This window comes from Staurois parvus, unplaced genomic scaffold (assembly GCF_062004578.1).
Source record: "Staurois parvus isolate SC_StPar_1 unplaced genomic scaffold, SC_StPar_1.0 ptg000288l, whole genome shotgun sequence".
NCBI classification, from domain to species: domain Eukaryota; kingdom Metazoa; phylum Chordata; class Amphibia; order Anura; family Ranidae; genus Staurois; species Staurois parvus.
In genome coordinates this window covers 1,701,692-1,773,780 of record NW_028318084.1, presented here as the reverse complement: position 1 = coordinate 1,773,780, position 72,089 = coordinate 1,701,692, and the positions used below count along the sequence as shown (strand labels likewise).

At 42.6% G+C, this 72,089-nt stretch overlaps 1 protein-coding gene across 1 annotated transcript; it reads left to right on the top strand.

Moving 5' to 3' along the window:
- The first annotated feature begins 30,095 nt into the window (after positions 1-30,095).
- Positions 30,096-32,493, top strand: NEUROD6 (neuronal differentiation 6). Its single transcript, XM_089682392.1, has 2 exons — positions 30,096-30,346; positions 31,126-32,493. Exon 2 carries the CDS (start codon positions 31,147-31,149, stop codon positions 32,158-32,160), a length of 1,014 nt encoding a protein of 337 aa, XP_089538518.1. The 5' UTR covers positions 30,096-30,346; positions 31,126-31,146; the 3' UTR covers positions 32,161-32,493.
- Positions 32,494-72,089: the final 39,596 nt, after the last annotated feature.

The window sequence follows — 72,089 nt, the reverse complement described above, 5'->3', positions numbered from 1 at the left end:
TGTAATTGCTTGTGTGTGAGTTGGAGTTCAGCTTCAATTTGTTATTGTATTTAAATCTAACACTCCCCCTAGACTGACAATGCTGCTATCCAAAGGTGCCCCTGTACTCATTAATCCCGAGTGGAGGCACTCTAATACAGGAGGTGTGGTACTGGGCAGATCACCAGATGAAAACAGAGGAAAAAAAGCCTAAAAGAGAAAACTAATGCAGCCACCACATCTAATTATTAATATTAGAGCTGCAATATATTACATTTTAGGTTTAATAACACTTTAAGGTTGTATGCATCACGTTATTAGAAAACAGGTTGGTCTTCTTAAGTCTGGTAACTAAGGCAGATGCCTGAGATGTCTTTCAAACAAAATGCTCTTACGTGGTTTTGAGACTCTTCATGAGATAGAACCTCCGCATCAGAATGCTCAGAGGCCACTACACTATGTGTAAATTAGATTGCTTCTGGAGGAGAAGGAGGTTTGCTTTCATCCTTTGCATTCCGAGTCAGCAAAAAAGGTTTTGTAAGTTGGCCCATGAATTCTTGCACAACTGCATAGAACTCCTCCTGGGATAAAACCAATTATGGGGGGCACACCTGCCAGAGCTAAGGTCACATTGCAATCCAGCCCCCAATCTTTCATCTAATAGATTCTAAGTATGGCCTCCAAAACTATTCCTAAGAATATACTGATCCTGATAGCTGCATGATGAGACTAGCTCAAGCAGCCTATAGCAAAGTTTTTATTGAAGAGAAAAAAAATCTTCAGAAAAACTAAAAATGGCTGATAAAGCGGTTAAACTTTTCTCAGCAGTGAAAGATGTCCATCATCCTAGGAAACTAGCAAAAAATGAGGCATGCTGGAAGTGGGAGGTGGTTTTACCAGGCTGGTCCATATCCATCTGTAAGTGGCAGTATAACCCAATTGTTTCTGAATCCTGTGTCCCTTAATAAAAGAGAAAGAAATATACTTTTTAACCGCATGCCGCCCAGCCACTGTACATATACGGCGGCAGGGCGGCACTCACAGGCAAAACTATGTTTTAAAACGTGTGTTTTGTAAACAAATAGGGGGCGCGCGAGGCGCGCCGCCGCCCTATTTGTCCCGCGGTTCACCGCCGCAGATGTCAGTCGCCGGGTCACAGCCGCTCCTTAGCGGCTATGTCTCGGCGATCGGTGACAGACAGCACAGCTGCTGTAGTTGTGCTGTCTGTCACTTCCCTGTCAGCTCGAGGATGAGCTGATCAGCCTTGTCCCGCCCAGCACACCCCCCCGCCCCCTAGTAAAACACCCCCTCACTCCTATAACCCTTCCCTGCTAAATAAACTTAACCCCTTCCTCCCCATTGCCATTAGTACAGTGTCAGTGTTTTTTTTTTTTGCACTGATCACTGTATTAGTGTTTTTGGGGATGTCAGTGACCCCTAGTCAGTACCCCCCAATGTCAAAATGTCCACCGCAGTCCCGCAGTCCCGCCATAAGTCCCTGGTCGCCGCCATAATTCGCTGATCGCCGCCATTATTAGTATAAAAAAACCTAAAAATCCCAGTATCTTTCCCGCCATTTGTAAACGCTATAACTTTCACGTAAACCAATTAATTTACACGTATTGGGTTTTTTTTTTAGCAAAGACATGTCGCAGAATGCATTTTGGCAGAAATTTATGACTAAATTTGATTTTTGCATTTTTTTTTTACTGGACATGTTTTATAGCAAAAAGTCCAAAATATTGCTTTTTTTCCTCAAAATTGTCAGCCTTTTTTTTTATAGCGCAAAAAATAAAAACCGCACAGGCGATCAAATACCACCGAAAGAAAGCTCAATTTGTGGGGAAAAAAGGATGTAAATTTCATTTATGTACCATATTGCATGACCGCGCAATTGTCCGTTAAACTAGCGCAGCGCTGTATGGCAGAAAAATGGCGTAAATTGCAGTATTTATACCATAGTTTGTAGACGCTATAACTTCCACAAAAAGCAATCAATATACACTTAATGGGATTTTTTTTTACCAAAAACATACATTTTGGCCTAAATTTATAACCAACTTTGAGTTTACTATATATTTTTTATAGCTGAAAATAAAAAATATTATTTTCTTCAAAATATCTGGACTTTTTTTGTTTATAGCGTGAAAAATAAAAAGCGCACAGGTGATCAAATTACACCAAAAGAAAGCTCTATTTGTGTGAAAAAAAGGACGTAAATTTCGTTTGGGTGCAGCATTGCATGACCGCGCAATTATCAGTTGAATTAGTGCAGCACCGAGTTGCAAAAAGAGGCGTGGTCATTAAGGGGGGTAAATCCTCTGGAGGTCAAGTGGTTAAATACATAGATTAAGGAGTCAGTCTTTTAGTCATCTGCCTTGAGTTCACTTTTAGATTTTGAGAAAGAAACAGACAATATATCAGAACAGTATATTCAGAAACTTGTGTTCCTGATTTTCTTATCTTCAGTAAAATAAATATTTTTGCTCTCATTAAGAGCTTGCTTTATACTGCTTTGTGAGTTTTTTTTTTCAGAACTTGTCCAGTAAATATTTCTCATATATAGCACAATATAGTAGTAAAACAGATGACTTTTTATTGGCAGAAAAATAAAAGAACATGAGATCTCCATTTTTTTTCCAGTGGACAGCATGCAAAAGAATATAGTAGCATTAGTGCAATGAATAAGCAGTAAAGCAAAAATAATGTAGTTGGAAAGAGAAGAAAAGCAGATGGCAAGTGAGGAAAAAACAGCTGAAGACAACAACAAAGATTAATCTAACAAAAATGCTGAAAGGGAGGGAGCAAAGTGAGAGCGTGTTTATAGGGAGAGATATACAAAACAGTTAACATTGCTTGGATTTAGAGAAAAAAGCAAACTTTTGTATTATTTATTTGCCAGGGAAAAGGAATACATGCACAGCCTTTGGTATTTTTTATGTGTTCTTTGAATGATACATGTGATGCGGTGTATGGTGTATGGTGGTGTATTGTGGTATATGGTGCAGGAGATACAGTCCAGAGCCATGTAACTTTGGCCAGAAGGTTCTCCAAAAGAAATAATTAATTTTTTAATTAATCAAACAAAGTTTATAATAAAGAAATTACAAAAAGTTTACAAACATTCTTCCTTTTTTTTATTCATGCTTTTTTTTTATCCAAACATTACCATATACAGTGTAATTTATTTATTGTACTTATATAGCGCTGTCAATTTACACATATATATTGAACATTCACATCAGTCCCTAACCCTCAAGGGGCGTACAATCTAAGGTCCCTAACTTACATTCATACATACACATACTAGGGACAATTTAGACAGGAGCTAATTAACCTACCAGCATGTCTTTGGAGTGTGGGAGGAAACCAGAGTACCCGGAAGAAACCCACGCAAGCACAGGGAGAACATGCAAACTCAATGCAGGAGGCGCCATGGTCGGGAATTGAACCCATGACCAGGGGCAGACTGACAACTCATGGGGCCCCCGGGCAATAGGGGATCATGGGGCCCCTGTGTCCTTGCCCAAACTCAAAAAGCCTATGAAAAAGGTACCGGGGCATCTCATGGGGCCCCCTACGGACCCCGGGCCCTCGGGCAGTGCCCGAGTTTCCAAATGTTTCCGAGTGTCCGCCCCTGGTACAAGGATAGTGTCTTATCTTATCTCTCTGATTTTCTCTTTTTTCTCCCTTGGTATTGGCATCTGTAGCTGTGAACCTCATCCTTCCCAGCTAGCTGAGCCAAGGTCAGCAATCCTGCACACAGTGAGATGGAAGTTATGCACTGGTATGCTAGTGTTCAGGACAGGGGCGAACTGACAACAAATGGGGACCCCGGGCAATAGGGGATCATGGGGCCCCTATGTCCTTGCCCAAACTCAAAAAAGCCTATGAAAAAGGTACCAGGGGCATCTCATGGGGCCCCCTACTGACCCTGGGCCCTCGGGCAGTGCCCGAGTTTCCAAATGGTCAGTCAGCCCCTGCCCATGACCCATTTACTGCAAGGCAGACGTGCTAACCACTAAGCCACCGTGCCGCCCAATGTACATAAATATATCTCTTGCTCACAACACAAGTATGTATATATTACCCTACCAAAGATAATTTTACCTGCCTTTACATATAGATCATTACAGGCCCTATATTCGTCTATTTAGCATTATATCCAATGGTGACAAAACCAACCCCCATATTCTTTCACATTTATTAAAACAACCACGGTGCTGAAAAAATTAAATCTCATATCTCAAAATAATATCCATATTACATAACTACTCCTCTGGAGTTGGGACGGTCTCCGTCTTTCAATATCTCAGAATAATTTCAGGAGCCTGAAACAGTGCTCTAGACACTGGTTCTCTAGTAGACATTATTATGATTTTACAGGATTTTTATTATTATTTTACAGGATTTATATAGGCAACAGACATCTGTGCAACTACAGCACCCAATATGTCTAAAAGGCATTGCTTGGGATCCAATTTAACATTAGCATCAAAAGTCCTATTTATGAAGTTTAGAACTGTTTGCCAGTATCTATGCAGCTTAGGGCATCTCCAAAGCCTATGTATTAGGTTGCCGTGAACTCAGTGACGTCTAGTACAGATGGATTCCTTTTTTAGCCCCATTGCGCAACGGATCAAATTCAAAATCCTAACACTGACGTACAAAGCCGTCCACCATACTGCCCCGAACTACATCACCGACCTAATATCCAAGTACCACCCAACACGCACACTCCGCTCCTCACAAGACCTCCTTCTCTCTAGTTCCCTGGTCTCTTCCTCCCATGCCCGCCTCCAGGACTTCTCCAGGGTGTCACCCATCCTCTGGAACTCCCTTCCCCAACCCATCAGATTATCACCTACTCTCCTCTCCTTTAGGTGCACCCTGAAAACCCACCTCTTCAGGGAAGCCTACCCTACCCCCTGCTAACTTGCTGACCTCCTCCACTCTTCCTACCACCCCATCCCCTACAGCTATCTCCTCCTGTACCACCATCCCCCCCCCTCCTAGATTGTAAGCTCGAAAGAGCAGGGCCCTCGATCCCCTCATGTTTTGCATTGTATTGGTATTGTTCTGTCACATGTTCTGTCCCCCTTTGTAATGTACAGCGCTGAGCGAACCATTGGCGCTTTATAAATACTGTATAATAATAATAATAGTACCTAATTCAGAAGGGGTATAGTATACCAGTAATATTATATATAGATGGGAGAGATTCTGAGATGTAGTCAAAGAGCTCATCTGCACAGACTGTAAAGCCTCCTCCCTCTGTTCTGGGCCTAGAGTACCCACATCTCCCTCCCATTTAACTATTGCATTACATTGATGATCATCCAAATATGCATTCAAAAGTAACGTGGAACGCCGGGATGTAAAGCCCTTAGTTGTAGTAGTATTCTTCAGTAAGTTAAAAATGGGTGTAGGAGACACTTCCTGGTGTGTAAAGGGCCTTGGGATGTAACAGCGTGTTTAAGTTGCTGGTGATAAAAATACATGCTATCTGGAACATATAATTTTAGTTGAAGAATGAAAAAGGGTACAAGCTCACCCACATGAAAAATATGATGTAGGTGAGTAACATAATATGAATTTAAGGAGGAGCCCCTGCTAGCCGTGACGCTAAGCCGCCGGATCAAGGGGGTCCGGCGGCCACTCTTCTATACCAGCTGGTCAGTGTGTCATTCATGATATCCTTAGTGCACACGGATTGATTTTATTCTTATACTTATGTTAAGTGTTTTTGTTCTAATATACAATAAATCCTTTTATAATTTGACATAAATACTACACTATGGGTATTCCTTTTTGCTCCACATCGAGCATTTAATTCCTCAGGACCACCAGGTGATTACCCCAAGGCCCAGAGAAATATTCAGCTGATCCTGTTTTGGAGCCTGTCTGCCAGAAGGAATCCCCAGATGTGTTACCTTTCATCATAGAACCACCTGCTCAGAGCTTCCCTTCATCCACAGTCGGAGTGACCTTTGGTGTATGAGACACAAACGCACAATTTTAATTGTGCTTCCGGTGAGTGCGCAATTTATTCATTTCTTCTGCACATCGCCGGACTACATGCATCATAAGGATCTCATCGAGATACACTCATCTGTGTTTCTTTGATGACTGGACTGTACTGTGCATTTATATTGTGCGTTTTGTATTGTGAAGTGAAGTTGTGTGAAGCTCACGTCATTTCTTCCCCCCTTTTTTCAACTCTTGGGAAGATCACATATAGTGTGTTTGGTCACATATAATGTATGTGGTCCACATCTGTTGACATTTAAGTAAGGGATATTGCACCATCTTCAATACTGGTACAGTCATATAACATCTAGCGCTGCACTATTTATCTCATATAATATGAATTCCATTGACCACTGTACTGCAACTTAGCTAGCTTAGGGTATGTATCATTGAACCATATTGGACTGTATGAATTAAAGCCAGTAACATTCTGCGGCTGTTTAGATTTTTTTTTCAATTTTTTATGCATAAGCCTATACTAAACCTTTTATTAAATATATGCACAAATAGAGACTCCAGATGGTTTCCTGGGTCATGAAGGCAGCATTACGGTTGGCTACGCTGCATCCAGTAGACCCCTGGTGGCCATCTTGAGTCAGCAGAGCCTTTTTCAAGTCCCTGCCCCCAGGTTTTGGCATGCATTTGCCAAGTGGTCAGAGTAGGAAAGCACCCGTCTGTCAAGGAAAGTGATTAGTGGCAGGGAAAGGTTCCTGGCGAGTAGGGACAGCCTAGGGACAATTGTGCACGGAAGCCTCCCTATTGGGGCCGGACTGGCCAGACCGCATTCCGCCTTCTCAAAACAGATACTGTTGTTGCATCTTGACCTGCTGCATCTCTGCTTTGAACAAAACTGTGAGTGTTTATCCTGAGTGGTGCTCTCCTGCTGGGGTTGTTTAAAATTGTCCATTCTCTACAATACAAGTTTTGACTTATCTGCATCTGGGCTCTGTGTCAATACTTCTGCTGCACCACGCTGCACCCACCCACACTTGGCGGCAGTTGGCAGGATATGTCCCTTGCAGCAGGTGCGGAAGGAGGATTGGGCTCTGGCATGGCTCCGCTAGGATTCCCTTAGCAGAAAGGGAAGAGAGACTGCTGAGTGCCCTTGCACCGGTACTAGGTCTTGGCCCGGCTGGTGGTGGAGCTGGCTATTAACGCCTTAGAGGATGACACCCTCCAAGTGGTGATGGTGTTGCCAGACGAGGAGCGGGCACTACTTTAGAGCAGATTGTGTAACATCTGGAGGGTCTGTTTGGGGAAAAGATACTGTTTCCCAAGCTGAAGCGAAGATTCTTTGTCAGAAAACAGCAGAAAGATGAAAGCCTCACCCATTATGCTGTAGCCATGCAGAACCTCTGGAGATGCCTTAAAAGAGGGAGTCAGACAACATACTGAGGAATCAGTTCATAGCTGGCATGGAAGCTGGCCCAGCTTAGGGAGCCCAGCAAGAGAGTTAAAATGCAACCCACCATTTCCTTTCACAGGTGGACTTGGTTTCGTGGGAGCAAGAAGAGGCAAAAGCAACAGTGGGCAGTGACCAAGAGATATGAACCTGTGTACCTCCAAGAGGAGCCCTTGGCACCTTCACCACTGTCAGCCCTGAAAACTGCACAGAGAGTGCTGGCTCAGGATGTGGCCTCCTTAAAACACCAGATAGCCCCCTCAAAAAATTACTTTTCCTAACCTCATAGGGATGAGAACCCACTGCACAGGGACCCTGAGGAAGACTGTAAATGCTGGTAGATTCTGATGTGCACATATATTCAAGAACCGTTTGTGGTCTGGATTCAAAAACCCCTCCAGGCCGTCGGTAAACTAGTGGCTCCCGGGGCAGAGGGACAACTCCCGGGAAAATTCCCAGCTAGCCAGAGGACATGGTCGCACCAAGCCCAGTGGCATCCACTCTTGTTAATGGGCAAGAGGTCCCCTGCCTGATTGACACCAGGCCAGAGGTCACTGTTAAGGAGTATGACTACTATGTACAGAGATTTGGGGCAACTGGACCTCTGCTGGACTCATCTGCACACCCAAGCAAAAACTACTCTTGGCACCCATACAAGAGGTGGTCTGATTGCTTCCCACCATATGTGCCTCTCTACAAGCAGCCATGGTGTCCTAGGATGAAGCTCAATACAAGCTACTACTGGAACAGCTGGTTATTCTCAGACTTTCCCCTGCCACAACAGAGACTGCTCCACCGGCTACTGGAGAAACACTTGCTAGTGTTTGCTACAAGTCCAGAGGATTGTTGGCTCACTGAAGCGACCACCCAATCCACACAGGTGATACACTGCCCATCCAAGAGTGGTATCATCACATTCACACAACAATGTGCCAGAAGGTCAAGGATTTGCTCTGCAATATGTTACAGAGTGGAGTGATCAGAGAAAGCCGCAGTCCTTGGGCCTTCCTTGTTGTCCCAGTGCGCAAGAAGGATGGCAGTCTACGGTTCTATGTGGACTATTGTAAACTTAATGCATGCACCCATAAGGATGTCTACTTACTGCCTCGAGCAGAGGAATCTCTATTGGCCCTTGGACAAGCCAAGTTCTTCTCCACCCAAGATCTGGCTAGCGGTTATTGGCAGGTCCTGGTTTGGGGCCAAGACTGGGAAAAGACTGCCTTTATCAGCCCCCTGTGACTATTCGAGTTTAACCAATTGCCTACTGGGCACTTTTACCCCCTTTCTGCCCAGGCCAATTTTCAGTTTTCAGTGCTGTCGCAATTTGAATTTGAACGCTATAACCATATGACATTTTTATCATTGTTTTCACACAAATAGAGCTTACTTTTGGTGGTATTTAATCACCACTGGGTGTTTTCTTTTTTTGCTAATCAAACGAAAAAAGACAGAAACTAAGAAAAACTTTTTTTTCAAAATTTTCAATTATAATATTTTGCAAACAGGTATTTTTTCTTCTTTGCTGATGTGCGTTGATGAGGCCGCACTGATAGGCAGCACTTATGGGCACTGATGAGGGGGCACTGATAGGCTGCACTGATGAGGCGACACTGGTGGGCATTGACTGGTGGCACTGATGGGCACAGATTGGCAGCACTGATGGGCACAGATTGGCAGCACTGATGAGCACAGATTGGCAGCACTGCTGGGCACTTTTGGGGCTGCACTGATAATCACTGTAGATGTCTCCATTCACACGCCGGTTATCATACTTTCCTAATGCTGTGACAATGTGAGGAAAGTATTGCCGATAACTAGCAAGTGTGTGTACATTGTAATCAGCTGTGATTGGACATAGCTAAACGGATGGTAAAAGGCCGCTGTGATTGGCCCTTTACCGTGATATGTGATCGCACACAGAGAGCGCTGGGTATGACACCCTCCCAGAACTGGATGACCACGTTGTAGCCATCATTCGGCTATAGCGCGGTCAACGCATGCCCTTCAGCCTAAGCAATGCCCCCAGAAGCTTTCAACACTTAACGGAGAGAAGTCTTTGAGACTTCAACTTTGATAATGTGTTAGTCAACCTCAATGATATCATCATCTTCTCTAAGACATTCGAAGAGCACATTAAACATCTGGACAGGATATTTTCCAGACTGGCAAAATATGGACTAACGCTCAAACCCAGCAAGTGCCACATGATGAGTCAGAAGATACATTCATTGGGGCATGTTGTCAAGGCTGGAGGGGTGTCCCTGGACCCAGTCAAGGTCCAAACTATTCAGGACTGGCACCCCCAAAGAATGTCACCGAGCTGCACTCCTTTTGATGTACTACTGTTGCTTCATCCAGATTTGCCCAGATAGCTGCCCCAATTACCCAGTTATGGAGTGGACACAGCACCCAGAAAAGGAGTGGGCCCTCACTTATCCAGTGGTATGGCAACAGGCCTTTAAATACTAAAACAGAAACGTACCTCTGCCCCATCACTGGCCTATGTGGACGGCACTAAGCCTTTTTGGATGTATATGGATGGGAATATGCAGGGTCTGGGGGCCATCCTGACTCAAGTACAGGATAGTCAGGAGAGGCTGACTGCTTATGCCAGTTACAGCCTGTGACCCACCAAAAAGAGCTCCTACAATTACAGCCCTTTTAAACTTGAGCTGCTCGCCCTGGTCTGGGCTGACACTAAGAAATTTGCAGAATACCTCACAGGGGCTGCTGTTGAAGTCTTCACAAACAGAAACCCACTGGCCTACCTGAAGAAAGCAATTTGGGTGTTCTAGAACAGAGGTGGACTGCCCTCTTGGTGCAGTTTAAGTTCAAGATGCACTGATTCACTGGTTTGGAGATTTTTCTTCTGCTCCTGCTGATCGAACTGGGTGTACCAAGCTTTCTGGGAGTGTAAAAGTGGCACAGTGCACAAGGCTTACCCATGACAATCAACACCTCTGAGCCTTGCATTGGTAATCATGGACTTTCTGACGATCTCCATCGAGTCCTCCGGTTATCAGTACACACTGGTTTCCATCGATCTCTTTATAAAATTCATGATGGTAGTGTCCACCAAGGACCAAAGAGCTGCCACCACTGCCAAACTTTTCTGAGAGCACATCGTCCAACCCAATTGCTGCCTGAAGTGGATCCTCTCGGACCAAGACTCAAATTTTTGAGCCAGTGATGACGGAATTGTACCACCTCAGTAGTATCTAAAAGTCCCACACCACCCCCACCACCCCTCGGTGTAATGGAGTTTGTGAGAGATTCAACCACACCCTGTTGCAGTGTAAGCCGTGTACCGAGGTGGGCTCCCCAGGATACAGTGAAGTCACGAACGAGGAAAGCAACCCCAACACAAGCTTTTGCCACAACAGAATTTTACTTAGATGTGGCAAATAAACACAACCCCAATTGCTGAGAACATACAATAAATTTACATACACCCAGCCCAAAGGCTGAGACCCTTGTGCTGCACAGCACGGCGCCTCCTGATGGATGAAGGTAGAAGGTGTAGTAATTCACCTACTGGCGGGCACAACTAAGCTGCCACACCTTACCCGTTATTACCCTACAGAGCAGGAATCAGTGTATGGGTGTATGGTATGGGCTAGCCTGCGGTGCAGCACAACAGCTTACAATCTTACACAGATCTACAGTATTCCCCCTCCCATAACTGGTCCTGTAGCACGTGCCTGAGTATCCCTTCTGAGCAAAATGCCAGTCTGACTTGAGTTTGTGGAATTTTATCAGCTCTCCAATGTGAAATGTCAGTAATAACACATGTGGCCTGACACAAACAGAGACCCTAACTAACTAACTATAGGTATGTCTCAGTCTCTAGGCGCCAACACTGAAATGAGGTGCGTGCATGATCTTACCGACCCGGGTCTGCTTTGCATCCGCTGGTGACTCTGAACAGAACAAATGTCTCTCCAACAAGCATGCGGTATTGCAGTGTATGTTGCTTTGTTTCTCTGCTCTCATCAGCATTCCTGGCAGCAATCTTCCTTTCTCTGAACAGGATCAGGGTCTTGGACATGATCAGCTTCACTTAGCTGCAGCTCTGGTTACTGAGGGATGCTCTCACACCTGGATGCCATCAGATTCTCTGCTCACACGGCTCCTCCATTTACCATCCTCCAGACATGGCTGCTCTCTCTCCTCTTCCTGTTCTCTCAACTCTGTGCGAAAACCTGACCTCTTCATGAATATAGAAATGTCTATGCAATCTGAGGCTGTGTTAGGAAAACAGTGGCATTTTGTGGCTAAACCGCAGAATGTCAGTCCAGAACATTTAATTTACTCCACACAATAATTTACTCCACACAAACAGTGTTCAAACAATGAGAGCTGTTTCTCCATCTCACTGGGGATGCTGCAGACCCACCCTAGAACTGAGTAACCAAGACAAATGGCACCAACATGCGGGGGCCGTGGTGTGGGCCTACATCAACACTGTTCACCTATGCACCGACCAAACGCGCCCTTCTTCCTAATGTTCATGCCATACAGCCAAAAGTCTGTGGGCGCCCAGTTCTTGGGTGCAAGAACATTGGGAGGGGATGCCAAGGACCAGACAGCTAGTATTCAGCAAGCACAAAGAGATGTCAGGTGGTAGCTCTGGAGGTGCTACCATGGTGACCAGGGGACCAGGTGTTTTTAAAAATACCAAACGCACCAGAAGCAGTAAACTGGAGCCCAAGTGGGAGTGCATCCCATACCGGGTAGTATCCCACCTACACCAGTCTACAAGTTGGTCTCTGAGGGGCTCGGTCCCATAAAGAGGCGACTGCACCGAAACATGCCTTCCAAGCTTTCCAATGACCAGGAGGCACGTGACTCCATGGACTTCCCTCCTGCATGAAGCCCACACTGAGTGGTTCCTGCTGCCCCTTGTGCTCGAGCCTCCGACCGCCACCAACTCAGAGACTGACAACTGCTGAGAGTCTAGGAGACCCAGCAACCCCATCCAGTACCACAGACTGTACTGACATGTCTGAAGATTCTGCCTTGGGCCCCAGAGAGGGATAAATGGAAGACATGAGTGTCCCCTTGCCCCTGTGGCCCCTGAGTCACTAGAGGAAGATGAACCTTTGCCAAGTGACTCTGCTGAAAGCCAAGAGAGTCGTCATCCATTGTGGTCCAACTGTGAGCAACTTCCTGCAAGATATTCTGACTATGTTGTTTGACTTGTTTTATTGCTTTGTTTATCCATGCCCACGTTGCTTTTATTGTTGTTGTTGTTCTTACTCTGTTGCAATGCCTAGGACAGCATCTGTCAAAGATTGCCCGGGGGTCAGTAGGGGGCCCCATGAGATGCCCCTGGTACCTTTTTCATAGTCTTTTTTGATCCCCTATTACCCGGGGGCCCGATGAGTTGTCAGTCCGCCCCTGGTAATACCCTATTTACTTGCTTTTCGAGAGATAATATATACAGTCATCTACTGCAGAGCTTCAAGTCTGCTTTCAGAGTGACCTTGAGTTATGGTAAAATTGTAAATCTGCTTTGTCTGAGGTAGTGTAACCTGAGGTGTCAGAGGAGTTGAGAACTTTAGCCATATGTGATTTTGCATTTCCGGTCAGGGGGCATGCCCACCCTACCCGTGCCGCTACTCGTGGCCTCGGCTGTCAATCACTGGGTCCCGGCCGGTCATTACTTGCCGGCACCCGTTGATCACCGAGTATTGCCGACGGGGGAGAGAACTGTATGTAAACAATACAGTTCTCTCCCCTGTCAGCTCCTGCACACTGCTTTGTACAGAGCCATACAAAGCAGTGTGCTTGCAGTTGAAAGAACACACAGAGCTTACTGTGAAACAGCACACAGTTAACCCTTTGATCGCCCCATATGTTAACCCCTTCCTGCTCAGTGCCTGTAGTACAGTCTCAGTGCTTTTTATTACCACTGATCACTCTATTGGTGTCACTGGGGATGTCAGTGACACCAAGTCAGTTCCCCTCAGTGTCAGAATTCCCACCACATTCCCACTATAAGTCACTGATTGCGCCATTACTAGTAAAAAAAAAAAAATCCAGTATAAATACCGCCATTTGTAAACGCTATAACTTTCACGAAAACCAATTCATTTACACGTATTGGAACTGTTTTTAGCAAAGACATGTAGCAGAGTACATTTTGGCCTAAATTTATGCCATAATTTGTTTTTTTAAACATTTTTTACTGGACATGTTTAATATCAAAAAGTAAAAAATATTGTTTTTTTTCTCAAAATTGTCAGTCTTTTTTTTTTATAGAGCAAAAAATTAAAAATGCACAGGTGATGAAATACCACCAAAAAAATAGCTCTATTCGTGGGAAAAAAAAAGGATGTCAATTTAATTTGGGTGCAGCGTTGCATGACCACGCAATTGTAAGTTAAAGTAATGCAGTGCCATAACGCAAAAAATGGCCTGGTCAGGAAGTGGGGTAAATCCTCTGGAGGGCGAGTGGTTAATAGCATGAGAAATACTAGTGGCATGAATATGGTGCCAGAGGTTGAAAAATCCCGGAAATTACAGTGGTACCTAAGGTGGCACTTATACTGCTATCCTCATTGAAGGCCTTTAGAAAATCAATCACAGCGTGTAGATTTTTAAAGGAGCAGAGCATGTTCACTTTGCAAAGTGAATTTTCACTCAGCTTAGTGAAACTATGAGAACATTCACTTTGAAAAGAATATCCAATCATATAAAGGAAACTATGTGAAAATTCACTTTGAAAAGTGAACATACTCTACTCCTTAAGTAAATCAATACAGCTTTTTTTGGTTCTTCTCCCATTTTATCATTGTAGCTGCCATTTTGCTGCCGATGTAATGACTAGAGAAAATAGAACTGTTTAACCTCCTCAGCGGTATGATTATTTCCGATTTTTGGTGCTGAAAGCGGTACCATTATTTTGCATGGAAATATGTAGTTTTTTATTGTAGGCTGTAATTTTTAGGAATAACTCACTGAAATCTGTCCGGACAAGAGTCTAGTAAACATCCCGGGTATGATAAAACTTGAAACACGAAATCATAAAACTATAATTTAATAAATAATCATAAAAAATAATAATATAATAATAATACATTTAATTCAATAATATAATCAAACCAAAAACATTGAAATTTGAAATACAGAGGCAAATTCGCACATCGCTGAGCAAAGTTGCAAAATTGTTTTCAGTGTCTGATGAGGAATTTCCCCCACGAATCATTATCACTCAATTCTGCAAGTGGTTCTGATTTACTATCGCTGTTCTCTAGCCGGTCTAAAACCGCTTTTGACATAAAGGGACGCTTTTTGGACGCCATGGACGTTTCTCAGTTTCCAGGCAGAAAGAACAGACAAAATGCAGGCAGGGCGCCGGACAAAGCACTCGGGACAAAATATATGTGAAATGCATTGAAACAGCAATGTTTTACTATATAATAATCATTTTTTAAAAAAATGACATTTTTTAAAAATTTCAAATTTGCCGCCGGTTCTGGCACCCGTACGCCCCGACGTCACAGGGACCGGAACACGGAAGCCGGATGCCGGCATCGGCCGGAGGAGATGGCCGGGGACACTGCAGGGGACACATCGTGGGAGCGAAGGACAACGTAAGCTCTGCAGGGACTCCCTATGCAGCGCCGCATGGTAAGCCCGAGTGTAGCTCGGGGGGGTTACCGCTTTTGGTACTGAAACTTTACCCCGAGCTACACTCGGGAATACCGCCAGGGAGGTTAATGAAATTATCATCTGTAAATGAAACATCTTTTCATCCATCTTCTATTTGTAGAGCAGGAATAGGTCTGCTTATGTTTGGAGAATTCTGATTATGTTCCTTTAGTTGCAGGGATCGACTGTGGATAGGCACACAAGTTTGAAAGAATCTAGTCTTGCTGTTGATCAGAATGACAAATCCTACTTAGTGGAGGTTAAATTCATCAGTAGGTAAATTTGAGGGGAACAGGTTAACTACGGGGGGGTTTCTTCAAACCCAAACCTCTGAATGAGTTAATTCATGGAGGATTCTTGATTCTTTTTTTTTTTTTCCAAAAAAGATTTTTATTAGAAGAAAGCAGTCATAACAATACATGTACAGACGTGAATCCAAGGTCGGACATATCACTGTACGGCGCTACCCGTGTCACAGACGGGTCAAAGCATAACAGGCAATACAAAACATAATGTTGTAAAACATAGTGTCAACGTAATATTACAGTCCAGGAAATGTACGGCATATAAGAAATGCGCAGAGAGATATATTGTCTTTTGACCTTTGAGCAGTTTTTTCTGTCAGGGGAGTATGAAGTGCATGATAAAGAATATGAACAGCACATGCTAAAGCTTTGGATCTGTTTCACGGGTTTAACCATTTGACGCCCCGCCTATGGCCAAATGGCATCCGTAAAAATGTATTAGCTTTCCGGGAGGCCGCCATATGGCGTCCTCCCGCACATGCGCAGTTTGTGCGCTTGCAGAGCCGTGCAGCAGCATGATCTGTCACCTGCCGTGCACCTCGGACACGGCCGATGACAGATCTGAGTATCGGCCCCCATTGCCGGTACCATGTGACTTGCTGTGACCAATCACAGCAGGTCACATGACAGTTGTATACAATGGATGGCTTCATTCATGCCATCCATTGTATACTAGTGTCTAGCTGTGAATGGTCACAGCTAATCACATGCACATGTCATGTGATTAGCTGTGGCCAAATCACAGCTAAGCACGAAAAAAAAAAAACCCTGAATGAATCGATGTCATTCAGGTAAATGCTTGCTTATAGCAAAGTAATTCATTGCTATAAGCAAATTGTGTAAAAAAAAAAAAAACATACTGATCACTTCCCCAAAGTAGTACAATGTTACTATGGTAACATTGTACTGCTTTGGACATAGTGAAATATGAAAACAAAATCTTAAAAAAAAGAAAACAAAATTTAATAAAAAAATGTAAATATATATATATATATATTTTTTTTTTTCATACTGTCACCAGTCAGTGTCCCTGATCACTGCCATGCCAGTTATATGGTGACGCTGTACTGCACTGGTGACAGTATGTAAAAAAAAATAGTGAAAATAAATTTTTTTATTTTTTCATTTTCTGAAAAATTATGACAAAAAAATTACAACTTCAAAAAACTCGCCATTCCTCTTATGAAGTACGTTGGACTGTCTACTCTGCAAAAAGGGGTCATTTAGGGGATATCTGTACTGTCCTGACATTTGGGGATATCTGTACTGTCCTGACATTTGGGGGATATCTGTACTGTTCTGACATTTGGGGGGATATCTGTACCATCCTGACATTTGGGGGATATCTGTACTGTCCTGACATTTGGGGGATATCTGTACTGTCCTGACATTTGGGGGATATCTGTACTGTTCTAACATTTGGGGGATATCTGTACTGTCCTGACATTTGGGGGATATCTGTACTGTCCTGACATTTGGGGGATATCTGTACTGTTCTGACATTCTTGGACCTCAAGAAATTAGATTGGCTGTCAGTACTTCAGGATTGATCAATATTCAGATCTATACCATAGTTTGTGAACTCTATAACTTTCCTACAAACTAAATAATACATCCTAATTTGGGTTATTTTCACCAAAGACATGTAGCAGAATACATCTCGGCCTAAATTTATGAAGAACAATTATTTATTTGTAAACTTTTATAACAGAAACAAAGAAAAACGTGTTTTTATTTCAAAATTTTTGGTATTTTTTTTGTTAATTTAGCAAAAAATAAAAACTCCAGCGGTGATTAAATACCACCAAAAGAAAGCTCTAGTTGTGTGAAGAAAATGATAAAATTTTGCTTTGGGTACAATGTCGTATGACTGCGCAATTGTGAGAGCGCTGAAACCCGAAAAATGGCCTGGGCAGGAAGGGGGTAAAATTGCCCGGTATTGAATTGGCTAAGAATTGGATGTGTGAGTGATATGGGGCGTAGTACGTCCGTTTTGAGGACAGCGTTCTGTATCAGTTATGGTACATAAACGAAGATAGGAGTAGAGTATAGGTGGGGGCTAGAGATCAGATAGAGAGAAGGTTAGTTAGTAAGTAGAATAATGAGGTGATAAAGTTAAGTACAGAGAAAGAATAAAAAAAAAGGAGGGGGAGTGGGGGGGAGGGCTTAGGGTGAGGTAAAATGGAAAGGAGTATGAATGTTTGCGGTTAGGTTGCTCTCAACCTGTGAAATGAGCCACAGTAAAAATACCTACTTATAGCTTAGGACGTGATGCGTATCAAGACAGTCAACCGGGTAATATGCAGATACAGGTTCTAAGGGAGTACTGGCTTCTTACTACCTCTCTGAGGTCTTTTATATTATTGACCACATGAAGAGGGGCTTCCATATTTCATTTTTCATACATTTATATTGGCACGTTTGACCAGTCTCACTGTCAGTTGAGGGATTCATTGGGTAATTATCAGTATAGGATTAATCTCTGGACTTTTAATATTGCAACACAAAAACCTGCACAATTTGTTAGCCACAGATATACTTTCCATTCTGATAGTCCTGATAGACTATTTTAAACTTATTATGCCTAATTTGGTCCTGTGTATAACGATCAACCTCAGTGGCAATGATCTGCAATAGTGATGAATGAACTGAACACCAACTGAAAAAAAAAAAGTAAACCCCACTTAAGTCTTTTGGAGTCAAATCTTGTCATTTATTTCTCTCCTGGCAAATTTACCAGCATATGTAGCTGACATTGTCATGGGGGACAGGTAACAAGGCAAAACAATACTGTGGACAGAAGGCCATTTAATGCAGCTTAGAGAAACACCAAAAAAAATACTGAAAATCTACACATCCTTTAACCACCTTCCGCCCACCCTATAGTACAATGACGGGCGCAAGGTGGTTCTCTCGTTCTGATAGGACGTCATATGACGTCCTTCCATTCTCACCGCGCATGTGCGGCTCGGGGAGCACGCAGCGCAGCGATCGCTGGTGCGCTGTGTCCCTCGGACACAGCAGATCACGGAAGGAGCTGAAGATGTCAGCTCGGTCATGTGATCAGCTGTGTCCAATCACAGCTGATCACATGTAAACACGAAAATGCCGGTTATCAGCATTTCTCTCCTCTCAAGTTGTCACGCTGACAGAGGAGAGGAGAGCCGGTAATCGGCTTTCCGTGGAGGGGATATGTGCCCTGATGATCAGTGTAGTCCCAGCAGTGCCACCTGTCAGTGTCCATCAGTGCCAGCAGTCAGTGCTCATCAGTGCCACGTGCCAGTGCCCATCAGTGCCACATCAATGCCACATATTAGTGTATACCAGTGCAGATCAATGCCACATATCAGTGCCCATCTGAGCTGCCTTTCAATGTCACCCATCAGTGCCAGTCAGTGCCACCTATCAATGCCAATCAGTTCCACCTATCAGTGCCAGTTAGTGTCACCTATCAGTGCCAGTCAGTGTCACCTATCAGTGCGCATCAGTGCTGCCTATCAGTGCCAGTCAGTGCCGCCTAACAGTGCCAGTCAGTGCCGCCTAACAGTGTCGCCTATCAGTGTCATGTATCAGTGCTGCCTTTCGGTGCCTATCAGTGATGCCTGTCAATGCCCATCAGTGCAACCTACCAGTGTCTCCTCATCAGTGCCCATCAGTGCCACCTATCAGTGTCCATCAGTGCAGCCTATCAGTGCCCATCACTGCAGCCTCATTAGCGCACATCACTGAAGGAGAAAAATAACTTATTTACAAAATTGTATTAAAAAACTAAGAAAAAACTTTTTTTTGTTTTCAAAATTTTCAGTGGCTTTTGGTTTGTTTAAGAAAAAAAAAAATCCCGAGGTGATTAAGTACCACCAAAATAAAGCTCTATCTGTCTCAAAAAAATGATAAAAATGTCATATGGGTACAGTGTTGCATCACCGCGCAATTGTCATTCAAAGTGCGACAGCGTTGAAAGCTGGAAATTGGCCTGGGCAGGAAGGGGGTATAAGTGCCCGGTAGGCAGGAAGGGGGTAGAAGTGCCCTGTAGGCAGGAAGGGGGTAGAAGTGCCCTGTAGGCAGGAAGGGGGTAGAAGTGCCCTGTAGGCAGGAAGGGGGTAGAAGTGTCCTGTAGGCAGGAAGGGGGTAGAAGTGTCCTGTAGGCAGGAAGGGGGTAGAAGTGCCCTGTAGGCAGGAAGGGGGTAGAAGTGCCCTGTAGGCAGGAAGGGGGTAGAAGTGCCCGGTAGGCAGGAAGGGGGTAGAAGTGCCCTGTAGGCAGGAAGGGGGTAGAAGTGCCCTGTAGGCAGGAAGGGGGTAGAAGTGTCCTTTAGGCAGGAAGGGGGTAGAAGTGTCCTGTAGGCAGGAAGGGGGTAAAAGTGTCCTGTGGGCAGGAAGGGGGTAAAAGTGTCTGGTAGGCAGGAAGGGGGTAAAAGTGCCCTGTAGGCAGGAAGGGGGTAGAAGTGCCCTGTAGGCAGGAAGGGGGTAGAAGTGCCCTGTAGGCAGGAAGGGGGTAAAAGTGTCCGGTAGGCAGGAAGGGGGTAAAAGTGTCCGGTAGGCAGGAAGGGGGTAAAAGTGCCCTGTAGGCAGGAAGGGGGTAGAAGTGCCCTGTAGGTGGGAAGGGGGTAGAAGTGCCCTGTAGGCGGGAAGGGGGTAGAAGTGTCCTGTAGGCGGGAAGGGGGTAGAAGTGCCCTGTAGGCGGGAAGGGGGTAGAAGTGCCCTGTAGGCGGGAAGGGGGTAGAAGTGCCCTGTAGGCGGGAAGGGGGTAGAAGTGCTCTGTAGGCGGGAAGGGGGTAGAAGTGCCCTGTAGGCGGGAAGGGGGTAGAAGTGCCCTGTAGGCGGGAAGGGGGTAGAAGTGTCCTGTAGGCGGGAAGGGGGTAGAAGTGCCCTGTAGGCAGGAAGGGGGTAGAAGTGCCCTGTAGGCTGGAAGGGGGTAGAAGTGCCCAGTAGGGGAGGGGTTAAATAACGTGCTTTGTAATGTGTTAAACCTGAGCATGAAATTGTACAGTACACCAGTATTATGGACTACTGCAAAAGTGACATTTAAAAATAAAATTTTATAAATTAAAATAAAATGCCAACACTATGGGGTAGATTTACTAAAACTGGTGCACTCAGAATCTGGTGGAGCTGTGCATGGTAGCCAATCAGCTGCTAACTTCGGCTTGTTCAATTAAGCTTTGGCCATACAATCTGGAAGCTGGTTGGTTTGTATGCTGAGTTACAGCAGATTTTGCTCTCTCCAGTTTTAGTAAATACCCCTATATGACAGTTCCTTGGCTTTGTTCTGTTTGTAAGCCATGTGATTGGGGGATTCCAGGTGATGGCTTTGACCAAATATTGTAATGATCATGTCTGGTAAATGACATCCCCTTGGATCCCCAGCTGCTCTGTCTACATTATAGCAGTAGATGGGCAGGGCCAGATTAAGAACATCATGGGCTTGATGCTGAGGATTTTGGGGGGCCTTTTTATGGAAAGCAGTGGCGGCAGTGGAGCAGAATTAAGAGTGGCAGGGATATGATGCAAGTCAAGTCATATCCCTGCTCTCCTCTTACTGGCTGCGCTCCTGCATTTCCGGAAGCCTATGCTGGTGTTTGCCCAAACTTTAAAGCAGAGCTGCATAGGCATAATGCTAGAGAATCCTGAATTTTGATTTGCCAGAGGGGGTTTTCATCAGGGTGCACCCTGAGGTGAAAGCATACCTTCAAACTTGAGAAGGAGGGACAGTCGAGTGAGGTGGAGACCTGCAGTGGACATAGCGAGATATGGCAACACGTGGGTGTGGCCATACAGGGGGAGTGGCTTAAGGTACAAGGTTATGGGATGGTAGAGAACTTGTGCTAGAAGGTGTGGTGCAGGGAGGTCAGATATGTATTGAGGAGTGCTTTAGGAGGGGAGAGGATTTCTGCTAGACAGTGGGGTGGGGGGATCAGATATATACTGGGGGTGCTTTGGAAGGAGAGAAGACATGTGCTAGAAGGTGGGGTGGAGGGGGGTTAGATATGTATTTTGGGGGAGTGCATTGGGAGGGGAGATGATTTCTGCTAGACTGTGGGGTGGGGGGGATCAGATATGTACTGGGGGTGCTTTGGAAGGAGAGAAGACATGTGCTAGAAGGTGGGGTGGAGGGGGGTTAGATATGTACTTTGGGGGAGTGCATTGGGAGGGGAGAGGACTTCTGCTAGAAGGTGGGGTGGGGGGTCAGATATGTATTGGAGGGATGCTTTGGAAGTGGGTAGGACTTCTTCTAGGAGTTAGGGTGGGGGGGTCAGATATGTATGGGGCTGCTTTGGGAGGGGAGAGGACATCTACTAGAAGGTGGAGTGGGGGGGGTCAGATACGTATTGAGGAGTGCTTTAGGAGGGGAAAGGAGATGTTCTATAGGTGTGGTCAGGGGGATTTTAAATCCAATCCCCCCCTTCTAGCATAAATCCTCTCTCCTCCCAAAGCACCCCCTAGCACATACACTCTTAACACCCTCTCCCCAAAATCACTCCTATTAAGTGTACATCTTTGTTAATCTAACCCCCACCCCCTTCCCTGTCACTGTGTCCCCCTCCTCAGCAAGTTTCCATTTACATTATACTAATTACAGACCTCAGATCAGCACTGCTCAGACAGATCAGTGTCCCGCCACCTCCAGCTGAGAGCTGAGGAGGAGGAGGCGGCTTCTGTCCTCTCTGCTGTGAAGTAGTGTGACAGGCAGCCAATGGGGAGAGATACCAGCTGTCATACAGAGATGCGATTGCCAAGTGGCATCACAGGCACCCTGCAAGAGACACAGGTTTCACTGGAGACTGCACTAGAGTGCCATTTCCGGGCAAGTTACTAGAGTCAAGAGCCGGAACCTGTTGCAGCACTCGGTTCCTCTCCGAGACTCAGCCTTGATGGGCCTATGTTAATGTAGGGTCCTGGAGGTACAGCTCCAATAGCCCCAACATTAATCCGACCCTGCAGATGGGGAACTGTCAATTAAGGATGCTTTGAGGTTTCTTCAGAGGTGCCTTGGAAAAATGTCTAAAAATTACCCAAAATTGGTATACAAGCCAGCTGGTGGAACACGCCTGCCTTTTAGTTACACAAAGCCACAGGCTTTCATTGTCCACCATTACGACCTTCTAGCAGCCAGTGTCCTAACAACCAATTACATCATCAGCTGATTAGGAGGATGTTTGTTGCCTGCACAGCATCCTTATATGACCCTCCCCTGCCCCTCCCCATCAGTGCTGGGGTCACATTAGCTGAGCGATGGAGAAAAACAGAGGGAGAAGAGAAACATTGAAATGCTAGTCAGTACCAGTGTGCAAAAGTGTATTTACATTGGAAGAATAAATCACCTCTAACGTTGGGTGTCCTACATGTGTGGTTGTTGCTCTGTTGTATAAAACTATTGGAACAGTTTTTTTTTACATTTTGGAATGGGGTGCCTTGAGACTGTCCATAATTTAAAGGGTGCCTTGAGACTGTCCATAATTTAAAGGGTGCCTCGAGACTGTCCATAATTTAAAGGGTGCCTCGAGACTGTCCATAATTTTAAAGGGTGCCTCAAGACTGTCCATAATTTTAAAGGGTGCCTTGAGACTGTCCATAATTTTAAAGGGTGCCTCGAGACTGTCCATAATTTTAAAGGGTGACTCGAGACTGTCCATAATTTTAAAGGGTGCCTCAGGACTGTCCATAATTTTAAAGGGTGCCTCGAGACTGTCCATAATTTTAAAGGGTGCCTCGGGACTGTCCATAATTTTAAAGGGTGCCTCGGGACTGTCCATAATTTTAAAGGGTGCCTCGGGACTGTCCATAATTTTAAAGGGTGCCTCGGGACTGTCCATAATTTTAAAGGGTGCCTCGGGACTGTCCATAATTTTAAAGGGTGCCTCGGGACTGTCCATAATTTTAAAGGGTGCCTCGGGACTGTCCATAATTTTAAAGGGTGCCTCGGGACTGTCCATAATTTTAAAGGGTGCCTCGGGACTGTCCATAATTTTAAAGGGTGCCTCAGGACTGTCCATAATTTTAAAGGGAGCCATGACATTGTCCATAATTTTAAAGGGACTGAAAAAAAGGTTCAGAAACACTGGTCTAAACACAAAACATACAAAGACATTGCACAAAAGGAGAACCTCTTCTAGGGGAAGGCTAGCTGTGCTTTGGTAAAGGTGATCACATAAAACCAAAAGCAAATTTCTGTTTTATGATTCATTGTCATTGATCACTGATTTTGATACCACTGATATCATTTTTACAGAGAACTCAAATGCACCTTTGCATCTGCTTACAGTATGTATTAGATTTTTAAATACCTGCAGTAAACTCTGTAGTAATACCTGCAGTAAACTCTGTAGTAATACCTGCAGTAAACTCTGTAGTAATACCTGCAGTAGTACCCATACCAACTTTCTTAACAGTGAAAGTTGGTATATGTGTGAAATATTCATGAGAAGCTTTATGGAAGAGGAGATCTGTCACAACTAATATAAATAATGAGGCTGTTATCAGTGGGTGAAAGGCACATTCCGCATTTAAACAGGTTTAAAAACTAATTTGTAATACAATTTATTGACAGAAACCTATCTGGCCATATTTGAAGGTAGGTGACCAGCTGGAGTGTGTTTTCCTGCCAACAAAGGTTTTTTTTTTTCCCTCAATAAATATAAATACACTTTTAGCTGTTAGACACAAATGTTATTCACTGTAGTTGTCTAACCTAAACAGAGATGAGTGAATAAAGAAACATTTACTTGGGTAGTTTCACAACCAAAACTTACCACAGTTAAAATCTGGGCTGGAGAATCAAAATTAGTGTGTAAGTATGTTTTTTTTGTCACTTCAGCTCCTAAAAAACATATAGCAAACAGAAAAGGTTACCGTATTTCCCCAAAAGTAAGACCTACCCCGAAAGTAAGACCGCTAATATAAGCCCTCCCCCGAAAATAAGACCTACCTCCACCAGGGGTGGACTGACCATTCTGGCACTGCCCAAGGACCCGGGGTCACTGCAGGGCCCCATGAGAGGCTCAGTCTGTTCCTGTATGTGCCGTTTCTGAAATAAGCAGGCATTGAGGGGATGGACAGTGAGGAAGGCACTGGAGCCTGCACTGTTCTGTGGGAGACTGCAGGAGATATGACCATGAAACACATGTGGAGGGAGTGAACTGGTTTGGCAATGCGTTTCAGAGCTTTCTGCCTTTTCTCAAGCCTAGTTTGCACAATATGTTGTGCAAACTAGGCTTGAGAAAAGGCAGAAAGCTCTGAAACGCATTGCCAGACCAGTCCATATAATTTCGGTAGATAAAAAGAAGCCTATGGGCTTCTTTTTATCTACCGAAATTATATGGACCCTAAATATTTATATATGGGCTTCATACGGACACTGATGTTTTTTAACTTAGGTTTGTAGTGTCTCAATAGCCTGATGAAGGCTCTGAAATGTTGCCTTTGTTTGCACTATGTGACCATGAAATAAAACTTTGGTCCTGTTCGAGGAATCCTTGGTGAGCTGGTGACATTTCTTCACATTTAGTGTCCATGTTTCCCAGCCTGTGATCATTGCAGCACCCAGCAATACCGAACAGCCACTTTTTAGGAACGGGAGTGTTTGGAATATTGTGGTTGGACCTGCTGAGCTACCATACATTTTGTTTTTTGTTTGGCTATAACAAGTGACAAAGCCCCACCCAAAAGTTTCTCTTCTCTTAATTTTTTTTCATAGATTAAGCTCTCAGGTTCGGCACCCAGTATCTGCAAAGAGTAGAGTTGGAGTCAGGGGCGGACTGACAACTCATAGTGCCCCCGGGCAATAGGGGATCATGGGGCCCCTGTGTCCTTGCCCAAACTCAAAAAAGCCTATGAAAAAGGTACCAGGGGCATCTCATGGGGCCCCCTACTGACCCCGGGCCCTCGGACAGTGCCCGCGTTTCCAAATGGTCAGTCCGCCCCTGGTTGGAGTGTTCTCTTGAGCAGTGGTTCTCTGGGGATCATCTAATTCTAAAAAACATAATTATTTTCATAAAGTTTCTTTTTGTTTGTATTTACTCTGAGCTCCTTGGACAGAACAGAATTTAGTTAAAAGGAGGCCTAAAGTTGTACTCCAACAAAACAATGTAGAGCAGTTCCAATAACCTGAATGTGGAGATTAAAGTGGAAAAACCCTAACTATAACTATAGTTTAAACATTTTCCCTCCTCCTCTTCCTACATATCCTGCCTAACCTGTAAAAAAAAGATCTGTGGAATTACTTTTCTCAAATCTGCTCAGGTCCAGCCATGTGATCCTGCAGTTCTAAGGGAGCATTAGTAAATGGTTATGAATTCCAGGACCCATGACATCATCCATAGGCTTTCATGGCTATCCATTGTCAGCACTCGCTGATACCGTGAAGCTGTGGGACCACATGATTGGACTGAAGCAGATTACTAATAGAGAAGTACACACAGAGTTGTCCCTAGGGTTGGTGTCACCCGGTGCGGTAACACTTGGTGACACCCCCCCCGACGATCCCCGCAGAATGGATCGGATCTGCAGATTGAGCATAATGGATCGGACTCCTAATACTTAACCACATGCCACCCAGCCACTGTAGAAATACGGCGGCAGGGCGGCACGGCTGGGCAAAACCATGTTTTAAAACATGTGTTTTTAAAACAGGTAGGGGGCGCGCGAGGCGCGTCGCTGCCCTACCTGTCCCGCCGATCGCGGCCGCGGATGTCAGTCGCCAGGTCACAGCCGGTTGTTACCGGCTGTGTCCCGGCGATTAGCGGCAATCATTGACAGAGAGCAGGGCTGCAGTAGCTGTGCTTTCTGTCAGTTCCCTGACAGCTCCTGACACGCTGATCGGGACAGAAGAGTTTATCTCTCCCGATCAGCGGTGTTCCCTGCAGTACACACCCCGCCCCCTAGTAAAACACTCCCCTCACACAGTTAACCCTTTCCCTGAATAATAAAGTTAACCCCTTCCTCCCCAGTGCCATTAGTACAGTGTCAGTGTTTTTTTTTTTGCACTGATCACTGTATTGGTGTCACTGGGGATATCAGTGACCCCAAGTCAGTTCCCCCCCAGTGTCAGAATGTCCGCCGCAGTCCCGCCATAAGTCACTGATCGCCGCCATAAGTCGCTGATCGCCGCCATTATTAGTATAAAAAAAATTAAAAATCCCAGTATCTTTCCCGCCATTTGTTAACATTATAACTTTCACGTAAACCAATTAATTTACACGTATTGGGTTTTTAGGAGCAAAGACATGTCGCAGAATGCATTTTGGCAGAAATTTATGACTAAATTTGATTTTTACATTTTGTTTTACTGGACATGTTTTATAGCAAAAAGTCCACAATATTGTTTTTTTTCCTCAAAATTGTCAGCCTTTTTTTTTATAGTGCAAAAAATAAAAAACGCACAGGCGATCAAATACCACCGAAAGAAAGCTCAATTTGTGGGAAAAAAGGATGTAAATTTCAATTATGTACCGTATTGCATGACCGCGCAATTCTCCGTTAAACTAGCGCAGCGCTGTATAGCAAAAAAATGGCGTAAATTGCAGTATCTATACCATAGTTTGTAGACGCTATAACTTCCACACAAAGCAATCAATATACACTCATTGGGATTTTTTTTACCAAAAACATGGAGCAGAATACATTTTGGCCTAAATTTATAACCAACTTTGAGTTTACTATATATTTTTTATAGTTGAAAGTAAAAAATATAGTTTTTCTTCAAAATTTTTGGTCTTTTTTTGTTTATAGCGTGAAAAATAAAAAGCGCACAGGTGATCAAATACCACCGAAAGAAAGCTCTATTTGTGTGAAAAAAGGACGTAAATTTTGTTTGGGTGCAGCATTGCATGACCGCGCAATTATCAGTTGAATTAGTGCAGCGCCGAGTAGCAAAAAGAGGCGTGGTCATTAAGGGGGGTAAATCCTCAGGAGGGCAAGTGGTTAAAGAAGAACTTCGGGCAAACACTTTTTATGCCCGTGCATTGGGGCTGTGCCCGCACTACATGGGTTAACTGCTCATTTTGTTCTAGGGGAGAGAGGACAGCGGAGATATACCTACCTGCCCGACAATCCTCCCTGCACAAGATTAGTCCCATCAGCTCCTGCCCCTCCGTGATCCAGCGGACTTGTAAATGGACTTTTCCTGATGTCAGCACACTCAATGCATGCTCCATAGATAGGAATAGTCCATCACTGGACCGTGGGGGAGCGTGGTTTTTGAGAGGATCGGTGGGTCAGGTGAGTATGAGCTTTGGGCTCACCCCTAGAAAAAAATGACAAGTTGATTCATGCAGTGGGGGCACAGCCCCACTACATGGTGAAATACAAATTTTCTCTGGAGTCCTGCTTTAACTTCAATGAGGGAAAATCAAGTCACTGACCTAGTATTCCTGCTTGGCAGGGCTGCTTATATCTCAGGAGAGTATGGACTAAAATAAAAAAAAATAAAAAACCTTTGGCAGATAAAACAATAGACATGTATGTATTTTAACTGTGTAGTTAGCTTTTTTGAGTTCAGTTTTCACGTACATGATTCCCCAACCCCCCCACCCAGCCAAATGACAGTTACATTTCTAAAGCACTATGTGCCATAAACAAATGCTATTAAAGAATATACTTTTTTCACCTTTTTTCATCCTTTATTTCAGTTCAATGCTGCTAATCCCCTGCTGCCTCTTTGTGGCCACAAAGTGAATACAAAAAACAAGAAGCGCACCAAGTGGCCTCTTTGTGGCCACTTCTAGCCTACATGCATTCACTCTAGTGATGGCTGCATGGTGTCTTTTTGGGCAGGGTTCCGGATGGATGACAGTGGACAATGCCTGCATAATATATATGTATTGTAGTGTTCTATATCGGAGGTTTTTTTTGACAGCGTGACAACACAGGAGCACCTTAGAAAGAAAGGGACGGAGCGTTGTCACCCAGGATCCTGTCAATCATCTTTTAATAAAAGCTGCAGCTTAAAAATGTGAAAAAAAATCTGGAAATTAAATTAACACATTAAAGCTTATATAAGATTTTAGTGAACATTTACTTAACCCTTTGAGGACCGTAAGGTTTTGGAACGCCAAAAGAATCAATTTTTTTGTTTTTAAAGTTCGTACACTTCAGTCGCTGTAACTAAGCCATTTCATGAAATAATTGGCAAAAAGCTAGATCCATTTGTTGTTTGTTGATAAGAACTAATATTTTGACTCAAACCAAAAAAAAATAGAGTTTTAAGTTCTTAATCAGATGATACACGCAATTAAAAACATGGGACAAATACGTCCCTTGGTCCTCAAAGGGTTAACAAATTGTATGGGGGTCTAGCTGTATAGGAGATTCCCAAGGAACTGCAAACCTAAGGACAAACTTCTCAGCAACAATACTGTTCAAAATGTGGATCAAAAAATAGCAACTGTCTCTGTTAAGGAGCACTGAAGTCCCCTTTGTGTACCTCCTCAGACCCCAGATGAATCCTCCACTTTACGCAGCAGCATTGAGGGCATCCCTTCACAAGGGATTCCGAGATCTAGCAGTTCAGTAGTCGTGAATGAGAACTAGTTGGGTCTTGCGCCTGACCGCCCTCTCACTTTATCTGGCCCTGTGGGTGTAGAATACTCACACTGTTCTGTCAGCATGGCGGCTTGGTAGCCGCATTCAGGCCTTTCGGTAGCTGGCTCCTTCCTTGCTGCCCAGGATGTCCTCTCTGGGAGATTTGGGGAGTAGAGATCCTCCTGTCTAGCAACCAGCCTGTAGGTAGGCTCCCATCCCTGGGGCCCCCACTAAGGCTCCATACTCCAGAGTAATAGAGTTTTAAGTTCTTAATCAGATGATACACGCAATTAAAAACATGGGACAAATATGTCCCTTGGTCCTCAAAGGGTTAAACACCCAACATTCTTCTATCTACACTATTATTTTTTGATTAATATTACTAAAATGTTATCATTAACATTAATTCAAAGTAAAAAAGCGTAATAAATAGTTCACTGTCAAATCCAATACATGTCATACCCAGTTATATCATAACCAAGTCATATTGATGTAGTATTAGTATGTAGTAGCATTAACTTTGCATTTACAGTAAGCAGGTACAGCTAAGAAAATGTTTGTTAGATGTACAGTGAAAAAATAATATTACAAAACATTAGTGATCTATTTTTTTTTTTTTATTAGAACCCCTCGTGTATTGTATTGTTCCTGTCTTGTCTCATGTTCTGTCCCCCTTGCTACTGTACAGCGCTGAGCATACCCTTTGGCGCTATATAAATACTGTATAATAATAATAATAATATTACATATTTTCTTTACTCATGGTAGAAATTATTATAAAAGGGGAGTGTGTCTTTTGATATAAAAAAGATACTATATTCAGAATTTAATATATATATATTTTTATTAAGTATTATTTTTAAATAAGACATAAGAGAAATTTATATATTAAAAAAAAAAAAAAAAAAAAAAAGGACATTTACTTGTATTTAAGCACAGCGAGTAAACGGAGTTCATAATGAGTTAATTTAATGTAAGCAAACTGACATAGCATCAGAGGCATGTATTCACCTCATTCCATGCTGTGTCATTTGGAGATGAGAACTTAACATTGGCATCACTGCCTTCTATTTAATGTGTCCCTTAAGATTCCCTGGGAAAAAAAAGGAGTCACTCTCATGGAACTGCATCGCCTGTATGTGAAATGCTGGTGTAGATATTTTTTTTTTTTATCAGTCTAACCTTCTGTGTTAATACATGAATGCTGGTACCAACTTACAGGGATGCCAGATGATCAGTGCAGAATGAAGGTCCCTGGGGAATGCATCATGTGGTTCTCTGCCCTGTGACGTCACCAGCAGATGGCATGGGTACCAGCTCTGGCAGTTGGCATCAATGTCACTTTTTTAGAGATCAATGAGATACACACATATCTAGACTCCTGGAGATGATGCGACATTCGGACTAATTTAGAAGACAAAAAAATGAAAACTGCTTGCTAATTTAAACAAGTCTGAAGGTAATTTTTTCAGCTTTAATATATTTATCTTGCATGCTATGTTAGGTACTAACAGCTATTGTTTGTGATTGTTTATTGTCATTCCGGTTATCATTATCAAGTCATATGGCTCTTTACTGAAAAGACAATACTGTCTCCTTCTAATGACCACAGTATAGCTTGCATGTTTAAACTTGGTCTGCAGATTTTTCTAATGAAAAGATTGCTTTCTAAAATGCTCATTTGTTAAGAGAAAGATTGTTTTCACTTTTGATTTGATGCTTGTTATATAACTGTATAGCCATTTGACTAATGGAAAGAAAATGACATGTCACTTTCCCTTTTCGAGGAGCATTAGTGTTTAAATGCAGGAAAAGAGTGGTGGCGTGCTAAGAAGTTATTTTTGAGGATATTCTCAATATGATGGCTGCTATTCATCTATGTCCCTGTTTAACAATTGCAATTTTGAAAATAGTTTATATATCTAATAACCATCTTTTAGGCAGAATAAAACAATCAGTAGATGTCACAATGTTTACCTGTTTAGTTTGCAGGAAAATTGCTTTGCAGAGCTCGTCGATAGGTGGGAACTGGATTTATTTTGGACTTTTTTCTATTAAAATGATTTTGGGAAGTGCAATTTCTCAATGCTTGTTTTAAGCAGATTTGGCAGTTCCGAACGAGTTCTCGTTATTAGTAAGAAATATTTTTTATGTGGAAATATTGCCAGCAGTAGTTGCACCTTGTACTGGATGGCTATTTTATCAGTAATATGACTACATATGGTTTTGTCATTTCAGGGGAATTTATTCTAAGCAGCAATGTTAACACTTCCTTTTGATGAATCTGTTGTGATGACGGAATCGCAGCTTTGTAAAAAATATGCACGGGAAAGTGAGGATCAAAAAGCAGCAAAGAAACCAGAAAGCTGCGCTAAACAGCTAGTGTCCCATGGGAAAAATATCAAAAGGTCCCCTGAAGAGGAAACAGAGCAAGAAGAAGAGGAAGAGGACAAGGAGGAAGAAGATGAAAATGGATTGCCAAGAAGGAGGGGGCCAAGGAAAAAAAAGATGACCAAGATTAGGATAGAGAGGATAAAAGTAAGACGAGTTGAGGCTAATGCAAGAGAAAGGGGTCGGATGCATGGGCTCAATGATGCACTGGACAATTTACGGAAAGTTGTACCTTGCTATTCCAAGACACAAAAGCTTTCTAAAATAGAAACCTTGAGGCTGGCCAAAAACTACATTTGGGCTCTGTCTGAGATACTCAGGATTGGGAAGAGACCAGATCTTCTCACCTTTGTTCAAAATTTATGCAAAGGTTTGTCTCAGCCTACCACAAATTTGGTGGCTGGGTGCCTGCAGCTTAATGCCAGAAGTTTTCTCATGGGTCAGAGTGGAGACACAGTGCAACATGGAAGATCTCCCTACAGCTCTATTTACCCTCCTTATCACAGTCCTGAGCTTAGTACCCCACCAGGCCATGGGAGTCTTGACAATTACAAGACAGGAAAACCTTACAATTACTGTAGTGCTTATGAATCCTTTTATGAAAGCACTTCTCCTGAGTGCACCAGCCCTCAGTTTGAAGGTCCCTTAAGCCCTCCCTCTATGAACTATAATGGGATATTTTCCCTGAAGCAAGAAGAGGCCTTGGACTATGGGAAAAATTACAATTATGGCATGCATTACTGTGCAGTGCCAGGCAGGGGTCCCCTCGGGCAGAGCTCTATGTTCAAGTTGCCTACAGACAGCCACTTCCCTTATGACTTCCATCTGCGCAGCCAGTCTCTCGCCATGCAAGATGAATTAAATGCAGTTTTTCATAATTAATGAGGAAAATGAATATAAACAGTGGTCAATCACCTCCCTCCCCCCTTCTAATTAAGATAAAGCAGATGCTTGTTCACACAGTAATTGACACGGCTTGATTAAGGTATCACCGCAGTCCCGAAAGTGTGTTTTAAACTTCTGTGGTCTTGCTTGTTTGTTTTTTAACCCATCTGTAAAAGCCAGATCTGATGCTATATTTTACCTTATGATTTCATTTTAACATTTTACTTGAAGACTGTGTTTAATTCATGCACTAAAAGGATATTTTATGTTCATTTGTTAAAAAAAGAAACTCTGTTGACGTTATGTGTAAAAATAAAGAAATGTACACTATTACTATTCCAATGTCTATCTTGATTGCACACAGACAATTTAAAGCAATCACATAATAAACTGTTTTCTGCCAGAGGGGCCTGTAAGCAATTGCAAAGAAATGCCTTGCAGGCCTCATTTAAAACGAACAGATTAGTGACTGCATAACAATACACAATTGAAGCTCATTAATCTCAGAATAGGAAAGTTGAGACTGAACAACAAAAAGTTCATCAGTTGAAATATAATAACAAATGGTGTCAAAACTGCTATTACTAGCTTCCAAAAAAAATCTAAGCTGTTCCTAAGCTCAGAATAGTAAATTAGTGGACGCAGATGGCTGGGGATCGAGTGTAAGATTTTGAATTTTTAATTAATAGGTGTTACAGACCATCTCACTAAAATGCATCACTACTTTGCACAGATTAAATTAAATATAAAATACCATTAGGAGTGTTTATCATGATGCTACTGTTACACCAAATGTCCGTATTTAAGAAAAAACGTATTTTTAAACATAAATATTATTGCTGCTCTGCATATATATAAAGCACATTATTTAAGAAAAACGTATTTTTAAACATAAATATTATTGCTGCTCTGCATATATATAAAGCACATTATTTAAGAAAAACGTATTTTTAAACATAAATATTATTGCTGCTCTGCATATATATAAAGCACATTATTTAAGAAAAACGTATTTTTAAACATAAATATTATTGCTGCTCTGCATATATATAAAGCACATTTTAGAGTACATCAAAATAATTCATTACAAACGATTGGCTTTGGAAACATCATCAATTGTTTTCTAATAGTTATTTTCTAAAAAAAAAACATACACACTAACATAACATAAATAACTAATATATCAGTTATTAATTCTAAACAACCCATTTAATATGTGCAGCAATTTCAAGCTTTAGTCATTTTAATGTATATATTAAACTTGGCCTTTTGAAAAGTTTAATTTACTAAGTCCTTTGTGATGTGTTAATAGAACAAATTAAAAAGTGCTTGCTGCATCTTGTATGTTTTCTTCCAGCTTTAAAGAAATATTTTATCAACTACGTCATATAATCATAAAGGCCTTTCTGAGAATTGAACATAGTTTGTATTCACTTAAGGAAAGCTGGTCACCCACTTTATATAAACAGGTCATATGCAGTCATTTTAAAGTTTAAAAGATGCTGGTTGTGACTTTTGAGAATATAGGAACTTTTTTGAAACCTTGGCCTCTCTCTTTTATGTACCCTGTCATAAGTTTTAAAGTTGGAAACACTTTTAACTGATTTAGATGGACTACCATGCTATTAACTACCATGGATGGACTACCATGCTATAAACAGCTATTAATTGTACAATAATTGGCAACAAACATCATACACTGGCAAACTTAAAGCTATAAGTTTGTTTTTGCATGTCATATTAACCTTTGTTCGATACCTGTGAGTTTTGGAACATGAACACTGTGATTTACAAAAATGTCATTAATGTTCATGATTTAATGTGTTTGTTTCTTACAAAGGTACCACTGTCCTCTGTAAAGATTTTATGTTTGTCTGAATGGGCACCATAATAGTGAAAGTGCTAAGACATACAGTATATAAAATGTATTGCGTTGAATATTCATTTCAAGAGCGATCTACTATATGGATTACATTTCAAACTGATTTCTTTAACCTAGGTTAAATTCAAAGTTTCATTTGAGTTAATTGATATTAAAACAATGAGAAATAACTCTTAATCTGACTTGGCGTTGAAGTGAACACAGGTCTGCTGGGCCTACATAAACATATGTTCTCTAGCTATAGTTTTCTATAGTTGAGTATATGTTGCTTATTGCTCTGTTTATTCTGACCTAGTGATCAAAATAATAATCATTTCTTGAAATAATGAATGGCACAGTAAAAAAAAAAAACATTTATATAGGGCTGAACATGATTAAGTCAATGACTTTTTTTAATAGAGACAGTTAGATCTGAACATGTTTGTTAGGCTTTACCAATTAGCTTTAGAGGTATGAGTAATATATAACATATAATTAGTATGTGCAAAATGACTGCAATTTGTTTTACATTTTCTATTCAATATAAATGTGCCAGCTAATGCTACAGCTACAATTAAAGTCTCTGCAGTGGTGAAAACACAGTATATGAGATGATTCAAGAAAAGTTCAACAGCTTGTAAAAAAGTCTAATAGTATTTATAACAATTTTGGTGAGAAATGAATGCAATAGCATTATATATATTTATATATATATATATATATATATATTTTTTAATATATATATATATATATATATATATATATATATACACACACACACACACACATTGACAGGTACTTTGTAGAACAGAACAGTTGAAAAATCCATTATAATATGGGGATATTATTTATGACAAATACACTACTCTTTATATACTATTAGATGTAAATGTTGAATCTGCAAAAAAACAAGATGCTTTTATTAAAATAAACCACGCTCATAACAAATAAAAAGGAAAACATATATGCAACATAACAAACAGGGACAAAACACATTCATAGCTTATGGCAAAACTAATCACAACAAATTTCAGATGGTATTTTAAGTCCAAAATGTAGCTATATATTTAGATTAATAGTGAAAATTTTCTTGTGTGAGAAATACGGTAAATATAAAGAACATTATTGGTTGGATGGAAAATTCTCCAGAAATGTATCAGCCAATTATTGCAGGTTTGCACAAATCTGAGGTTATGTATAATGTATTTTTACACATCAATAATTGGTAGTCAGAATGTTCAGATTTTAACTACTCTTTATGAATAAATAGGACTAGAAATTAGTTCTGAAGTATAGAAATTTGGTCAGCAGGAGAAAACTTTCTAGACAAAATTGACTACATATATAAAGCTTGTTTGTGAGATTCAATCAGTCAAAACCGAAGAAAACTATAATTTGTTTAATATATTAGGAACTAGGTTAAAAATATATCTTTTGTTAATGGGTATCTGCATTATATTATAAAACCTTTACTAAAAAGGTTATAAAATAGCTCATTTCTGTTTGAAGCTCAGGTATCATACTAACAAATTCAATATTTCTAAGTTTCTCAATAAGACGGCAATTAAAATAAATATTTTTACCCCTAATGTAATTATTATTATATTCAGTAAAAAAATTAAGGCATCATTCGAAGTAATGTTACAAAACATTCAGCAATTTAAACAACTAGAATATACATTAAAAATGCTAAATAAAATAATTTGTACGGCTTTGTAAACTCTGTAAAAAAAAAGGATAGTATCACAATTTTAAAAGTTCCAAATATGATTCAGCGCATTTAATGCCTATACGTTTTTAAATATAGCAAAACAAAAATGCACACATTAATATCTAAAAATTCAGTGTACATATACTAGTAAATAATGTGTATTTGTTTAACAAAAAGAAAAATAATAAAGGGTTATGCTTGTGTTTTGTAACGCTACAAATTGTAACTCTTAGAAGTACTTCAGTATTGTGATGTCCAGGACATAATGACATGGCCAAGTTGTAACAGCATGGGCTCTGTACGTGCATTCAGACGAGTGCATTCAGAGAACAAGATAGAATTAACCCTGTAGTATAGCTTAACCATCCCAAATCCTGCATACTATTTTAGAAGCTGTTAGGAATGAACCGATTTCCAAGTAAGCCATACCTATACAAGTTAAAAATGCTAATCCTTTGTCTCTCCATCTGCTGTGCTCTCACAGAAACACAAGAAAGCACGCTCATTAATGTGCCAATTCACATATAAACACAATAACTGTTGTTCACTAAACAGTAAATCTTTGCAATAAATAAAAAATCAACATATCAAGTAACCTTTCTTATAAATTTTTGTAAGGAGAAAACTATTTTTAATCCTACATTGTTTAACTATTGTGCTTTTTTTTTTAAAGTAATAACATTTTAAACACTGGAGGCATTAAAAATGAATGTTTGATGCTGTCCAACATACCTTTGTTTGATTAAAACATAGTCAAGTTGTGGATAAGGTTGATTCAAACATACAGTCAAGTTTTGGACAAGTTTCTTTTTTTTTATTTTTTCCCAAGCATGCTTGCGTGTTTCCAGCATATAGGTTTTGTGGTCAGTTAATAAAATACTTTTAAGAATAAATCACCCTCTTGACAAATATTACTTTATCTAATTTTGGTATTTTCTGCATTTCTAAAAACAGCTAGCATATATAGGAATATATTTTTGTTTTTTCCGAGTAAATAACAAATCAGCAGATTCTGCACATATGTTCTCTGCCAGAAGGAAATGGCTTCACTGTTTTTCATTCAGGATGACATATTCAAATGTCAGCAATTGTCAGTGTCTGAAATCTGCTGCTGTAACATTATTTTAAGTGAAATGTGATTTTGCCATTGTTGGGTATCTAAAGTTTACAGTCCCAGCACTGCTGCACTATAGTCAGTAAGTAGTATTTCCAGATCAACTTTACAATAACTTTTTTTTTTAATCAAGATTTGTTTTTTGTATGTTGTAAACTATGTTGAAAGCTTAGGTTAATTATTCCCTAATTACTTTTTTATTCAGTATGTTGAACTGGTGTATTTTTAGTCTACAATGCCTCTAGTAAGCTAAATGGGAAAAGTTGATGAAGAGGTTTATATCATATAAATCTTGGTTTTCAACTTTTAACCTTTTGAGGACCGTAAGGTTTTGGAACGCCAACAGAATCAATTTTTTTGTTTTTAAAGTTTGTACACTTCAGTTGCTGTAACTAAGCCATTTCATGAAATAATTGGCAAAAAGCTAGATCCATTTGTTGTTTGTTGATAAGAACTAATATTTTGACTCCAAAAAAAAAAAGAAAAGAGTTTTAAGTTCTTAATCAGATGATACACGCAATTAAAAACATGGGACAAATACGTCCCTTGGTCCTCAAAGGGTTAATGGTTTGCTAAAATGTATTATATAACTATCCATTTTTAGTTGTGGTAGCTTAGCCCATCCCTTGACTACATCTGCTTTGCTTTAAAAAAGTCATTCCCCTTCCTCTCACACACGTACACATGGAAGATTGTTCAATGGAGGGTGGCCAGTATGGTTGTCTCTGGAAACATGCTTCCCCTTTAGCACATCAGAAGCCAACGGAATGCAGTTCAGATTGTATCTATAAACTCTTCTCAATTTGCGGCATTGGAGTAAGAATGGACAGAGACTATCATACTGCCTCCCCACCATTAAGCAAGCTTCCCGGGTGGTGAGGCGGCTTTTACAAAGCAAACAGACAGAATGGAAGGTGAGAAGAAGGAGACACAGATGGCCCTCAGACACTATTATTTTCAGGACCGTGCCACCCACTTGGCACTGTGGATTCAGTAACTATAGTCCCATTGCATCACAGTGGTAACACTGCAACAGGAGTAAAAGACATTGGAGATCAGGGAGGCAGTCTAAGAAGAAGGCATTTACAATGTTAATTACAATTTTTCACTGGAGGTCCAAGCTAAAATTTTGCACAAGGCTTCTTATAATCTAAATCTGACCCTTTAAAAATGTTCATTTCCCTTTTCTAGACTGACTCTGCCCGATTTATTCCAGAAATGTATGTAGATGTAAATTAGGTAATCATCATTAAGTCATAGTCCAATGATCTTTGGCATAGGAATTGGTGATCTAGGTCTATCTAATATGAAGGTTTTTTCAAAATAAAAAGCTATATGTTCCTTCCCTGTCTTCAAGCATCGCTATCTTTGCACTAGAATGAAATGGGATCACTCGCTCCCTGTCACAATAGTGACACAACACTACATGCAATCATTTTGAGAGTTGCCTGAATTTACCCACACCTGTTAGACCCTCTTCATTAGAGCACTGAGATTGTGTAGTTTAACAGGAAAAACAATTCATAACACTTCTCTATTCAAAGAAGAGTTACTTGAATGTCACATCATCAATATGACATCAACTTAAGCCGAATATGAGTTTATCAATTTACTAAATATTAACAAAAACCCATTAATATCCAGTGAATATGCTACAATTTGCAACTTTCTATTTCGGATATTAGTTTGTAATTATAATTATTACAATCTGCAAAAGAGTGCATATTCTTTGCATCAAAGTACTGCATTGTTGTAATTATTATATCCAATTTATGGTATTATAACCCCATTGCCTTTTAACCACTTGAGCTCCTGAGGAATTTCTTACTAAATATTTTAAAAGAAAAAGTACTACCTATTAGAGTATACACATGACCCGCATGCATTTTATACAATAGTGGCTACTTATGTCCAGTTTGACTGATTTAACCACTTGCCCTCCTGAGGATTTATCCCCTTAATGACCAGGCCTCTTTTTGCTACTCGGCGCTGCACTAATTCAACTGATAATTGCGCGGTCATGCAATGCTGCACCCAAACGAAATTTACGTCCTTTTTTTCACACAAATAGAGCTTTCTTTCGGTGGTATTTGATCACCTGTGCGCTTTTTATTTTTCACGCTATAAACAAAAAAAGGCCAAAAATTTTGAAGAAAAACAATATTTTTTTATTTTCAGCTATAAAAAATATATAGTAAACTCAAAGTTAGTTATAAATTTAGGCCAAAATGTATTCTGTTCTATGTTTTTGGTAAAAAAAATCCCAATAAGTATATATTGATTGCTTTTTGTGGAAGTTATAGCGTCTACAAACTATGGAATAGATACTGCAATTTACACCATTTTTCTGCTATACAGCGCTGCACTAGTTTAACGGACAATTGCGCAGTCATGCAATATGGTATATAAATGAAATTTACCTCCTTTTTTTCCCCACAAATTGAGCTTTCTTTCGATGGTATTTGATCGCCTGTGCGGTTTTTATTTTTTGCACTATAAAAAAAAAGGCTGACAATTTTGAGGAAAAAAAAACTATATTTTAGACTTTTTGCTATAAAACATGTCCAGTAAAAAAAAAAATGCAAAAATCAAATGTAGTCATAAATTTCTGCCAAAATGCATTCTGCGACATGTCTTTGCTAAAAAAAAACCCCAATACATGTAAATTAATTGGTTTACGTGAAAGTTATAGTGTTTACAAAAGGCGGGAAAGATACTGGGATTTTTAGGGTTTTTTTTATACTAATAATGGCGGCGATCAGAAAATTATGGTGGCGATCAGCGACTTATGGCGGGACTGCGGGACTGCGGTGGACATTTTGACATTGGGGGTACTGACTTGGGGTCACTGACATCCCCAAAAACACTAATACAGTGATCAGTGCAAAAAAAAAAACACTGACACTGTACTAATGGCACTGGGGAGGAAGGGGTTAACTTTATTTTGCAGGGAAGGGTTATACTAGGGAGTGTTTTACTAGGGGGCGGGGGTGTGTACTGGGCGGGACAAGGCTGATTGAGAAAGATAAACTGTTCTTTCTCGATCAGCTCATCCTCGAGCTGACAGGGAAGTGACAGACAGCACAGCTACTGCAGCTGTACTGTCTGTCACTGTTTGCCGCCGATCGCCGGGACATAGCCGCTAAGGAGTGGCTGTGACCCGGCGACTGACATCTGCGGCGGTGAACCGAGGGACAAATAGGGCGGCGGCGCACCTTGCGCGCGCCCCCTATTTGTTTACAAAACACACGTTTAAAACGTGGTTTTGAATGTACTGGTATATGTACAGTGGCTGGGCAGCATGCGGTTAAAATAATATTATATGGTCACAGCAGTTGTACAGAATATAAATAAGTTTTAATTTGTGCAGTGAATCTAAAAACATATAACTAAAACATAGGAAGGGGTTAAAATCTAAAATGGTGTATTGTTAAGAATATAATATGTGAAAAGGCATGCATCTTTTCACTGTGCTAAGTATGCAGTTACAAGTGCAACTGTTGTTATTTCTGCTTAAGAGATATTTGGATCCAGGGACAGATTTACATTTAAAAACTGTAGAAATAGGATCTCTGGTGTTTTAATGATTTAACTTCCAATGTCTTCAAGTATTTCAAAACTAGAATACAAAATAAAAACAAATGTCCTGTCTGTTAAACCAATATTAGCGGGACAGGAAGTGAGTAGGAATGAGCGAACTAATGTTTGCTCATGTGAACCCTGCAGGAGGTCCCCAACCTGGAACAAAGCAGCTCTAGACCATTTTGAAGTCTAGTGGTGAATCTTGACTTTCTTTCTGTCCTTTTTTCAAGGCTTATTTACAACCTTTAAAAAAAAAAACCATCACGGGTGGCTGAACAAATACTGTACAGGTGGGAAGATCATTTTATGTGTCTGCAAATAGTATGCTTGAGGAATGCCTTAAAATGTATTCCCTGCATTAAGGAAAAAAATGTTTTGCCATTTGCTGTGCCTCCCCCCCCCCCCCAAAACAAAAATTACCTATGTCCTGTATCAATACAATGAACGCTAAATAATAGAAAGTGAGCGCTCAAAAACAGCAGCTAATGCACTCAAGGTAATCTCAGCAAACCTTAAAACATAAGTACTTAAATAAAAGTGCAGCCATAAATAAAATTAATAAATATAAAATATATAGAATTAATAATAGAATGTCCCATACATGCTAAACATGTATAATAAATAGACAAATAACAGGTAATCCACTAGAAGTAGCCGTATATCCGGAGAAGCTATATCAGGAACAGGTGATACAAATGCGCACTCACCGGACGCGCTATAGTTAAGCGCATGTAGTAGATATCCACTCTGAGCCCTTAGGAAGGTGGAGAAGGTGAGCATCCATCTAGAGATGAGTAATCCTGGTATTCTGTCTCAGTGGTATACGGTGAAGGCTTCCAGGTCCAGAGATCCCCTTAAGGCTGTATGGGTGCATGTACTGGATACAGGAATCCCTCCCTCTGGTGGTGGTGGTTAATAGTGAGATGTCCTGAAAATCAATTAGCTCCAATGGGAGCCATAAACGATGCCCATAGTGTAGTATGATTAAAGACTTTATTCCCAAAAGGTGCAGTAAAAAATGGGTAGTAAACTCTCTCAGTAAATAATATGACAGATGCAGAGTAGTACTGACCCCTTAACAAAGATGGCCACCGGGCCTCCTCGTGGCTCCGGGCGGCTGTGACGTCACGCTCTGCTGTCTCCTCCTAAGGCCTTTCGTGCAATGCACATCATCAGAGGGGAGGCCAATACAATGAATGCTGTCTGTCTTCTCTTCTCTCTCCCAGCTCTCACAGGCTTGACTGAGAGCAGCAGGAGCCATTGGCTGCAGAGAGCAGGCAGAGGGGCTGAGCCCCGCTGTGTGTGTCAATAAATGCACACAGCCTGGCTCAGGATTGATTGTTTGGTCTTCTGGAGGAGCTGAGTGTTATTAGGGTTCAGCTCAACTACCTGCATACCAGTTGTGACAGAGGAGGGTCTTCACCTGGCTGAAAATCACTTGCCCAGCTACTTCTGCCTCCTGAATTGCTAAGGGAGGGAAGCAGAGGAATGTATATTTCCTGATCATGTCCAGGAATCCACAGAGTTGTGGGAAATGGAGGTAAAGGAGCCTGAACTCTCACTAACAAAACAGGAAAAAAAAAGCTTGGGACAAATTCCAACCAGACCCTCAAGCATGCAGCACCCTCTTCCTGCACCAGACTAGACCAAATGTCTATCAACATTGGGGGTGGAACACTATCAACTCCTTGCAAGGAGGGTTGGAAAGACTCTCTCCCCTTGCAAGGCACCTCGTCCCAATGTTGAGGGGCTTCTCCACCCTTCACCCTACCTCCAAGGGAATGAGCTTCATTGCAGGTACAATTTTTTTCTTTACAATACATGCTTTGGCAACTGCCTCTACCACAACGCCTCCTTTGCTTTGTTCTACAGCTGTCACCAGGGGCGGACTGACCATTTGGAAACTCAGGCACTGCCCGAGGGCCCGGGGGTCAGTAGGGGGCCCTATTAGATGCCCCTGGTACCTTTTTCATAGGCTTTTTTGAGTTTGGGATAGGACACAGGGGCCCCATGATCCCCTATCGCCCGGGGGCCCCATGAGTTGTCAGTCCGCTCCTCGCTGTCACTTTACCTGCCAGCACACGGCACCAATCTCACCCCCCCCCCACCCACACTTGAAATCTACCGTAGAGGGAGGGCAGTCATTGGCCACAGACAGCAATGTACTGCCACCTCCCCCACACTGCTAATGGCCTCCCACAACTTAACTCCATGAATTGCGACAGATGCATCTCTTTTACAGGCAGCAGGTTCAGGCTCCAGGTTGGCAATAGCAGAGGCAGCTGTGGTAAATAGACTGAGGGCCCAAGGTGCACAGGTAGTAGCCGGGCTGGCTATAAAAGAAAGTGTGAGATTTGGGGTAAATAGTGTTAGGTGATGGTATGTTAGTGTGCAAGTGTTACATTGTGTGTTAGCATACTAGCGCCCAGTACCTGTCAGACCTGTAGCATAGAGTAGAGGGTAGTGCTCCGAAACTTACCTTTGGCTCTTTTCTACAGAACCTACAGTGTATAAAATACACAGGACCCCTGTATTTGTGCATTATTTACTCCTGACCCCTGCACCTTGTTGCTTTTGTACTCCTGACCCCTGAACTCTATACCTTACATACTCCTGGCAGCAGCTATGGGAGGCCCGTAATCTGCCAGCACCCTATGTCAAAAAATTCATACCCCTGCCCCCTAGGTTTTGCATATTTGACATTCCTGTGCCCTGCCTTCTGTGAGTTTGGTATCGTTGGTCCCTTTCACTCTGTGCATTACATACTCCCGACCCCCGAGCTGTATGTACTACAGTCAGGTCCATAAATATTGAGACATCAACACAATTCTAACATTTTTGGCTCTATACACCACCACGAGAATGTGAAATCCTCCACCAATATGCACTCGCCAGAAGACATGTAGTGCGCCTAGTAAAACACTCCAGTTCTAAGGACCCTCCACAGATCGCTCCACAGAATGGATATAACCACCACCAGAAATAGACCTAAGATATCCGCCGCTCCGAGCACAGATACAGCGGCGTGACATCAGCGCGTAAGGCCCCTCTCGACGCGTTTTGTCTGTCTTCAGGGGAGACATTCTCATTTGCTGCACTGATAGTAGGGATTGCTGTTTGGATGTTTCTCTGGTTGGATATGATTTGAATTGTCACATATATCTATATGGTCACTACATGTTCACTATAATGGTGGTTTTATTTTATTTACACAATATCATGTTTGGATTATTTATACAATCTATATCTGTATTTTATTTGTTTGATTATCATGAATTTCTGTGCACTCAGAGGTATTTTCTAATGTAATTTTGATTATTAGCACTGCACTGTTTTTAATTTATTTATTTGCTTCCCTCTCTAAGCGCTCGCTTTTGTTGTCAGTTACAGCCATAGTTTTTGATGTTTTTTGAAAAATGTTTTAAACCCTATGAATAAAACTGACCTTTGTTAACCACTTGCCTACTGGGTACTTACAGTTGCAAGAAAAAGTATGTGAACCCCTTGGGATTACGTGGAGTTTTGCATGAATTGGGCATAAAATGTGCTCTGAACGTCATCTAAGTCACAACAATAGAAGAACACAGTCTGCTGAACATAATACTACACAAACATTAGATGTTGCCATGGTTTAATTGCACATAACATGTAAACATTCACAGTGCAGGGAGGAAAAAGTAAGTGAACCTTTGGACATAATAACTGGTTGACCCTCCTTTGGCAGCAATAACCTCAACCAAACGTTTCCTGTAGTTGCAGATCAGACCTGCACAACGATCTGGAGTAATTTTGGACCACTCCTCTTCACAAAACTGTTTCAGTGTAGCAATATTCTTGGGATGTCTGGTGTGAATTTATGAGGCTGCACTGATAGGCAGCACTGATGGGCACTGATAGGCAGCACTGATGGGCACTGATAGGCAGCACTAATGGGCACTGATGGGTGGCATTGCTGGGCACTGGTGGGTGGCACTGCTCGGAACTGCTGGGCACTTGTGGGTGGCACTAGTTGGTGGCACTGCTGGGCACTGATCAACAGGGCACTGTTCATCAGTGCTGATCTGTTCTCTGATAATTACTGGTTATCGGCAGTACTTTCCTCACATTGTGACAGCGTTAGGAAAGTGCATCCGATAACCGGCAACTGTATTTACCAGGTGATCTGCTGTGTCATTGAACACAGCTGATCACGTGGTGAAAGGCCGTTGTGATTGGCCATTTACCACATCATGTGATCAGCTGTGTCCATAGGACACAGCGATCATGGAGATCACCGGGTGTGCGCCGCTGGGGGTGCGTGGGAGGGCACGTTCTGGGAGAACATCATATGACGCCCTCGCAGAACTGGACAACCTACATAGCGCGGTTGGCAAGTGATTAAATACCCCCATCAATGTTATATACAACATAGTTTGTCCAAACCATGTAGCTGCCACTTTTGCTGGGTAACTTGGCCTATTACTAGAAGTGGGAAAATATTGTATCTATTGGCTGGATCAACAGGTAAGAAAACTATACTACAAAGGGGACCGCTGTACTCATGCTACTGGCAGAGTGCATAATCATTTTTTATTTTGCCCATTAATTACACTTTAGGGCTTGTATTTCACTAATTTACAGCTATTTCTTGTAGGGTGTTTTTTAGCACTCCAAGAGAAAAACAAACGAAACCAGCACTCCAATCTTCATGCAAACCAAGGAATTGTAGAATGCCAACCGAAGAGGTGCTGCCCTTCTGAGATCGGGAAATCTGACCACTAATGAATAAAAACAAACAAGGCGGCACTCTCATCGTGCATTACCGTGGTATAACACGTAATTTATTTATTGTATACTCACAAACCAACGTGATAACGAGCAGTATAGGTGATCCACAAAAACAGTCGCAATGCAAATGTGTCTAATGATGCGGATAAGCTGACGCGTTTCGGGAGTTAAAGCCCCTTCCTCAGAGAGTTTTGTAGCAGTTAACACTGCTTGCCAAGCACAGGCTGAACAAAGCCGAAATGTAAACCGTTACAAGTGTATCAAAAATTAACCAAATATTGGTTTTGATAACCTGTTTAACTTTGCCTATTTCTGCTAAGCTGCAATTTACCGGGGCGTTGTATTGCCACATATTCCAAACACCATAAAAAAAAAGAAACCTCAGGCTAAGAAAAATATTTTAAGGAAAAGTCCCAAGGAATGCACATTGGTAATGCCAATTGGCAGCAATCCATAGGAAATGCCTAATGTCTCATTTAACTCTCCAAAAAGCAAGTCATTGTTGCATGCACTCTGCCTTGATGTAGATTGGGCACCACAGAGATTGTCTGAGTCCTCATGCATTGCAGAGCCAACAGATCTCCTTGACAGCCTGTGTATCTTGGCTGTGACTATAGTATCTCATCTGTGGCAGGGTAACTGGTTCAAACATACACGGCTGTAGAGTGCAGTATCCTCCTTAGTCACATCACACTGTCAGTTAAAGATTAACTACAGGCAACTAAATACCCAGATGAAAAGCTTCATGGGATTCCTTTACCTGACAATGGATATGGTATTCTTTTAAGCATCTCTTTCATGTCAGGCACCCCTTCCAGACTGCACAGCCAAGTTCTTTGCCTTCACTGTCACCTATCCCTGCTCACTTCCATTTGACTTCATCATTACTGATCCTCAATACCCCTATTGAAAATCATGACTGTTATCAGGGGTGGACTGACAACTCATGGGGCCCCCGGGCAATAGGGGATGTCAGGCACCCCTTCCAGACTGCACAGCCAAGTCCTTTGCCTTCACTGTCACCTATCCCTGCTCACTTCCATTTGACTTCATCATCACTGATCCTCAATACCCCTATTGAAAATCATGACTGTTACCAGGGGTGGACTGACAACTCATGGGGCCCCCGGGCAATAGGGGATGTCAGGCACCCCTTCCAGACTGCACAGCCAAGTCCTTTACCTTCACTGCCACCTATCCCTGCTCACTTCCATTTGACTTCATCATCACTGATCCTCAAAACCCTTATTAAAATCATGACTGTTACCAGGGGCGGACTGACAACTCATGGGGCCCCCCGGGCAATAGGGGATCACGGGGCCCCTGTGTCCTTGCCCACACTCAAAGCACACCCAAAAAAGCCATAAAAAGGTACCAGGGGCATTTCATGGGGCCCCCTACTGACCCCGGGCCCTCAGGCAGTGGCCGAGTGCTCAAATGGTCAGTCCGCCTGTTACTTTGAGCACCACACTTTCCACTGCTACGTTGCTAATGGTGATGAGAAAACCAAGCAAAGTTCCATTGGCTGAGCATTCTCTGAACACTTGAAAGAAAAATCCACAAACCCCAAACATAGCACCTGTATCTCATTGAAGTCTATGGGAGCTGAAATTTTTCACTGTTTCTGGCCTTTTTCTTGACCTCCAGAAGGTTTTACTCCCTTCATCACCAGGGCATATATTTTGCTATGCAGCACTGAACTACTTTAACTGGCAATTGCCCAGTCATGAAACACTGTACTCAAATGAATTTTATATACTTTTTTTTCACACAAATAGAGCTTTTTTTTGGAGGTATATAATTACCACTGTTTTTTTTTTTGCTGTATAAACAAAAAATACTGCAAGTTTTGGGAAAAAAAAGCTTTTTTCTTAGTTTCTGTTATAAAATTTTGCAAATATATAATCTTAGGAATTGTCCAGTCATGCAACACTGTACCCAAAATAAATTTATATAGTTTTTTAACACAAATAGAGCTTTCTTTTGGTGGTGTATAATTACCACTGTTTTTTTTTTGGGGGGGGGGGGTTGCTATATAAACAAAAAATACTGCAAGTTTTGAAAAAAAAAAGCTTTTTTCTTAGTTTCTGTTAGAAAATTTTGCAAATATATAATCTTGGCAATTGTCCAGTCATGCAACACTGTACCCAAATTAAATTTTTATAGTTTTTTTCACACAAATAGAGCTTTCTTTTGGTGGTATATAATTACCACTGTTTTTTTTGGGGGGGGGGTTTGCTATATAAACAAAAAATACTGAAAGTTTTGGAAAAAAACTTTTTTCTTAGTTTCTGTTATAAAATTTTGCAAACATATTTCTTCAATTTTGTTCATCTTTCTTCATAAATGTAGGCTAAAATGTAGTCTGCTACATTTCTTTGGTAAAAATAACCCAAATCAGTGTATATTATTTAGTCTGTGTGAAAGACATAGAGTCTACAAACTATGGGATATATATTTGAAAACTGATCAGTCCTGATGTACTGACTGCCTATCTCATTTCTTGAGGCCCTAAAATGTCAGTAAAGTACAATTACCTCCCAAATGACCCCTTTTTGGCTCACAGCGGCTGGGTAACAAGCACCACGATCTGCCGTGTTCAATGGTCACGGGATTGCACCACTGTGAGCCCCAGGGGGTGCACCATTGCGCATGTGCTAAGTCCGTCCATTACGTCACTTAGCCTGCAGCTGCTGCCCGCCTGCAGTAAATGTACTGTGAGCGGGAGGCAAGTGCTTGAAGGTCAATTTGCAATCCTTTGGTAAAAAGGGCTATAGGATGTGCACCAAAGCAAATAAACAAATATATGTTAAACTGCTAATGGACAAGCGAATGATTATGCAGCAATGTAGATACCATACTTTTACATGTAATGACACCAAATACAAAATTTAGGTTTATTGACACTTTATTAAAACGGTACTATACAGGTGAAACTCGAAAAATTAGAATATGGTGCAAAAGTTCATTTATTTCCGTAATGCAACTTAAAAAGGTGAAACTAATATATGAGATAGACTCATTACATGCAAAGCAAGATAGTTCAAGCCGTGATTTGTCATCATTGTGATGATTATGGCTTACAGCTCATGAAAACCCCAAATCCACAATCTCAAAAAATTAGAATATTCCATGCAATCAATAAAACAAGGATTGTACATAGAACAATATCAGACCTCTGAAAAGTAGAAGCTGCATATGTACTCAGTACTTGGTTTGGGCCCCTTTTGCAGCAATTACTGCCTCAATGCGGCGTGGCATGGAAGCTATCAGCCTGTGGCACTGCTGAGGTGTTATGGAAGACCAGGATGTTTCAATAGCGGCCTTCAGCTCTTCTGCATTGTTCGGTCTCATGTCTCTCATCTTTCTCTTGGCAATGCCCCATAGATTCTCTATGGGGTTCAGGTCAGGCGAGTTTGCTGGCCAATCAAGCACAGTAATCCCACGGTCATTGAACCAGGTTTTGGTGCTTTTGGCAGTGTGGGCGGTGCCAAATCCTGCTGGAAAATGAAGTCAGCATCCCCATAAAGCTCGTCTGTGGAAGGAAGCATGAAGTGCTCCAAAATCTCCTGGTAGACGGCTGCGTTGACCCTGGACTTAATGAAGCACAGTGGACCAACACCAGCAGATGACATGGCTCCCCAAATCAACACAGACTGTGGAAACTTCACACTCGACTTCCAGCATCTTGCAGTGTGTGCCTCTCCATTCTTTCTCCATACTCATGGTCCTCGGGCCTCTCCATTCTTCCTCCATACTCGGGGGCGTCGGGCCTCTCCATTCTTCCTCCATACTCGGGCTCCTTGGGCCTCTCCATGCTTCCTCCATACTCGGGGTTCTTGGTTTCCAAATGAGTTGCAAAAGTTGCTCTCATCAGAATAGAGGACTTTGGACCACTGAGCAACAGACCAGGTCTGTTTTTCTTTAGCCCAGGTAAGACGCTTCTGACGTTGTTTGTTGCTCAGGAGCGGCTTGACAAGAGGAATATGACATTTGAAGCCCATGTCCTGGATCCGTCTGTGTGTGGTGGCTCTTGATGCACTGACTCCAGCCTCAGTCCACGCCTTTTGAAAGTCCCCAACACTTTTGAATGGCCTTTTACTGACAATCCTCTCCAGGCTGCGGTCATCCCTGCTGCTTGTGCACCTTTTTCTTCCACACTTTTCCCTTCCACATAACTTTCTGTTAATGTGCTTTGATACAGCACTTTGGGAACATCCAACTTCTTTTGCAATTACCTTTTGAGGCTTTCCCTCCTTATGGAGGGTGTCAATGATGGTTTTCTGCACAACTGTCAGGTCAGCAGTCTTTCCCATGATTGTGATTCCTACTGAACCAGACTGAGAGACCATTTAAAGGCTCAGGAACCCTTTGCAGGTGTTATGGCTTAATTAGCTGATTAGAGTGGGACACTTTGAGTCGAGAATATTGCACCTTTTCACAATATTCTCATTTTCTGGGATTGTGGATTTGGGGTTTTCATGAGCTGTAAACCATAATCATCACAATGATGACAAATCACGGCTTGAACTATCTTGCTTTGCATGTAATGAGTCTATCTCATATATTAGTTTCACCTTTTAAGTTGCATTACTGAAATAAATGAACTTTTGCACGATATTCAAATTTTTCGAGTTTCACCTGTATAGTACCGTTTTAATAAAGTGTCAATAAACCTAAATTTTGTATTTGGTGTCATCACATGTAAAAGTATGGTATCTACATTGCTGCATAATCATTCGATTATCCGTTAGCAGTTTTAGAAAATAGCTGGTTAATAATGTCTTTTCACTGAGTGTTGAGTGGCAATGGTATATGGGCGGATCTGTATTTTTCCTTTACACGTTCAGTGCACATGCTCTGGTAGCTGCCCCACGTGATGATGAATGTGATTTACTGGCTCACAGCATGTGACTGACATCTCTTCATTCTCCCCTTCTTTCCGTCCCATGTGGCAATCTGCAACTAACTGGGAGCGGTTCCAGTGGGGATGATTCATGTCAACACATACTCCACCTCCTTCATTGTGGCAATGTTTGTCATTTATGTAATTTTATTACATGGATGATTAAACTTACACAAGATTGCCTTATGTAGGCCATACATGGGTCGATTTCTGAACAAATTTTCTTCAGAAAATCAGAAATTTTGTACGTTTTGCAACCCAATGGTGCCACCATTGACTTTGAAATTTGACATCCAAGACTTAAATTTCAACTTCTGTTGCTACAGAAAAGAATTTTCATGGCCCAGAATTTTCTTTTCTTTCCAGGTCACAGCTCATGCTCATTTTTTTTTCATTTATTCTTCTCACATGATTCTCCCATCATTGATTAGAAATTCGTTAGTTTTTCAAAAAATTGTCAGATCAACTAAAATTTGATGGCTGCACAAAAATCCCAGTAAAGGTGCGAAATTCGAATGAGCTGCCCCGATCCTTTTCTTCTCGGGACCACCGCCATTGCTCCTGGCTCCTCCCACATCACCAATGCCCCCAATAGCTAGTCTCTTGCTATGGGGGCTCTGGTGCATGCTCGCTTTAGAGAGCACTGCTCTATGCATCCATAACACACTCTGCCCCCCCCCCTATTCTCTCCTTAATGGTTTACTGGCTGTGATTGACAGCAGTGGGAGCCAATAACTCCTGCTGCTGTGCCTCAGCCAATGAGGAGAGAGATACCCAGGACAGCCAAGGCTCCTGTGCTCATGGATGGATTGAGAGGGGGTTCAGGTGGGTATTAGGCTGTGGGAGAAGCAGTACACTGAAGGTTTTTTACCTTCAGCCTTTACAACCACTTTAAGTCCTTGATACCGAGAATGGAAGAAAGGGGGAGCCTGTTTTAAGGCCCCATGCACTCATGGGCAGCAGCAGAGCAGTTTCAAGGCTTCTATTTTTTCCGGGAGGCTGGGAGGATCTAGGGATCAGTCAGCTGATCTTACTAATCAGCTGAGCTTAGGATTCTTTTGGAAGGTCAGCTGACCTTTAAGAAACTTCTGGAAGGTCAGGTCACCTGACCTTTTGGAAGATTCTGGAATCTATATAAACCCAATCCACTGGGTTCAAACTGCCAGTTCCCAAGACCTCCTGTCAATAAGTCCCCCTCCCCTTATGTTGCAGCCAAAATGTATTATGCGGTATGGCAACCTTTCTTAAGAAAGGTGGACAATCAAGCAACTTGGTTTTTTATTCTAATTTGCAACTCAGCTTGTGGTGACTGGGTTGTTTACTGTTCATATTGTTGTTGTATAACGTTTCATTATTTACTGGGTAATATCTTATTCTATGTTTGGTTCTCTATAATAAATTATTTGAAACCAATAATACAAAGGTGGCGGCCATTTAATCCCCGGTTTTGTGTTATTGTCTTTATTATTTTCGCCTTTTATTGCCTGCAATCCCATACTTTTTGTTATTAACAATCAGCTCTGTTGGCCACTAGAAAACAAGCTAAACTTTCTATAGTGTTATCTGCAGGCAGCATCAGAGGTTGTCTGCTTGCTCCTCCTATCTATTTCATAGTGTGGTGGGAGACATAACGTCATGACCACAGTATAGAGCAGGGTTTCCCAGCCAGGGTTCCATGGAACTGTAGGGTTCCTCCAAAAGTTTCTAGGAGTTCCTTGAGCAATGAGCAATTTCTGCCTCTCAGATAAGTTCCCACTAGCACCATTGATTTCTAGCTATCTATAAGAGGGCAATTCTTCCCAATGTTTACAAGGGTAAGGAATATTCTTCCCACTGACCATCATACTAATGTATCATGATTTGTAGATATGGTCATTTTTATCAGGGGTTCCCTGAGACCGGAAAGTTATTTCAAGAGTTCCTCTGTGTTGAAAAGTTTGAGAAAGTCTGGTATGAAGAGTAAAATTAAGGTATCTCGAAATATTATTGGAATGCCTTTTTGGGTAAAACATTGAATTTGGTTGTGATATGTAGCACCCTCCTAGGTTAGCTACAGGGAGCTAGATCCTCATGGTTAGACAGGGGCTGAGTAGCAGCCCTGGTGAAATAGCCAGAGGGGTCAAATTGTGGTCATCTGGTTAATTCAGGTGAATTAATAACTGAATAAATCAGATAAGCTCGCAGCCAGCTACTATAGACAAGATATCAGTCACCCAGTGAGATTAGTAGCCATTGTAGCAATCTGCAATCTGTGGCATTAGAAGAGAGGTATTGGAATTAAAAAAAAATCATACTTGCCTAGGTGGATGAAGCATCGATCTGATGGTGCACCTGTGTCCCTCCAACTTTAAGGCTGAGAACTGAGCGATTAACCACTTCCTGTCCGGACACTTTTACCCACTTCCTGTCCAGGGCAATTTTCAGCTTTCAGAGCTATCACACTTTGAATGACAATTACGCGGTCATACAACACTGTACCCATATGAATTTTTTACCATTTTTTTGAGACAGATAAAGCTTTATTTTGGTGGTATTTATTCACCGCTGGGATTTTTATTTTTTTTGCTATATAAATGAAATGTCCAAACATTTTGAAAAAAGTGTTTTTCTTATAAAATTTTGCAAATAAATAATATTTCATCATAAATCTTGGCCAAAATTTATTCCGTTATCTTTTAGTAAAAAAACAAAATAGGCCAAATTAGTTATAACCAAAAATTATAATTTTTAAACATTTTTTTTACATTTTTATTTTATTTTTTTATATTATTATTTATGTTTTTTTTCTTTTACATACCGTCACCCTAGCAGTACAGTGTCACCATGGTGACACTGTACTACTTGTGGGGGGTGATGAAGATTTTTTTTTTTTACAGTGATTGCTTTTACACCCATATAGGATGTAAAAGCAATCATTTCTCTTTCTCTCTGTCTGCATTCTTGCAGCCATTGAGAAATACTGTGTGAGCTGTGATTGGTCAGAGCTTGTCACATGGTACAAGGCTGTTGTGAATAGCCTTGTACCATGTGACCTCTGTGATCATTCACAGATTTCACACGTAGTAAGCAATGATGTCAGAAGTGACATTTTGCTTACTACTTTGCATGTGATCATTGGCCAATCAGGCGCACGCAAGTGGTTAAACACCTCTGATCAAAACCAAGAATGTAAAGCGAGCGCTTACTGTAGCAGCCAATGCACCAAAAAAGTAACCACAAACTTTCTCAGATGAACCACTCATAAACGTAGTGCAGCGCTAAACGAATAATCACCAATATGATGTAGAAATAATGAACCATTCATAAATAAGATTCAAATTCAATAAACAATATAATGTCCAGAATAGCAAATCAGGTGGTAGTGATTAATCCCACTGGTGAGCGATGGACCAATATAAATATCTCCCCGTGTATATATAGATCTTGAAATCTGGTGGCATGCGATCAAGGTGAATATAGAAAGATTGCCCACTCACCGGAAGCGCAATCTTAATGCGCAAAGATCAGATAAACCAGGAGCATGGGTTCCCTTGAGGGTACAGCCTGGAGCAGGATCCTCTCCTCTGTAACTCCGGGTGGTGAATGAATCCCTCCTAGACGTCCTGGAACAGGTGAACTGCAGTGGGGTCTAGTCACTGGTTCCCTCCTGCGATCCTGGTAGTGCACCTGGGGTCCTAGATGAATTTAATTGCTCGACACGGAGCAAAATAAATGGATTCCCATAGTGTAGTATTCCATAATATTTATTGTGAATAATGAAGTTAAAATATATTAAGTATTACACGTACAGAATAAAATGGATAAATCCTAGGTATCATGCAGATAAATAGAAGCAGTACTGCTAAATGTACACTGACCAGCTGGAGTTGGAAAATGGCCGACGGACCTCCCTGATTCGGCGGCGTGACGTCATGGCATGTATGGGCTCCTCCCTTTGTAACTGTCTCCAGCTCTTCTCTGATTCCCCCCCCCCCAGTGCTCACTGGATTGCTGGGCTGTGGTGGGAGCAGGAGTGGTTGGCTCAAGCTCTCAGTGGTTCACTCAGAGGCTGAGCCATGTGCTGGTCCAGGCTCCTGAGTGGATCACGACTATATGGTCGCCATCTTTCCCCAGCCTGGACCGGCTTTCTAATATCATCCGATAGTAGGCTTTAGCCCGCTGTCTACTGAAAATGGGTCACAGGAGTGCAGTTCGTTCTGTACTCCTGTGATCCAAAGGAATATTACAGCCTAAAAAGCTTTGGCTGTACTTCTCCTTTAAGGAATTCAATTAAGATAAGAATTTAAGTGGTAATACTATTTAAAAAAAGCTTATCTACTGCTGAGCTTTTTGGACAGCCTGTGAGGAATAATGTGTCCCTAAAAAGTCCCTAAGATGCATATCTGTCAAGTTCTACTGGGTGCTTCCAGCTATCTGGGATGTAATGACATAATTCCATACATGTCTAAAAAGCAAACAAAATAATGTACTGAAAACAGTTTGAATGTTTACTGATGTAAACGGGTTGATTTACTAAAACTGGAAAGTGCAAAATCTGGCAGCTCTGCATAGAAACCAATCAGCATCCAGTTTTTTATTTGTCAAAGCTTAACTGAACAAACTGAATTTAGAAGTTTATTGGCCACCGTGCCCTACTGCACCATATTTTGCATTCTCCAGTTTTACTAAATCAACCCGATTGCAAATCACACAGAGGCACAGCAATGTTACAATAACTGATATACGAGGGGCGTTCAAGTCAAACCGGGACATTTGAGTTTATATAATAAAAGAACAAATTTCAAAGAGTGGAAACTGCATTTATTTTTCGACATATTCCAATGCTGCATTTATACACTTATCCCAGTATTTAACTAATGCCTGGAAAGCTTTGGCATAGAAAGATTTGTCAGTACACCTGAACCATTCTAGTATAGCTGTCTGGGCTCCCAGGTGTGACCAGAGGTGTGTGGCTGACGCAGGGAAACGCAGACCTCAGATATGTTATAAACAATATAATTTATTAACACTAACAATACAAACATAAACGCAGTGCAATACTAAAACATAATACAGTGCAACCAAACCAAACCAACCACCCACAGATAACAGTATATACAAGCAAGCGTCGTCAGGCAGGCCGGGTCAATATCAATAGGGCAGGTAGGTACAGGGGGAGCAAGCGGAGATTGGTCGGGGTCACAGGCCAGGTTCAGCAGGTAGCAAGCAGCGTAGTACAGAGGGTCAGGCAGAGGGATGGTCAGGGTCACAAGCCAGGGATCAGAACAGGTAGCAAGCAGCGTGGTACAGAGGGTCAGGCAGAGGGATGGTCAGGAGCGAGCCGGGATCAGAGCAGGAGAAGTCAGCAGCGGTTCAGAAACAGGATGCAGGACAGAAACAGGATACAGGGCCCAGGACAAACACAACACCAAGGCAGAGTCTGTGGGTCTGGCCATCCCTTAAATACCCCAGCATAATCAGTTCCAGGTGTTAGCTGGCTGCAAAGTTGAGTCTCTGATTGCTGGGAGCATCCGCTGGCCAGCCCTGGTACTGCAGATCAAAAGGCAGGTGAGTCCCACCATTGCTGGCCAGTCCATTCCTGACAATAGCCTGCTTCACTTCGTCATCATTGTGTTCACTGTTCCCACAGAAAGATTTGTCTCTTGCGCAATTTTACAACAGGTTATGTGTTGATTATCCAGGATCAGATGTCCCACATGCTGAATGTTCAGAGGACCCACCACAGCCAGGATTGTCACTGATGGACATACAGCCATCTTTGAAACGTTTATACCATTCAAATGTCTTGCTGCAGCTGAGCGTCTCATCATCGTACTGTGCTTGAAGTCTTCAGTAGATATCCACAGGTTTTACACCTTCGTTCACAAGAAATTTCATCACCACATGCTGTTCCATGCACGCACGAACACTTGTCTGCCATCTTGATTAATGGTCTCTGGACTGGCCTGCGATATGTGGCCCACCTATCAGTGAAAGGACATGCTTGCCACTTACTACTGCGTGTAGTACCGCCATGCTAACATCCCTTTTTATACCTGTAAAATAAAAAGTCCCAGTCTGACTTGAATGCCCTTCGTATTATTTAGGTACTCTAAAGGGCTAATTTATTAAAGGACTATATTTATCTAATAAGTTGCTAAATTAGCACACTCTAATTCTAAATTACTAAAATGTACCCAAGGAAAAACACTCACTTTCACCCTTGAAAGCTAAACAAAAATTATAAAGTCTTTTTCTTTCCCAAATTATATTAATACATTGAAAAAAGAATCATCAAAAAAATATAAATAAATGTCCTCCTTATCTAAATGACCACAGGTGCAATTCCAAAAGACTATAGTCCTCTTTTTTCTTCCAGGAAAATATCTCTCTTATTTTCAATCTTCAAGTAATGTCCAAAATATTCATATACCTCAAAAACCAAAGAAACTCAACATAGTGTATTATCCTTATACAAAAAGGAAAATTGTGCCATTCATAGTGAGTCACATCAAACACTAAACTTGTGCACGTGAAAAAGTCCAGGAAGTGACGAAACGCGTCAGGGCATGTGAAGTCTGATGCACTGACGTTTTCCGGAAGTGCAGCTGCGGCCATTTTGGAAGTGGGAACATGCGGTGGTTCCCTTATGTGATGTGATCTGTAGATGTGTCTCTGTGATGGGAAGCTGATATCTGCAATTTTAAATGTAAGTTGCCAAATACATTTTTATACTCTATGGTACCTTCTCTAATTGCCATTTTACTTATGAGGAGAGTGGAGGAGGAATCCCAGGATTGATCTGGACCTGGGAGTTTGTTGCCATCTCTTATGTGTTTGACAAGCCTGTTTGAAACATTATTGGGGTAATTATCCACTACTACACGAGTTGGAGTGCTGTTTGGTTTTGTGCAGTGGGTTAAAATAATAACACTAAGTTGTCACAGAGTACGATAGCACTTGTCACTTGAGTGGATCACTATTGTTTATTGCAGTGTTCACAGATAGAGTGTTTTCACAATTTAGGATTTATATATATATATTTATTTTTTTTTTCACATGCACAAGTTTAGTGTTTGATGTGACTCACTATGAATGGCACAATTTTCCTTTTTGTATAAGGATAATACACTATGTTGAGTTTTTTTGGTTTTTGAGGTATATGAATATTTTGGACATTACTTGAAAATTGAAAATAAGAGAGATATTTTCCTGGAAGAAAAAAGAGGACTATAGTCTTTTGGAATTGCACCTGTGGTCATTAAGATAAGGAGGACATTTACTGTATTTATATTTTTTTGATGATTCTTTTTTCAATGTATTAATATAATTTGGGAAAGAAAAAGACTTTATAATTTTATATTTATCTAATGTACCTGATTCAAAGTTCCACTTATGGTACTCTGATATATACCTGTGGTGCCACTCCACACTAATAGTACAATGTACTTACATGTACTATGTAAGTCTCTATACAGCAAAGAAAAAAGGGTTTCTTCCTGGAGAGCTCTCCAGCCTCTCCTGATGTACCTGTCAGGGCTTCCAGGTATGACCAGAGGTGTGTGACTGATGCAGGGAAACGCAGACTTCAGATATGTGATAAACAATATAATTTAATAACACTAACAATACAAACATAAACGCAGTGCAATACTAAACATAATACAGTGCAAACAAACCAAACCAAACCACCCACAGATAACAGTACATACAAGCAAGCGTCGTCAGGCAGGCCGGGTCAATATCAATTGGGCAGGTAGGTACAGGGGGAGCAAGCAGAGAATGGTCGGGGTCACAGGCCAGGTTCAGCAGGTAGCAAGCAGCGTAGTACAGAGGGTCAGGCAGAGGGATGGTCAGGGTCACAAGCCAGAGATCAAAACAGGTAACAAGCAGCGTAGTACAGAGGGTCAGGCAGAGGGACAGAAACAGGATGCAGGACAGATACAGGGCCCAGGACAAACACAACACCAAGGCAGAGTCTGTGGGTCTGGCCATCCCTTAAATACCCCAGCATCATCAGTTCCAGGTGTTAGCTGGCTGAAAGGTTGAGTCTCTGATTGCTGGGAGCACCCGCTGGCCAGCCCTGGTACTGCAGATCAAAAGGCAGGTGAGTCCCACCATTGCTGGCCAGTCCATTCCTAACAGTACCCCCCCCCAAGGAGCGGCCTCAGGACGCTCCAAACAGTCCTAGCTGGGCAAAATGTTCCACCGCCCGGGTCTGGTAACTGGCGGGATAACAAAGACTGGCACACCGGGCAGGACTCCGGGCAGCGGCACACCGGGCTGGACTCCGGGCAGAGGCACACCGGGCTGGACTCCGGGCAGAGGCACATCGAGCAGAGGCACACCGGGCAGAGGCACACCGGGCAGAGGCACATCGGGCAGGACTCCGGGCAGAGGCACATCGGGCAGAGGCACATCGGGCAGAGGCACATCGAGCAGAGGCACACCGGGCAGAGGCACACCGGGCAGAGGCACATCGGGCAGAGGCACATCGGGCAGGACTCCGGGCAGAGGCACATCGGGCAGGACTCCGGGCAGACGCACATCGGGCAGGACTCCGGGCAGAGGCACATCGGGCAGGACTCCGGGCAGAGGCACATCGGATTACCAGGCGAAGCAGCAGGCAGCGGGCCACCAGGCGGAGCAGCAGGCACCGGGCCCCCGGGCGGAGCAGCAGGCACCGGGCCCCCGGGCGGAGCAGCAGGCACCGGGCCCCCGGGCGGAGCAGCAGGCACCGGGCCCCCGGGCGGGGCGCCATGCATCGGGCCCCCGGGCGGAGCAGCAGGCACCGGGCCCCCGGGCGCGGCGGCAGACACCGGGCACCCGGGCGGGGCGGCAGGCACCGGGCCCCCGGGCGGGGCGACAGGCACCGGGCCCCCGGGCGGGGCAGCAGGCACCGGGCCCCCGGGCGGGGCGTCATGCATCGGGCCCCCGGGCGGGGCGACATGCATCGGGCCCCCGGGCGGGGCGACATGCATCGGGCCCCCGGGCGGAGCAGCAGGCACCGGGCCCCCAGGCGGAGCAGCAGGCACCGGGCCCCCGGGCGGAGCGGCAGGCACCGGGCCCCCGGGCGGAGCGGCAGGCACCGGGCCCCCGGGCGGGGCGACAGGCATCGGGCCCCCAGGCGGGGCGACAGGCATCGGGCCCCCAGGAGGGGCGACAGGCATCGGGCCCCCAGGAGGGGCGACAGGCATCGGGCCCCCAGGCGGGGCGACAGGCATCGTGCCCCCAGGCGGGGCGACAGGCATCGTGCCCCCAGGCGGGGCGACAGGCATCGTGCCCCCAGGCGGAGCGGCGGGCGCCGGACCCCCAGGCGGAGCGACAGGTCTCGGGCCCTCAGGCGGAGCGGCGGGCGCCGGACCCCCAGGCGGAGCGACAGGTCTCGGGCCCTCAGGCGGAGCGGCGGGCGCCGGACCCCCAGATGGAGCGACAGGTCTCGGGCCCTCAGGCGGAGCGGCGGGCGCCGGACCCCCAGGCGGAGCGACAGGTCTCGGGCCCTCAGGCGGAGCGGCGGGCGCCGGACCCCCAGTTGGAGCGACAGGTCTCGGGCCCTCAGGCGGAGCGGCGGGCGCCGGACCCCCAGGCGGAGCGACAGGTCTCGGGCCCTCAGGCGGAGCGGCGGGCGCCGGACCCCCAGGCGGAGCGACAGGTCTCGGGCCCTCAGGCGGAGCGGCGGGCGCCGGACCCCCAGGAGGAGCGACAGGTCTCGGGCCCTCAAGCGGAGCGGCGGGCGCCGGACCCCCAGGCGGAGCGACAGGTCTCGGACCCCCAGGCGGGGCGGCGGGCACCGAGTCACCAGGCACAACCGTGGGCTCCGAGTCAACTGGGATGACCGCTGGCACTGGGTCAGACATTGGATCGTCTGGCTGGACAGCGGGCATCGGGTCACCAGGCATCAGGTCATTTGGCTCGACAGCGGGCACCGCGTCATCTGGCAAGGCAGTGGGCTCCGAGTCAACTGGTATGACCGCGGGCACTGGGTCAGACATTGGATCGTCTGGCTGGATAGCGGGCACTGGGTCACCAGGCATCAGGTCATTTGGCTCGACAGCGGGCACCGCGTCATCTGGCAAGGCAGTGGGCTCCGAGTCAACAGGCACGACTGTGAGCACCGGGTCATCAGGTACCGGATTGTCTGGCTCGACAGCGGGCATCGGGTCACCAGGTATGACAGCGGGCACTGGGTCACCAGGCATCAGGTCATTTGGCTCGACAGCGGGCACCGGATCAGGTACCGGATCATCTGGATCAACAGCGGGCATCGAGTCAATTGGCCTAAGGCTGGATCAGTTCATCATGCTGGGTAGAGGCATCAGGCTGAATGCCGGCGTCCGGCTGAGTAGAGGCTTCAGGCCGAGTAGAGGCTTCAGGCCGAGTAGAGGCATCAGGCCGAGTAGAGGCATCAGGCCGAGTAGAGGCATCAGGCCGAGTAGAGGCTTCAGGCCGAGTAGAGGCTTCAGGCCGAGTAGAGGCTTCAGGCCGAGTAGAGGCTTCAGGCTGAGTAGAGGCTTCAGGCTGAACCACGGAAGGCAGGCTCACCGGTTTGGATACTGGCAGGATGGTATTGGTTGGAAAGAATTTTCGCTTTTTTCTGGTTTTAACTACTGGAGCACTGCAAGTAAACGCAGGTCTGCAAACGAATGGAGCAGCTGGAGACAGAGAAGAACTGGAGGATGGAACAGGAGAGGGAGCGGTTGCTACAGAGGGCTCTTTTACAGGGTTAAAGGCAGGATAGGTGCAGCGAGTGGGAACAGGGTACTGACATGCGGTAGATAGCAGGGCAGGAGGAGCTGTTGGGAATGCAGGAATAGAGTTTTGAGGAAATAGATTAGAAGCAGGACTGGGTCTTTGTAAGCTGACTGAGGCTGGGTGCAACAAGTCTGTCCATGTCTGCAGTATGGGTTGAACAAAGCTGAGCTTACACAAAGTCTGTCTGGTCAATGACTGCACTGCGTTTATACAATCTCTTAGTGTCTGTGGTGAACATGTGGAATAACGCTCCAGAAAGTAACCCACATCATCCTCTAATAACCACACCAGGGACTCTACCTGGTCTGCACTAAATGGTGGCAAAAATTCATCCCTGCATTCGGGGGAACCAGATGAAACCAACTCAGCACAAACCTCAATCAAAGGCTGCATATGACCAGAGGTGTGTGACTGATGCAGGGAAACGCAGACTTCAGATATGTGATAAACAATATAATTTAATAACACTAACAATACAAACATAAACGCAGTGCAATACTAAACATAATACAGTGCAAACAAACCAAACCACCCACAGATAACAGTACATACAAGCAAGCGTCGTCAGGCAGGCCGGGTCAATATCAATTGGGCAGGTAGGTACAGGGGGAGCAAGCAGAGAATGGTCGGGGTCACAGGCCAGGTTCAGCAGGTAGCAAGCAGCGTAGTACAGAGGGTCAGGCAGAGGGATGGTCAGGGTCACAAGCCAGAGATCAAAACAGGTAACAAGCAGCGTAGTACAGAGGGTCAGGCAGAGGGACAGAAACAGGATGCAGGACAGATACAGGGCCCAGGACAAACACAACACCAAGGCAGAGTCTGTGGGTCTGGCCATCCCTTAAATACCCCAGCATCATCAGTTCCAGGTGTTAGCTGGCTGAAAGGTTGAGTCTCTGATTGCTGGGAGCACCCGCTGGCCAGCCCTGGTACTGCAGATCAAAAGGCAGGTGAGTCCCACCATTGCTGGCCAGTCCATTCCTAACAGTACCAACCCAGATCCCAGATGAATCCCCTCCTCATCTAGCAGTACTGGTGAATCCCTGGGCAAAGGGACCCACATCAAACAGTTCCAGATGGGGGCTAGTCAGGTTTCCCACCCGAATGCCCTCTCCCCTTATCCGGGCCAGGGGGTGTAAGAGTACTCACTCCTCCTCTGCTATGAGCTTGTTGGGTTGGTGGCTGCATTCAGGCCTTCTGCTGGGCTGGCTCCTTCCCTGCTGCACAGGTGGACTCCAGAGGTTGAGCGATCCTCTTCTCCAGCAATTCTGCCTGGAGGCAGGCCCCTTACCACTGGGTCCCCTCCCAGGCTCCTGCATCTCAACCTCTCACTCCATCTTCCACTCGAACTCTCCCACTGTTGAGCATGCTCAGGCACACTTAAAAGCTGCCCTGTCCCCATGTCAAGCCTCCTGCTTGGGGATTGGCCAGAGTCCTCTAAGTGTGCAGTCCAGCCCTCCTCAACCCCCCTTTCCTTCCCCACCCACTACTTTTAGAATCTTCTGCAAGTTTCTAGAGCAGGGGGAGATATCAAGTAACTGACCTGCACAACCCTCAGCCCTGACCTAAGTTCGACCCACTGTCTCATACCCAGGCTGCTAACCATCCTTTCTATGTAAAAATTGATAACTAGCTCCATCTGACTATCTATAGGGGTGCTACACATGAAAAGGTTAGAAACTGGGTTTAAATGGAACCTGTATTGATGGATGGGTGTAGGTTTCTTCTGCTGATCTCTGCTTCTCATAAATGCTCATCTGTCATGCTAATCCTATTGTAATCCGCTGTAAGAGGTCCAGTTGGCTTCCCACAGAGGAGACAAAGGAACATTATTTCCTCATTCTCCTTTGTGATGAAAGAACCAAAGTGACAAGGATTTTGTCACTTCTAGTTTCAGTGCTGTCTCCATAAAGAGTACCTGTCATTGCCGAAAGCTTTCACAAGGGATTTTGTTCAGCTCTTGTGATAACAATATTCATTCTCAAATTCAAACACACTCTTAGGTCCAGTATGCATATGTAAACAGTGATTGAACCACACATGTAAGAGATCACTTTGGATGTCTGAGTGAAAGCAATACTTCTAACATCAGAACTCATGTTTATCCGCTTCCATACCGGGCACTTTTATCCCTTCCTGCCCAGGCCAGTTTTCAGGTTTCAGCGCTCTCACACTTTGAATGACAATTGCGCGGTCATACAACGTTGTACCCAAACTAAAATTTTATAATTTTCTTCACACAACTAGAGCTTTCTTTTGGGGGTATTTAATCACCGCTGGGGTTTTTATTTTTTGCTAAATTAGCAAAAAAAAGACTGAAAGTTTGGAAAAAAAACCCACATTTTTCTTTGTTTCTGTTATAAAAGTTTGCAAATAAATAATCGTTCTTCATAAATTTAGGCCGAGATGTATTCTGCTACATGTCTTTGGTGAAAATAACCCAAATTAGCATTTATTATTTAGTCTGTTCGAAAGTTATAGAGTTCACAAACTATGGGATATATCTGAATATTGATCAATCCTGAAGTACTGACGGCCAATCTAATTTCTTGAGGTCCAAGAATGTCAGAATAGTACAGATATCCCCCAAATGACCCCTTTTTGCAAAGTAGACAGTCCGACGTATTTCATAAGAGGAATGGCGAGTTTTTTGAAGTTGTAATTTTGTTTGTCATAATTTTTTGGAAAATGAAGAAATTAAAAAAATGATTTTCACATTTTATTTTACATACTGTCACCAGTGCAGTATAGCATCATAATATAACTGATATGGTGGTGATCAGGTACAAATTATAATTTTTTTTTTTCATGTTTTTATTATTTTTAATTTTTTATTACATTTTTGTTTCCCTTTTTTTAAGATTTTTTTTTCAAATTTCACTATGACTAAAGTAGTATAATGTTACCATAGTAACATTGTACTACTTTGGGGAAGTGATCAGTATTTTATTTTATTTTTTTACACAATTTGCTTATAGCAAAGAATTACTTTGCTATAAGCATGCATTTACCTGAATGAAATTGATTTATTCTGGGTTTTTTTTTTTTTTTGTGCCTAGCTGTGATTTGGCCACGGCTAATCACATGACACAGCTGGGCTGTAATTGGTCCAGCTTATGCATGTGATCGCTGTGACCATTCACAGCTAGACACACTAGTATACAATGGATGGCATGAAAGGAAGCCATCCATTGTATACAACTGTCATGTGACCTGCTGTGATTGGTTACAGCAGGCCACATGGTACTGGCAACGGGGCCGGTACTCCGATCTGTCATCTGCCCTTTCCGAGGTACACGGCCGGTGACAAATCGTGCTGCAGCACAGCCCTGCGGGCATGTGCAATGCGCGTTCCTGAGAGGACGCCAAATGGCGTCCACCCAGAAGAACGAGCTGTTCGCCCGGCCGCCATCTGGCTATAGGCTGGGCCGCAACTGGTTAAACTAATAACTTAAAGACTTTAAAAAGCTCCTTACAGACACTTTTAAGAATTGTAGTTTGTCATCATTTCACAAGTGTGCACAATTTTAAATTTTGACATATACTGTATATCAACATATACTTGATGCAACATCATTTTTTATATTTTATTTAAAAAACAGATATTATATTGTGTTTGTGCATACTAAAATGCATGTAACTGTTTTTTTTTCTCTTGAAAATTTGTGTTTGATAAACGGATGCCCAAATATCAAGTGACGCAAAAAATTGCAGCAGCCACCATTTTATTCTCCAGAGCCTCTGCTTTCAGAAACTATATAATATCTGCAGGCTTGGTGGAAGTAATTTTCTAGCAAAAAAGGTTGATTTAAACATGTATGTGAAAAATGCCCCAGAGGGCAAGTGGTTATATTGTGATGGATTTGGTAAAATGCCTATTTCGTTTCCTATTAAATATATATATATATATATATATATATACGCTATTTCTATAAGTTTTATAAATATTTACTTTTATACTTTAATACATGTGTTGTGTGAATATTTTCTGCCTGCTGGGCTTTGTGGTACTATAAGAAATCTTTGCTTAAGAAATGTCTGCTCACACACACTGACCCCCTCCCACCGTGCCAACTTGAAACAAAGGAATGTTGTTTTCCTATAAGATAAGGCCTGGAAGAAGATCACACCTATACCATGACGGAGATTGTTTTCGTGTGGAAATGACCAATCAAAGACTAATATAATGCTTATGATGACTCTCGCATCATTTTGCATATATAAGCTCACTTTCTCATTATAATAAACTAGAAGTGTTCATAGACTGAACTTGTGTGTCAGCGTGAGTCTCTTCCAGTGTGCGCACATTCCAAAGCTAGCGTCATAAATTAGGACAGGAACAGATAAGCACTGGATGATTCAGTCCTTGACTAAATCAATATTATATTTGCATTTTTAATATTTCTCTCTAAGCATTCATTTAATCACTGCTCCCTGCCAAACAGAATTTATAAACATTTTGTTTTTTTGCTTTGGTACATGTTCCATAGGGCAGTGCCCATACCAATGTGACACTTGTTTGGCAATCCCTTGCCAAATTAGCCCAGAAAAGGGTCATTACTGTTTTTTAAATACTTGTGTCCTACTGACTTCAAAGAGGTTCAGATTTGGCACCCAAAATTCAGTAAAGTTAGCTGAACCCCCCTCCAATCAAACCCAGATACATTTGACTCATCCCTATTGGCTAAGGATATGAGTGTGGGAAAATGTAGTATGATGAACTTTCTTATTGTAAATATGTTAGCCAACCTTGGATATTAAAGAGCCAAAGAGCATGTGTGGCACTATAAGGAATGGCAAAAATGAATTAAAGCCCAACTACACCCAAACCTTTTTTTACTTTTTTTTTACAGAGGGGGGAAACCTCTGTCAAGTTTTTATTCCAGTCTGTGTCCATATTGGAGAGATTTCCCCTCACTTCCTGTCCATAGACATAGAAAGAAATAAAAACCTGAAAGATGTTCTAACTCTTCTCTGCTCCACTAATAAACAACGTTTTTTGCCTTGTTTCTGTCCATCAGAGGAATAGTCCATCACTTCCTATCCTTTACACCCCGCCGCTGGATGTGAGGGTAGAGATTTACGCCTTACAACAAACTGAAAGAAATGTTTGGGCTGGAGTTGGGATTTAAATGTATTTAGATGCATTTTATTATAAAGTTTCTACATTTATTAAAATGTTTTTTTAATATTTTCTAGTAAGGTAACTATAACATGTTGTATCTGAACATTCAGTCTTTACTAATTCCTTTCACAAGGTGGAATTCTCGCTACTTTTTCATGTTTACTTATCTAACGTTCACCGCTTTACTGATAAAATGTATCTAAAACCAAAATTTTTTTTATAGTAAGACGGGTGTTGAGCCTCTTGCAGATTTTTATTGACGTGTTCCCATTGAGGAGATTTACCATTTTATTTGAGGGTTAATACTCACCTTTCCAACAGTGCCTCTGTGACCCCGACATCTTCTTATGTGTGCTGGTTTTCAGCCATCATCTTTGTTTACCGGTGCGGGATGACGTCACTCCTACACATGCACAAGAGCTAGTCATTCTGACACACAAGGATCAGCCCTGCCAATGTAAGCTAAGCTGCACCGTGCCTGCATGCACAGGCTGTGGGCAGGCAGGTAGCTGTACTTTATTGCAGAAGAGACATTGACTATCAATTTCGAAATAAAAAATCTTGCCGACTCGCAGTATGTAACAGCATAAGTTTTGTTCTGCTTTAAATTATACAGTTGTATTCTTTGAAGCAACCCCCCCCCCTCCATATACACACTCACAGATTAGCTGTGCATCCTCTTGGTGATATATCAACCCACAGAAGTTATACTGTATTAATAAAATGTAAGTACCTTCCAATGCATTTCAAAGATTTATCTTCAGTGATGTTACACCATAATGTTAAAAGATATTCTGAACATGATATAAAACTTTGCTAACTTGGAAGAGACGATAGTTTTCAGAATAGGGCTATGTACCCATAATTGCAGTATGTACATCTGAAATATGTGCCATGTTAGCTGCCTTTAACCACTTCCCGACCGGCTGTTGTATATAAACGGCCGGACGGTGGCCGTACAGGGTCGGGTGGCCGTTTATGAACGGCCTCCCCGCACCCTGCTTGTGCGCGCTCCCTGGGAGCGCGCAGCACCGCGATCCGGTGCCCGCTGTGTCCTCCGGACACAGTGAAACACCGATCGTCGGATGGGACCTCTGTACGAGGTCCCGATCATGTGATCACTGATTGGCCAATCAGTGATCACATGCAAAGTAGTAAGCAAGATGTCACTTGTGACATCATTGCTTACTATGTGTGAAATCTGTGAATGATCACAGAGGTCACATGGTACAAGGCTATTCACAACAGCCTTGTACCATGTGACAAGCTGTGACCAATCACAGCTCACTCAGTATTTCTCAATGAGTGCAATAATGCACACAGAGAGAAAGAGAAATGATTGCTTTTACATCCTATATGGGTATAAAAGCAATCAGTAAAAAAAAAAAATCTTCATCACCCCCCCACAAGTAGTACAGTGTCACCATGGTGACACTGTACTGCTAGGGTGACAGTATGTAAAAAAAATAAATAAAAAAATAATAATATAAAAAAATAAAATAAAAATGTAAAAAAAAATGTTTAAAAATTATAATTTTTGGTTATAAACTAATTTGTGTTTTTTTTGTTTTTTTGCTTAAAAGATAACGGAATACATTTTGGCCAAGATTTATGATGAAATACTATTTATTTGCAAAATTTTATTAAAAAAAACACTTTTGTTCAAAATATTTGGACTTTTTCATTACATAGCAAAAAAAATAAAAATCCCAGTGGTGAATAAATACCACCAAAATAAAGCTTTATCTGTCTCAAAAAAATGGTAAAAAATTAATTTGGGTACAGTGTTGCATGACCACGCAATTGTCATTCAAAGTGTGATAGCGCTCATTTTAACAAAATTCTTCCCCAAAGATTGTATTTCCAGTTAACATTTTTTATGCAGAATACATATAAAAGTTTCCTTTGTGTAGTTATCCAAAAGCCTTGAGACCACTGCTGGGCACCACCATCTTAAATGTAATGTAAGCAGATCCAGCAGACTCAGAGATAACACTCAAGTGACACTCTGCGATATTGCCCTTCACTCCTCCCCGAAAAGCTATAGAAAATTTGTCCTTGCTGGAGGGTCCAGAATAGAGCATCTAAAAAAAGGTAAGCAGCATTATTTTAATTTTTCTAGTGGGGGCATGTAACGGGGCTGTTATCCAGAATAAGTATAAATCAGCACACATATATATATATAAAATCCTCAGAAATCCCTTAAAGTCATATCAATATCCTTCCCCTGAAGTACTAATAAAACATATATTCATTGACTTAAACCCCAAAAACCCGGATCCTTGTTGACAAAGTCCGGAAGAGACGAAACGCGTCTAGGGCACGTGACATTCCTGGAAGTGCTGCGGCAGCCATTTTGGATTCTGGAATCCCTGTGTGTCGGAGGTCTGGAGAGTAACGGTGCACTTCAGGTGTCCCCCAGAGCTACAAAGTGATAGTGCTGGATAGGAGTAGCAAGGGGGAATTACCTGGTGATCGGGAGACCCTCTACACACGGAAAGGGGATCGTATACTGGGCATGAGGAGTTGGATGCTGCCTTGCTGATCTTATCGTTTTTATATGTAAGTGGCTACAATAAATTTTATATATGATTATAATTCACATATTGATTCCTGGTCTGTTTGTGAGGTCCTGAGGAACAAGAGGATACCAATCTAAGGACACTCTGTACATATGTGGTTGATTACAAGCTGGAATCTGTTTGTTTTAGGGTAATTATGCACTTTATATATAGTTTGCAGTGATATTTATTAATAATTTTTTTTTTTTTCACATGAGTGCTGTGACACTGGAGTGTTTTTTTTTGCATGATACACATGTGGCACTTTAGTTCTGGGATTTAAAAGGTAATATACTATGTTGAGATTTTGTTTTTTGAGGTATTTGAAGAGCACCTGTGATTGATTTGCATCTTCTGCAGTGGAGTAGGAAGCGTCTTCCTATCAAGAAATTGATCTTTGTTTGGACACATTATTTGGACACTTTGCATATTGGGACTTTATTTTATTTTTGTTCTTTTATATATATTTGATATTTTTTATTTTTGGGTAATCTCTTTGGGTCTTGATTTTTTCACTATAATTGTGGGTTTTAGGGCTGTTATCCAAGTTTGGCTGCAAAAATGGAATTACGCTTTAAGCCACATGAACAGGATCCTACCCCCACTGCCCTACTGCAGTTCTTCCATGGCATTGGCAGAATTATTGCTATCTCTGTTGACAGGACACAATAATATGCATAACAGCTGAACATTTTGCAGAGTTTGGGCTGATTATATTACATTTTTAAAAAGTTATTCCATGAAAATCCAAACATATACTATATGCCAAAGTCAGAATTTAATTAGCAAACATTATATGTCATTAAAATGTAATTCAGCAAAAATGATTTTGCACATTTAAGATTAAAATAATTCATTTATTATTTGCAGCCACAAGTCAAAATGTTGTTAACAAGCAATTAAATAAGACGCTGCCTTTCCTTATCACTTCAGTGTTAGATGTTGGGTCAATCTGTTTTGTTACTCATGATTGCATACAACATACACATAAAGCAGAAAGTCAGGCAAGCATAAAATATATTTGCTTTATTAAATAAATACATTCCAAGATAAAACTGCCTTGCGTAACTTACATTTACTTATAACAAATATATACGTATACAGTATGCAGGGCTTTTTTTTCAGAGAATAGGTGCAGGAACTCCCCCCTTCTAAGTCTCCCCTTGTTTCCACCCCCTACCCACCTCTGTGCATCATCCCTCAGATCCACCCCTACCCACCTCCCAGTAGCACTCCTTTTGGAGAATACAGAGCCAAGTATCATTTTGTATAGAATTTGTTAATGATAACAGAAAAAGCAGTAAAATAGATCCCCTGCAGCTAGCAGATTTAGCCCCCCCCACAGCAACAATGGGCCCCTGCAACAAAATACCACCCCAGCAATAATAGACTCTCAGTTACAACAACAGATCTCCCATCAGCAAGCAACAATAGACCCATCGCTCAAAATTAGATCCCTTCCAGAAGCAATAAATTCCTCTCCAGCAACAACAGACCTCCGCAGCAACAATAGACCACCACACAAAATAGATCACCTCCAGTGACAATAGATCCCCCAGCGGCCAGCATCAATAGACCCTCCAGCACACCCTAGCACCCCTTGCGATTACATACATTCAGTGCTGGAGGTGCTGGAACTGCATTCACCTGCGTTCCTGATGGAAAAAAGCCCTGTATATACAGATAGAGATTATATATATACAGGGGTGGACTGACCATTTGGAAACTTGGGCACTGCCCGAGGGCCCGGGGTCAGTAGGGGGCCCCATAAGATGCCCCTGGTACCTTTTTCATAGGCTTTTTTGAGTTTGGGCAAGGATACAGGGGCCCCATGATCCCCTATTGCTCGGGGGCCCCATGAGTTGTTAGTCCATTTGGAAACTTGGGCACTGCCCGAGGGCCTGGGGTCAGTAGGGGGCCCCATAGGATGCCCCTGGTACCTTTTTCATAGGCTTTTTTGAGTTTGGGCAAGGATACAGGGTCCCCATGATCCCCTATTGCCCGGGGGCCCCATGAGTTGTCAGTTCGCCCCTGTATATATATATATATATATATATATTTATTATATACACTTTTTTAACATTATACGTTTACTTTTTGCTTGCAAATCAGAGCATGGAAGCTGTAGCAGATGAATTTAATATAATAAATCTTTATGAGGATTATGTATTCTGTAACTCTCATGCTAGACAGGATTTCTTAATGCAGAGTAAACATACTGTGGACAGGGACAAGACATTGGAGCTCATTTCCTAAAGGGGTTGGGGCTGTTTACCTAAGAAAGTAAATGTTCACTTTGCAACGTGAACGTTCGTAAATAAGGTGACGCTTTAGTCTTTATTTCATATAACCGCTTTGTGATTGCAATACAGCCTGCTTTTGGCATCCAATATGCAAGAGAGCTTTTTCCTTTGTAGCGCCCTGCCCTAGGCTAGAGACATCTAGTGTTAGGCTCTGCTGTACTCAGTTAACCTCCCTGGCGGTATGATTATTTCAGATTTTTGGTGCTGAAAGCGGTACCATTATTTTGCATGGAAATATGTAGTTTTTTTTATTGTAGGCTGTAATTTTTAGGAATAACTCACTGAAATCTGTCCGAACAAGAGTCTAGTAAACATCCCGGGGAGGATAAAGTTTGAAACACAAAATCATAAATTATAATTTAATAAATAATCATAAAAAATAATAATAAAATAATAATACATTTAATTCAATAATATAATCAAACCAAAAACACTGAAATTTGAAATATAGCGCCAAGTTCGCACATCGCTGAGCAAAGTCGCAAAATCGTTTTCAGTGTCTGATGACGAATTTCCCCCACGAATCATTATCACTCAATTCTGCAAGTGGTTCTGATTTACTATCGCTGTTCTCTAGCTGATCTAAAACCGCTTTTGACCTAAAGGGACACTTTTTGGACGCCGTGGACTTTTCTCAGTTTCCAGGCAGAAAGAACAGTAAAAATGCAGACAGGGCGCAGGACAAAGCACTCGGGACAAAATGTATGTGAAATGGTTTGATACAGCAATGTTTTACTATGTAAAATTGTTTTGAAAAAAATGAAATTTTCTTTAAATTTTCAAATTTCCCGCCGCCACCCGTACGTCCCGACGTCACAGGGACCGGAACACGGAAGCCGGATGCCGGCATCGGCCGGTGGAGATGGCCGGGAACGCTGCAGGGGACACATCGCGGGAGCGAAGGACAAGGTAAGTGCTGTAGGGACTCCCTGAGCAACGCCGCATGGTAAGCCCGAGTGTAGCTCGGGGTTACCACTTTTGGTACAGAAACTTTACCGCGAGCTACACTCGGGAATACCGCCAGGGAGGTTAAGCAGTCATTTATTTTCTAGGTTTGGTCAAGTCTTCTGAAGCCTGTTGGTTGATTACTCCTACCTGACTCTGGAAGAAGCTTCCAGAAATAGAGCAGAGTGTTAGCAACTGGGTTATGAATATTTATCTGACCTCAGCCAATCCCTGGGAGGTAGGCCCAGAAGGTGTGGCTGGGGAGATGATATATGTTTGGGAGGGTTTGTTCTTGGTGTTAATGGGCCCTACTGAAAACATTT

Coding starts and splice junctions, on each gene's coding strand:
- NEUROD6 (XM_089682392.1), top strand. CDS start 31,147: ATGTTAACACTTCCTTTTGATGAATCTGTTGTGATGACGGAATCGCAG.